This window comes from Corylus avellana, chromosome 2, assembly GCF_965113065.1.
Source record: "Corylus avellana chromosome 2, dhCorAvel1.hap1.2, whole genome shotgun sequence".
Lineage (NCBI taxonomy): Eukaryota > Viridiplantae > Streptophyta > Magnoliopsida > Fagales > Betulaceae > Corylus > Corylus avellana.
Genome location: NC_142491.1, coordinates 35,501,097 through 35,572,208, shown reverse-complemented (window position 1 = coordinate 35,572,208; position 71,112 = coordinate 35,501,097). Strand labels below are relative to the sequence as shown.

The following is a 71,112-nucleotide window of genomic DNA, read 5'->3' as shown; positions in this document are numbered from 1 at the left end:
CTTGCACTTTCAAAGTGATTTATACTGGTTAAGTTTTTATCTGATCAATCTTGTGCATTCTTCATGACTTTGCCTTCGAAAAAACTGCTTCTCAGTTCTTATACAACACAATAAATGGGAAAAAATAAAAACAAAAGAAAATCCAAGGCTATTGATTTTGAACTCATGTATTGGGTGAGATCACACGTTATGTCTCTTTGTAATGAATGTGATGCTACTAAATAGATACTATGTATATTTACTCTTCTTGGTATGCATGTGCCAAATGTGCAGATCTTAATTTTTGAGCTATTACTTTTAAACCATGCTGGCAGATGAATATATGAAAATATTACTATCTATGACTACTTTGGGTTTTGACATTTCGATATTAATGCAGTATCCTCCACATATGGGTGGATGTACCTAGTTATGGTGTTGTATTTTGGAGGGAAAGCGCTATGATACGGGACATAGTGTTTGGGGCCTTGGGCCCCAGAATCTCGGATAGACTGTAACTAGTGCTGCTCAGGTAGGTTCAGGAAACTTAAAGGAGCCATTAAAATGGACCTCCAAGCCTTGGGTAGACCTGATAGGATGACAGCCTTGGGTGACCCTGTTGTAGTTATTTAATGTAATCTTGAGGGACACATTGTGTGCTTTGATGAGTCCCCTTGACAAGAGAACCTTGCATTTTGCGCATAGCATGAAATTCTTGAGTGGTCATAAGCCGCTCAAGTAAGATTAGCTTTATATAATTCATAGTTGAGTTCTTTGTTTTAGCTTGTTTTGTGCAAGTTGGTTTAGTTTCTAAGATTTGGATAAATAAGGCTCGCCTCAGCTTGGGTGGGAATTGAGGCACAGTGGTTTTTCAGAGTGTGTGGGAGTTGTTGAACTATGATATTTGGACTGGGCCTCTCTTGCCTTTCCTTATGTATGTTTGTTCACACAAAAACTTGGGCAGCTTGATGTGGGAGTTTTTATTTTATTTTGTTTATCATCTGGATCTTTCTCTCTCTCTCTCTCTCTCTCTCTCTCTCCCCAGCCCCTGCAAGGGCTTGATTATGGAAGTGACAATTCTCACTTGTAAAACAAGTAGAGCTTTTATTAGAAAGAAGTATGTAATTTAGTTTACTCCGGGAAATGCCCATGGCTTCACATGTCTCATTCAAATGCTCACTAGTTTTTCATACTTGCTTTCTGCACAAATACTAATTTGTGAAGAGGCCATTGAATTTGTTTACATGATAGTGGTTTATTAATAACTGCCTTCATTTAGGTGTATCCTACCATGAGGTCTGCGGTTGTTGATATAATTAGAACTCGTGGCTTCCGAGGGTTATATGCTGGATTGTCGCCAACCCTGGTTGAGATTGTTCCTTACGCTGGCCTACAATTTGGTACCTATGATACATTTAAGCGCTGGGCTATGGTAAGAGTCTAGTCCTTGTTTCTATTGAGATAGTCTTTACTCAAATATAGATCTTATGGTATATGCTTGTACCATCTGTTGACAAATTAATTTCATTGAAATTACGAAATAGAGGAATCAGGACTGTAACTGTTCAAAACATCCATCTGATATGTTTAGATAATTAGTATATTATGCAATATGCACGCATCCATTTACAGATATGATGTTTTGGGCATATGATACTTAATGTGGCCAGCTTACAGAGCCATCATGCTTTTTACTCTTACAAGTTGACAGTGTAGCCATTTGTTTTTGACGTGATACATTTTACTCCATACATTGTAGGCCTGGAACAGGTCTAGATCTTCTAAGTCAAGCTCAGCTGATACTGAAGATGGAATTTCAAGCTTTCAACTTTTCATCTGTGGGTTGGCGGCTGGGACATGTGCCAAGCTTGTCTGTCATCCACTTGATGTGGTCAAGAAAAGATTCCAGGTGTGTCTCTAGCCTTCTTGAAACCTTTGTTCTAGCATAGTTACGGAAACTTAAGGATTGGCAAATTTGTTTTGACCTTAGGCTAAAAATTTGAGGCTCAGCTGTTGTGTGTCATGTCATGCAAAATATGCCAATAGTTGTCATGGTTTATTATAAAGCTCTAAAGCATGTTCCCACTTACCAGTACCTATGTCCCTTTACGCCTCCTTGTGAGAGCTCTTTTAGCTTCTTTTGTTTTTTGCTTTTGCTTTTGTTTTTTTTTTTTTTTCCCTCTGGGTAATTACTGTTAGCTTCTTCTAAATGTTATAAATTAACCACATGAACCATCAAATTCTTCCAGCAATCACCTGGATAAGATTGGTTTTACTGTTACTTCAGTACCAATACTTTACTTATTTAGTCACTCTTATGGGTCTACATTAAATGGCTTAGGAGTCTTTTCTTTTTCCTTTTCTTCTTAAATTCATATGTTTAATTTCTTTTGTTGCTCTTTGTTCAGATTTCTAAGTTAGTTTAATTACATTTAATTAAGATTTCTGTCTAGCAATCTCAAGGGGCAATAGAGAATAGAAAGACAGAAGAAAATACTGAAATGGTAGTATCCGGCTTTCCTTCCTTGCCAACTTGGATGTGACATTCTTTCTTGTTTTGGGCTACTGCAGATCGAAGGACTACAAAGGCACCCTAGGTATGGTGCTCGAGTTGAGCATCGTGCTTATAAAAATATGTTTCATGCTGTACGCCAAATCTTGCAGATGGAGGGTTGGGCTGGTCTTTATAAGGGCATAGTGCCATCAACAGTCAAAGCTGCACCAGCTGGTGCTGTAACATTTGTAGCTTATGAATACACATCAGACTGGTTAGAGTCCATTTTGACTTGAAACTAACCTGATTTTTTTTCCCCTTTTCATCCATTTTTTTTTTTTGTTTTTTTATCTAATTCTTTTCCCATGGAGATATTTTAAAGTTGTCATAGAAGTTGAGGATTGGGGAATTATAGGCCATAAAATTATAGTTGTCGAGATGGCAAAGAGGTACAGGCACACCAGGCTAGAACAAACCTAGCCTTTCATGGCTGTATTTGAGATTGTGATTGGTAAATTTTTCTCATGTGGCTGTGGGTCACCAATGTCTTCACTAAGAAATATACCTAGTTTTCTCTTTTTTTTTTTTTTTTTTTTTTTTTTTTTTTTTTTGGGGTATCAAATGAATTGAACTTTGCTTGAAAAAAAAGAAAAAGAATTGAACTTTGTCATCTTCATAGACCGGTTCAATATAGAGCGTGTCATTTTGTCGGCTGATGCAATTGGTGATTTGACTTGTGTACTCAACAGAAATCTAAATTCTCTTCTGATTTGAGGGCCATATGTATGATATGTATTCATATTGTTACTTATGAATGCCATCAGAGTAATGTTATAAGTTCTTGTGTTTCTTCAAAACTGATGTGACTTTTAAAATTACTATTGAATTAAAAATGCAATAGTGATTTATTACAAATTAAATAGTAATTTTAAAGGTCACATTAAATTACTCATGCTATGGGCATGATTAGTTTGAGTTATGGACACTAAACACTTTAAAGTGACCAGTGATTCAAATAAAACTTATATAATGATACCATGTACCTGCGGTTAATCTGGAAAAAAGATTAAGTCCAGGCATGTTATTATATGGCCAAGTAGCCAGTGGCTTTGTTTGGAGTTCAAGGCTGCATCTTTTTCTAAGCTGCATCTTATAGACATAAAGAATGCCTCATTTACAGGAAAGTTTATTGTATTGTACATGAATAGAAAAATACTAGGTTTACGAATAAATTTTACAAAAAGTTTTTTACAATATGACGTGGCACAATATGATTGAGTTCCTCAAAAGTTGAATTTATCTTATTTTCAATCATGTTGTGCCACATGATTGCCTCATAATGAGCAGACCAAGTCCAGAAGTGCCTGTCTTGAGTGCACGTAGGGTTGGGCAAATTATCCAAAAGCTGATAACTGACCTTCGGATACAAGTTTTAATTTCCAACTATTTTTGACCCTTTATTTTTATTTTTATTTTTATTTTTATGCAATATCAAGGCAAATGGGTAAGGAGAGAAATGACGCCATGGAACTAAATAGGAGAGAATGGTTTATAAGCGAGACCCCCATATATTTATGAGGCAATAAATTTTCTTTTTTAATAGCCTGTAACAAATACTTAAGAAATTGAAAAAGAATGAAAAAAAAACAGAAGTCCTAATAGTGTTGCATGTATATGTCTCGTTATACAAAGCAATTTTTAAAAAATATTTATGAAAGTTATCAATAGCCTTTAACACTTTTTTTCCTATTCAACACTGGAAAAAGGGGAAAGGGAATAGCCTTTTAACACTTGATTTATGGTTTTTAAGTTTTTTTTTTTTTAAATGCTTGATTTGTGTTGGCCACCTCTTTGTTCTAAGTTGCCACCTTCAATGGCCACCATCTTTTGACCAACTTTTCGTAGTTGACATTGGCTTGAAAATTACTTCCAAGGCGTAAAAAATTTTCCAAGGCGAAAGCCGAGAAGACTCCCGAGTCCCGACCCAGCTAGACATGCACGATGCTCCTCGTACAATCAGAAAAATGAATGGAATGTCGGAACTGGAGATTTGAAAATTATCATCACTTCAACTGACCAGATTACTTTCTTGCATAGAGAGAGTTAAGAGGGATGATTAACAATGTTTCCCATTGACTTGAACATGGAGCCACTCCTTAAATGTAAAATCCCATTGGCTGAAATTCATTATGAAATCATAGCTTTGAATCAAGAATCGCAATCATTAAGTATTGTGAAAGATGTTCAATAATCTCATGCAAAGAGTTCGGAAACTGGTTCCCCAACTTCTGTCCATCCAAACAACAAATGCTCGTTTTGTGGGTTAATATCAGATGACCAAACAAAGTTCAAAAGCTTCTGCTTATGATGTCCTTCACCACGCAAACATGAAACTACCATACAAAATTTCCCAGATATCAATTGAGCTGGAACTTTCTAATTTACACTCTATATAATCATGATATCTTTTGGTTGATGAAACTTTCATGAAACCTCCAAATTCCTATAAGAACCATCTCTTATTCAACAGAAAATCCTGTTAGTTTTGCAAGAGAAAGTGAGGGACGGTCATCTTCATATACTGTTATTTTGTTTACTGCTGTCCTCTGGAGGCAGTGATACGAACTGCAAAATCCTCTCAACCTGCGCAACATCAATTCTGAACTTTTCAGCAATCTGTTGGCTATCCATTGGTCCTTCATGGTCGTCAGCCTTCCCCTGGTGCAGGAGGACAATGTAGCGCAGCTGTGCCACATTCAGGGTTCCTGGAGGGGCGGGCCTTTCCTCATACCTGCCAGAATCTGGTTTTGTATTTCGCAGTTTTGGCATGGGCCTATTATACTTTTCCACCACAAATGCCTGTAAAATTACTAACATATCAACTATTCTGAGAATTTAACCAATTCCTATGAGGCACTCAAATACCTTCTACATACAATTCATGGGTTGGATCAAAGTAGAGTGAACATAGGGCAGACAGTTAAGAATATTGTAATTAGGTGCAACTTTTAAATTTGAAATCTAGACCAAGCAAAACTCTTTGACACAAATATCAATATTCCAAAACAATGATAAAGGTACAATGTATTAGTAAAATGTCAGTTTATATACATAGGCATACGATCTAGTCCAATGAAATAAGTAAACAAAGCCATTACCCATTAGGTAAGCAATTTTGTGTGTGTGTGGGTGTGGGATTTGAGCTTAGAGGATGACTTTATATAAGACAACATGAAGTAAGAGAATAAGAAAGAATGTCTAAGCCAACTGAAGTCACTGAACTCGAGATGTATCCTCTTCACCATACATCCTCTTCACCGTGACTTTTACGAGTGTCTATGGCCTAATTTTGATAGGGATAGAAGGCTTCTTTGGGATGAGTTGGCTGGTAGAACTTTCCTTGGTGCAGTAGGGGTGATTCTAATGTTATCCGATTTCCCAGTGAGAGATTGGGAGAAGCTCGTTTATGCCCATATGATGGAGTTCTCTGACTTCAATTTTACTCAGCGCCCAATGGACTTCCCTCTTGTTGGTGGAACTTTTGCTTGGTCAAATAATCAATAATTACCCTCTACATCTAAAATTGATGGATTCCTTGTCTTTCTGGCGTGGGAGTGTGTCCCAAAGGAGGCTTCCTAAACTTTGTTCTGATTATTTCCCAATCCTCCTTGACTATGGTGAGTTTCAAAAGGGTAGTAGGTCCTTCAAATTTGAAAACATGTGGCTAAAGTCTTAAGGGTTTTGTGGATAGGGGTGAAACAATAGTGGAACTTCTATCATTTCCAATGATCTCCAAGTTTCATTTTAGCAGCAAGCTCAAAACTTTAAAAATTGATTTAAAGAGATGGAATGAAGAGGTGTTTGGTAATGTAAAGAAGAAGACTTTTGGAAGAGTTGCATGTTTTTGATATCACTGAAGAAGAGAGGGCCTTAAGTGTAGAGGAGAGAATGAAGGCATAAATTTAGCGAGTTAGGGATATCAAAAAAAAAAAAAAAAAAGAAAAGAAAAGAAAAAGAAAAAGAAAGATCCACTTTCATGGAGGAGGTGAGTTGGAGGTAGAAATCTAGGGTTTCGTGGTTAAGGGAGGGTGACAAGTGCCCAAAGTTTTCTCACAAAATGGGTAACTCCAACAGAAGGAAGAACTCCATTAACTCCTTGTTGATTGATGGTACAATTTCTATCAACTTATTAGGGATCAACGAGTACATTGACTAGTTTTATAAAAATTTGTACACTGAATAGTTCAATTGGAGGCCTTTGTTGGACGGTATTTCTTTTCATTCTATTGGTGAGGTTGAGGCTAGTTGGTTGGTGAGAGATTTTGAGGAAGGGGAGGTGATGGAGATAGTGAAAGCTTTGAATGGTAACAAGGTGTCAGGCCCTGGCGATTACTCTATGGCATTCTTTCAAGCTTGTTGGGTTGTTTTAAAACAAGGCATCATGAAGGGCTTTTTCTTTTTCTTTTTTTTTTTTAATTCTTAATTTTTAATTTTTTTTTTTGTGTGAGATTTCCGAGCTAGAGGTAAATTTGAGAGGAGCCTGAATGCTACTTTTATCGCCCTCACTCTGAAAATTCCAGGGACTGTTGACCCCTAAGGACTTTCGCTCGATTAGTCTAGTTGGGGGGGGGGGGGGGGGGGTGGGGTGCATTTACAAATTTTTTGCTAAAATTCTTGCAAAGGAGGCTTAAGATGGCGTTGGAGAAGATTATCTCTAAGTTGTAGAATGTGTTCATCCAAGGTAGGCATATCTTAGATCCTATTTTTATTGCCAATGAATGCCTTGATAGTAGAATAAAATATGGAGAGCCATGAGTTATTTGCAAAATGGATTTAGAAAAAGATTATGATCATGTTAATTGACACTTTTTATTGTACATGCTAAGGTGCGATTTTGGGGGGAAGTAGTGTTCTTGGATAGTTCATTGTATTTCCTTGGTGTGATTCTTGGTATTGGTGAATGACACCCCCAAAAGTTTTTTTAGTAGCTCTTGCGGCTTAAGACAAAGGGACCCTCTTTCTCCTTTGTTGTTTGTCACTGTGATGGAAGTGTTGAGTAGGATAATTTCTGCTGCAATGAGTGAAGGTTTGTTGTCTAACTTCTCTGTGGGGGCAAGATATGTTGGTGGGATTGATATTTCTCACCTTCTGTTTGCTAATGATACTTTGATCTTTTGTGGGGCTAACTCTAATCATCTACGTTATTTGTGGTGCTTATTCTTATGTTTTGAAGTTGTTTTAGGCTTGAAGATAAACTTGGCCAAGTCAAAATTGGTTCCTATGGGAAATGTTGATCATGTGGATGGGTTGGCTGGTATTTTGGGTTTTGGGGTTTCCTCTCTGCCTTTGAAACATCTTGTTCTACCGTTGGGAGCCTTCTATAAGGCCAAGCATATTTGGGACAATTTAATTGAGAAGATATAGCATCAATTGGCTAGTTGGAAAATGATGTACTTGTTTAAGGGTTACCTTTATTAAGAACACACTTTCCAATTTACCTACATACTTCATGGCCTTCTTTCCTCTCCCTGCAGGTGTTGCAAACCGTATTGAGAAACTTCAACGTGACTTCTTATTGGGTGCGTTAAGCAAAGGGTTCAAATATCACTTGATTAGCTGGTCCAAGATTTGTTCGCCGATCTTTGAAGGAGGGTTGGAAGTTTGGAACTTGCTGATATTCAATCATGCTCTATTAGGAAAATGTCTTCACTATGTGCTTGAGAAAGAGGCTTGGTGGAGAGTGGTGGTAGACTCTATATATGGTAGTTCATGGAGAGGGTAGTGTTCTAATGAGCCTCTTGGGGTGTTTGAGGTGAGGTTATAGAAGAATATTAGGAGGGGTTGGGGAAAGCTTTCAAGTCATACTAGATTTAAGGTGAGAGACGGTTCCGAGATTAGATTCTGGCATGATTTGTGGTGTGGGAATATGACCTGTAAGGAAGCCTTTCCAGATTTAATTGGTATTGCTTGCGCAAAAGATGCTTTTGTTGTGGCTCGCCCAGAGCTGTGTTGGGTCGCCTCCAAAAGAGGGTTGTTTGATAGCAATTCCTTTTACAATGTCATGGTGTACTGATGGCTTTCGCTTACGTTGGAAGAGTGTTTCGCAGACTACGGTTCTTTTGAGGGTGGCCTTTTTTTGCTTGGTTGGCAGCCCTAGGAACTTACCATGAACAATCTCAAGAAACAACATATCATCGTGGTTGACAAGTGTTATATGTGTAAAAGGAATGGGAATTCCGTGGACCATCTTTTTCTCCATAGTGATGTTGCTTATGCCATATAAAATGTTTTCTTTAGTCGATTTGGGCTGTCTTGGGTTATGTCTAAACGAGTAGATGACTTGTATAGTTGTTGGTGGACTGCAAGCAACACTGGGAGTGTTGTTGTGTGGGAGATGGTACCTTCATGCTTTTTCTAGTGTCTATGGAGGGAAAAGAATGACAAAAATGTTGAGGACCATAAGAGGACATTAGAGAAGATTAAGATCTTATTCTTCAATACTCTGTATTTTTGGACAATTACTTTTGTTTCTGCTCTGCTGATTAGTTATTATAATTTTTTTGTTTTTTTTGCTCCTAATTAGGTGTTTTCTTTTGTATACTCATGTATACTTGGAGCGTCTCACGCTTCTAATGATATCTCGATTACTTAAATATATATATAATCTTTGTACCGCAAACAGTAATTCATAATTACCATTTCAATATTATATGCAATTGTGCAACAGGAAATTGCACCACCTAATCAACATTTTTGCATGCCGCACAGGGTGGGGATTAATTTGAGAATTGAAAGAAAAATCTAAGCATATTTGAAGACAAATAAGACTGCAGACTATAGTTCCTAAAACAAAAAATGTTCGTAAAGAAGAACAGCAAGTTGCATTAACTCACCTCACCCATCTCAAGTTTCCCTCCAGGCTTGGATTTAATTGTACCAGCCATTTGACTAAGCATGGCATCGAACTTTGGATCCCGTTCCTCAAGTAGACTGTCGGCATTGATTCCTGGGGTACCATCTCAATTTAAGAAGAAATGATCCCACCAATCAGTATAGATTGAAATTCAGCATTCTCAATCCTAACAATCATAACACAGAACAAGTTATGATGAACATGCGCACACATGCAATCGCACACGTCAAAAATAAGAAGAAAAATACATCACAAAGCCCGCACACAAATTTCCAAGTACTCATCTGTCTTAACCTTCTTTGCCCAGAAGGAAAAATAAAAAATAAAAAATAGTCCCAAATGTGGTGAGCATTACACATATACGCACACACACCTCAATTGCTTGGCAACGAATTATAATCCTAAAAGCTAATGTAGCACAGAACTAGCATTTCAATGGAAATGACTAAATTTCTATCAGCAAATAATTTACACCAATCAGAAAATCAAAGACTTGGCGCTCTAGTAACACTTGTGGCTTGGCTTATAAAAAGAAATAATAAATGGACAAAATATAGGGCTTCAAACTCAACGAAAACAAGGCATTCTACGAAATTTTTTACCACAGTTTTCAAATTAAAAGCTCAATCTACATTTACACCCGAAACCCCCTCAAGTTCTGCAATCCCTAAAATTAAGCAGAAGAAGAAAAGGCGCGCATAACCGGAAACCAACCGGAATCAGGAGAGCCATGCTCGCTGGCAGTCTTCGAGATCTTCAACTCGTCGGTGGGAGGTGGTCGCCGATCGACGACGCTCTTAGATTTTGAGGAGGCCGACGTTGGATCGGTACTCGAAGATGTGCGTACTCTGCCAGATGCTCGACGTAATGCCTGTCCCATTTTTTTTCTTTCTGTCACACACACATGCACACGCTCACGCCCAAAATGGCTCTGAGCTATGCGCTAATCATTACGAGCCTTTTCACATAAGGGACGCTTTAGTTATATCTTATATTATCATGAAAACCTTTGGGTTTGAATTTTTGGAAGGAGAAGATGCCACACGCAGGGCTATGTAATGAGGGCTGGAAGGAGAGCTACGTGGCTCGTTGGTCTGTGGAACACGTCGCTAGCTCGTCTTTCTCGGTCCTATGATCATGAGACTTTAATGAGTTTTTATTTTTTTATTTTTTATTTTGGACATAAATTTTCTCCGAATTGGTTCGGAATAAGTGACCAATGTCATTCAACTTGTTTGAATTTCTTAAAAATTAATGTTTAGGTTCCTAGATTATTAGAATGTCAATAAATGACTGTTAAAAATATTAAAGAAATAAAATATGTGGGAAATGATACTTTGCACTTATTATAGTAAGTTGAAAAAAAAAAAAAAAAAAAAAAACTCTTTCAAACTGATTTGAAGGAAATTTTTGTCATTTTATTTTATTTTTTTTTATATGCAAGTGAGCCTTTAATGAGTAACTATTGGAAATTAGGTTTTTTGTGCTCTCCAATAACAACCTTCACTTTGGCTTCGAACATTAAAAACTCATCAAGATAAAAACACACAATCACATTCTCTTCGGACAAACCCATCTACCAAAAGAACACCAAATTTGAGAGTAATGATATAAGGAGAGCTAAACTATTCTTAGAGTCCTCCAAATGGGGATTCGGATCCTCTTCAATCCAAAATGGACTTGAAAGTATCCAATTAATGGCAAGAAGAAATTCTAGAGCCACAAATGGGACACCTGTCTCACTAATAAAATAAATAAAATATTATTTATGATTTAAAAAATAAAATAAAAAAGAAAATAATAATCCACCCCATCATGGCCATAAAGCCACTCGCATTTTATCTAGGGGTGGCTCAAGCTACCCCCACTAGCCAGCCAAGGGTGGCCGAACCATCCCTTAAGAGCCTTGGGGTGGCCAAAGCCATCTCATGGTCCTTGGGAGTGGTCGAACCACCCCCAAGGACCAAATAAAAAAAGAAAAAAAAAAAATTGTTGGGTTTGCCTTTGGGGGTGGTTGAAGGCTAAAGCTACCCCAAACTGGCTCTTGGGGGTGGCCGATCCACCCCGTGGCCCTTGGGGGTGATTCGGCCGGTTCGGCCACCCCCAAAGGGAAACCTTAGAATTATTATTATTATTATTATTCATCTGGCCCTTTGAGGTGGCCAAAACACCCTTAAGGGCCATAGCCACCCCAAGCTGACTGGTCTAGGGTGGCCTAGGGCAAAAATAGGGTGGCCAGCCACCCCATTATTATTTTATTATTTTCTTTTTTAATCCTAAATAATCTTTTTTTTATTAGTGGGACAAGTGTTCCATTTGTGGCTCTCAGAAATTCTAGCCATTAACAAGATACTCTCTAGTCCATTTTGGAGACACAACACCTACTCTCTTAAGATCTCTAACCATTGACCAAAATACCCATCTGTTATTTGTTGTAAGTCAATTGATACTTAGGTATTTTGGTGGCTGTAATATAGAATTGGTGTATTGAAGTTTTGAACTAGCGTCAACAAGTACATTCTAATGTGGCTTGTTTATAATACTTACAAAATGTATCATCAGCAAGACGTCCTGACGCAATGACTTTTAGGGGTGCTCAAACAATTATAATCCACGGTTATTGGCTATAATCGCAATTGCCTTGGACGGTTATTGATTTTTAATAGTCGCAACCGCCTAGGCGGTTAGCGGTTATTTTATAACTGGCGACTAGCGGTTATTCAATTCAATAATCAGCGGTTTTATAACAGTTTTTTTTTATATGGGCTTTTGGGCTTTTTAAGTGTTTTGAACCTTAAATTGACCTATTTTTTGGGCTTATTTTATGGAATTAGACTATTTTATGATCTTATTTTAAAGGCTTAAGGCCAAAATGTTCCAAAAATGATGGAAAAAAAAAAAAAAAAAAAAAGGTTGTTTTTTGGGCCAGCCAATGTTTTTGAATAAGGCTTAGCCCAAAACATCACATACCACATTATATATTTCACATACAGTCATAAATAGCCCAAATCCATTAATCCAAATAAAAAGAAAAAATTAATATATTTTATTAATATAAAATATTTACTATATATATTTATACTATTATATATAAATGAAGGCGGTTAGCGGTTATAACCGCCTTGCCCTACTCACTAAAACCACTATCTGCAACTGCCCTAGGCGGTTAGCAGTTTTTAATAACCACCTACCAAAGCGGTTAGCGGTTAATGGTTAGTGATTAGCGGGGCGGTTATAACCGCACTGTTTGAGCAGCGCTAGTGGCTGTCAGAGAGCTTTGTTAGCAACATGTCCAACCTTTGTTATTTAGTTGATGATCCACGAGAAACTCTAGAGGTGTTATTTGTCGAGTAAGCCATTAGAGCCATTCTAGTACTGAGTGCTTAGCCTCCGTACTTTGTTGTTTCTTTGTGAGTCAAGCGAATTCTTTGGTGTGAGCTTCTGTTGCATATTCTCTTGAAGTTTTTCATTCAAACCCCGTTGTTCGTCCATGTAAATTGAAGACTATCGGCGGGTAGGGCTAGCAAAATAGGTACTTGGTAAATAAATAAGTACCTATTTATCCTATACATTCAATTATTATTTATGACACTTAAATGAACCTAATTTTAAAAAAACATGCATAGGATAAACGGGTCATATCAGGTACCTGTTTTGCCAATCATATTGGCGGGTCAATAAAAAAGCTCAAGAAAAGAATTACCCAAAAGGTTTTGGAGTTATTGTGGTAGGAAGCAAGTGAGACACTTGTCTAGTATAAAGGGTATATAAATGTGATTTGCTCGTACAACTTAATTCTCTCCAATGATTTATTTTCTGTGTTTAACTGCTCTGGAGTGATTTTATTTTTGAAATGTTTTTAAAGGGTTTTCACTTCTTCAACAAAATATTTGTGTTGATTGCGTGGTTGATTTCTTATTGTTTGGTGGTTTGATATATTAATTCTACTGCTGCATAACTGTATTATATGGTTGCATAATATTGTTGATTATGTTAGGATCTAACTTGGCTTTTCATCAAGTAAAACAAGCGGAATGAACCAAATTACGTGGATTAGTAAATCAATCGGCACAATAATTTGGTGACAAAGTAGAAACACATTGAAAACTCTTTAAAGGTTAAACCACTATGGAGCAGCCAAACCTAAAAAAAATCAATATACTATAGAGTATAAACAATACAATCAATGTATACTTACAAAACAGTTGTAGCTAAACGTGTCTAGCTATTTCATTTCCTCTACAATGCGAAACTTCGGTGGCTAAAGATTTTAAAACATGTATGCATGTGGTTTAAAAGAATACTCTTAAGAGAGATGAACAATTGAGGCATAGGGAAGAAAAGGTTAGGTCTTATAAAGCATGCATCGAATGCCTTAAATAGATTATAACAAAGCTAGGTCTTATAAAGCAAATTTGAATCCCTAATATGGCAATATTTAAGTTGGCGTCTTCCATGAGCTCGGGTTACACAGCTTCCTAATTGGCAGCGTATGGACCCTCAGAGAATGGCTGATCGAACGAACCATTCTGTCAAGTTGTGATCTTCTATTGAACAATTCTCGTCGAGACCCTTTTACAACCGAGCTAATGAAGGTGCAGTTATAATTGAATGTGATCTTCCACTTGTCTGAACTCAATATCGAACGAGCCAACAATCGTGAAGAACTACCATGATTCCTTCTAACAAATGTCCCAGCAATCGAGCACTTCTGGAAGACTTAAATTATCCTCATGAAATCAACAATCTGAATGTGCTTCCAACCAAGCATTACTGTGATACCCATTTAGTGTCTTGTCCGAACCTTTCACCAAACGAGGCATCGAACGATAAGCATTGTGTTCTTCCTTGCGTAGCTCATCAAAACTCTTCACCGAACACTCCAGCAAACAATGAACAATCAGTACTATGTTCTTCTTTAATTAGTAGCTCTTCTAAACTCTTCATCAAACGCTCCAACTAATGTCACCCACTTTTCTTCAAAAAGTTACAAGTTTGAAATTCTTCTACCATTGAATCTATTTTGAACGCCGAATTAACCAACTTAAAAACTAATAATAATGCTCATGAACACTAAAGCAAATATATTACGTAAAGGACAAAAAAGAACAAAAAAAAGGTCAATGTAAAGGATTTGCATAGTCAAGTTGAATTAATGTCCAGCATTTCTCAAGAAACTGCCAGCTTTGGGTAAATGAACGAACTAGGATTCATGTTTCCTTCTTTTAAATTAAGTTTGTCTTTGCTGAAAGAGAACAAGGATTTCATTCATCGCATTTACCGTATACACTGTTGAAGCAGTCAGCTTGAAATCGGATATCCAAAAGGATACACCCAAATAAAACAAGAACAACCTGATGCTCCGTTTGCAGGCAGAGAAGATTGCAAGAAACCACAAGTTCTCTTCCCATTTTCTTCATCAACAAGTCAACCAACTGGACACTACAGAAATTACAGGTCATCTTAAAGTATTAAATGTTGACACATAAAATATGGGGAACCCAGGACCAATATAAATTACTCTTATCAGAAATGCTCAGAAATTGAGCAGTGAAATAGCCACATGTATTTTGGTTGCTGCTACTAATAATTTAGCATAGCCACTGCAAAGTGAAGTGTAGAGAAAATGGAGCTCTAATCTGTTCCCTTTTGTTGAAATGACAGGTATCTTTTGTTATCATCTTTGTTTCCCGATTCTCAGTACCTCCTCCCACAGGAGCTTTGTCTAATGTAAATGGCCTCTTGGAAGGTCGATTAGCATTGTGTTTTATCTATGAAATTTGTAACCGACGCCACAAACACCTAGCCAGTTAGCTCATCGTTATGAGGGGTCACCATTGCAGTAGGAAGAAGTGAGCATAGGAAAAGAAAAAGAACTGCTGGAAGTCCCATTCTCATGTAATCACTCAGAATTTCAGCAGCTAAAGAATTCAGAAGCCAGAGACATTTGAGTCCCTTTTCCCTTGAGTCAAACTTGAAGCTTGGTCAACATGTCACCATTGTTATGACACACACCATTTGCCCTTTCCTCAGCTTTGAAATCCACCACACTAGTACCAAAATCCTCAGTAGCTCTTACTTGACCACGAGCACGTCGAGAAGGTCTTAACATCGACGTTTCTCGTGGCGAGGCATCTCTACTCTTTCGCTTCTGCTTTGGGTCTAGATATCCAAAAGCAAGAGCTTCCAGTGCTTTAGTGGTCAGTGGTCGGCTCCTACTGCTCTGTCTCCGATAATTTGCGTTAGACTGCTGCTCAGAATTAGCCACACAGGCGGAGGGTTTCACTACATTTGGATCATCCAGTTCCTTGCTCGTTTTATCTTCTCTTTCTTTTCTTTCCGTCATGAAAGGTTCATCAGCCTCAGCATCTGGAGGAATAGGTAAGTTCAAGTCAATCAGCGTCCTGGTTTGAGGTGCTTCAGGAAGCTGTTCAGCAGCAAAACAGGTACCACCTAGAATGCCCTCACCATTGATGATTGGGCTGCCTTTAGACAAACATGTAGATGATTTCTTCTCCTGAGACGTATCCATTCGAGAAAGAATGTTCTCACTAAAATCAGGGTTTTGTGGAGAGCCACTGGCCTTCACTTGTCTTAATGCAGGATCTCCCAAGATGCCGAGTTTGCTTTGGTTTGTCTCTGTGCGACCACAAGCACTTAACTTCCGGCGTCGTTTTGTGAAAGGAGCTAAATGGTTTTTGTTGTCTGGTCTGATTTTCCGGCTCAATTGGCTCTTTGTAGCTTTCCTCTGCTGTGTGTCACTAGAAACACTGGTCTTCTGGTAATCAGGGATATTCGCAGGTGAATTAGCATAGTCAAGGCCATTGACTAGAAACCCCTTATTGGAAGCATTATTTTCTAAACCTGTCATGTTAAAAGAGATTCCCCCATCAAAATTGTTATTTGTGGCTGTGGGCTCATCAGCCCTATTGAAGCACAAGGTATCAGCAGAGTCAGATTTATCTGTCGACTCCTCAGAATTATCGTCATCATCTTCTTCAGAATCACTTCCAGCGGTGAAAGTGTTCATAACTCCAGATGGAAAGCTCCTCAGTTCTCTCACCTTGGTTGTTTTCCCATCAGCCAGACTTGTATCCACAACAGTAAACTTCAAGACATCTGTATCGCGACTAGGAGTTCGTGGCTTGAGATAACAGTGGCGTTGCTGATCAGGGAAATCTTCTTGGTCCAGTTTTGTTTCATCAGTCCATCCATTTTCTTCTTTGCTTCTATAGTCGTTATCTACTCCTATTTCAAGCTCAAGAAGTCCTGGGTCTGAAGCAACTTTATGCAGGACATCCCTAACAGAATCAAAGTAATGGTTGCCCTTCACTAGTTTCCGTCTTGAAAACTTCTTAATACCAGCGATAAGAAAGACTAAAGAATGTCTAGAACCAGCAGCACAGCCATTACTATTAGGCTGTTCAGAGTGCCATCCTCTTGCGAGCAAACGGGGCCAAACAGCTTCCCAGAAGAGATCATTTGATCTAGCTTTGCTTAGACGGAAGTCTCCCGTTAAATAGTTAACAATTTCCAAGGGTGTAAGTGTGGAACATGCCTTGCCAGTCGGTATCTCTGGGCGTACAGGAACAACTTGAGCGGACTTCAGAGGTTCCATAATGCCTGTGAGATCTTGCTTCCCTTTACCGATTCCAACTGCCTCTACAAGAGCATTCAGCCCAACTGAAGCCTTTAGAGTAAATACATATTCTTCTAGTAATATTTTCCCCTCTCCAAATGCCTTCGCAACCTGCCAATTTGTTGAAATTTTTATCATTTCTTAGGAAGGGTTGAAGTTCATACTAAAAATGAAAAAAAATATTAAAGATTTTAGAGCAAATGACAGGCATAATTTGGCTTGATCTAAAATGGCCTTCATCATGACAGTCCATTCTGCCAGAATTCTCAAGAGAGGATTTTGCAGCAACTTGAAGTTTGAGCAAAGTGAACACTAAAAATTCTAATGTGTACAACCAGCTAGTAAGACACTCAAACACAGTGATCTGTGAAACACCAAGAAATTTTTACTAAAGAGACAGCTCTTTGCATAAATTTGAAGACTATTTGGTCAACAGACATCATGTTTATATACAGGAGAAATGGAGGTCATTGCACAGATTTTCAAATAAAAAAGTGCAAGTTGATTGCTTTGGTCACTTCAATACAATCGCATCTACCATAAAACAAGTAGGGTAGCATATCTCTAGTGAGCTTAGGACATGAGAATTACAATTCTTAGAGCTGCAAGAAACTGCAGAGATATGAACAGAAGGACCATAATGAGAAAACTTAAAAGAAAAACAAAAATGTAATGCATGCCAATATGCCTGTTTATACAATCGTAACAACCCAGATAAAGATTAATTATTATTATCTGTGGCTTTACAATCATAGGCTAAAAGAACCAACCAGGAAAAGATGGAGACCCCGTGGAATTTGTAGAAAACTACTCCAAATTGGTTTTTCAGGACATGTTTGATTTTGTTTGTCTGGTTATGCATTTGGGTATAAAAATATCTTAAAAACCAACCAATCCACCCTCATCTGGAAAATCATAGCATCAATCATTTTAATAACATGTACAAGTAGTTCAGAAATACCTCCATTAAAGTGTTTTGGCATTCCTCTGACACATGGGGAAGCAAACGAGAGAACAATTCCTGTTGCCTCAATCCTGTAAAAATTCTTTGTCCATATATACATCTTCTGCTTCGTATTTTCCGGCATTCTGACCATCTATTGTATCTGTCCGACCTATAAAATTTCCCATAATAGAAGGAAAGTATATCCCCCAACTTTTTACTCCCAACAAATTTCTTCACCTGAACAAGGTTCTTCCCAAAAATATATAAACCAAGCACAAAACTGGCCTCTTCTATATCACTCCAGGAGTCACCCAAGGAACCAGGAGCTAGACAGTAGCCTTTGCTTTTATCCATATCCTGCATTTCAATCTTCATTTCTTTTTGCATAGCCACATTTACTGAGTCTCCCAAGTTTCTCTCATTCTCCAATGTACCATTTGTAGGCTCAGCTTTAGTTTCTAAGCTGTCACCTTCAGAAAAATTATGGGTCTCCCTGAAGCATTCAGATCTTAGGGGCTCACGTTTGTCGTATACTTCAGTTGAATCACCAACAGCTTCCTGTGGTTCATGTTTAAAACTCTCAACTTCATCATTGATCCACATTATTGTTACAGCCAACCCCACTAGAAAATCACGAGGACCACCAGCTGTGTTTTCTGCATCAGCTGGATTCTTTGTAAGCCATAGATACTCAGATCCTGTAATCTGTGGTGGAATTTCAACCTGGTATTCATCACCCACCCGAGGAAATACCTGCTGTTCTCCAAAGACATCATATGTGTCAGAACTTTCAGGAGAGAATGATTGCTCATCAAATGTATCCTCAACACAATCCCCACGGTCAACAACTTGAACTGGATCCATCTGCCAAACAAAATAAAATGGTTTGATTGGCTTTTAGAGACAACATAGGAGGCAAGAATATGCCATTTTTTTTCTTCTTGCTAACAGACTATAATTTGGCCTAAGCCTAATGACATTTTCATACTTAATCGTAGCAAAACAAAAGAGATGAAGCAATTAATGTACTATAACCCTGCAGAGGCTTCTATCCTTTATTTATTTTTTTTCAAAAAAAAAAAAAAAAGTTCTTACTTGGTCAATGAAAATGTCAGCGCCTTTGAACCAGTGCTAAGAGGAAATTAAATACAATGTCATAGCTTATCTGGTACATTTACCCTCAAAGTTAGATGAACTTAATTAACGGTCTCCATAAATGTAATGAAACCAAAATCTAGGCAAGAAACAAGAGAGAACCACCTAAATCATTATTCATATCCTCAAAAAGTGCAAACAACGAAAATGCCAAAGATTTAAACCGACACAAATGATATTCAAAATCTCAATCAATAGGTTTCTGGAAAAGCAACTGCGCAAGTACCAGTTCCAATTACTCACGTTAATAGATACAAGATTTTGTTTTTCCATTCCACCAGAAACAAAACAGTAGGTACAACAACATCCAGAATTATCCCTAATTAAACAACAACAACATACTATAAACAAGTTTAAAAGACAAAAACAAATAATACGGACATGGAACACCTACAAACAGAGTTTATTGCCGCAAACCCAGAAAAAAAAAAAATTCAAACCCAGATCCACTTTCCAACCCGAAACAAAAAATCGAGGCAACCCCACATTGGAAAATAAAAAATGAAGCAACCCCACATCCAAAAAAAAAAAAAACCTCACACAAATATATTAGAACCCATTAAGCACATTTATTTCAATTATTAAAATCGAGCATAATCCTACCAAACGAGCAACAATGAAAAGCTTCAAAACCAAAGCCAAAAAATTGACCAGAAAAAAAAGCAAAAGAAAGAAAAAAAAAAAAAAAAAAAAAACAACAACAACAACAACAAAAACAACAACAAACACGGAAACAACAAAAACCAGCGTTTTCAAAAAGAATTCCAATATGATCCAAAAAAAATTCGACTTATTTACACAACAAGCAACCAGAGCCAAGTACAACAACATTAATTCGTACAACACAACAAGCAAAGCACAAATAACAGACAAAAAAAAAAAGAGAGTAACAAATAGAAAAAGAATTTGTTTTTTTTTTTCCTTTTTATTTTACTATACTTACATGGATAAAGAGCAAGACGCTGAAACCCACGTGAACAAGCAAACCTGAGAAAATGGGTCTTCATGGTTATGCTTCGATTGGCAACTCATAGATTAAAAAACAAACAAAACGTGAACACACACACACACAAACACAAACAGTTTTTCGTTTCTCATTTTTTCTTTTAGAGAGAGAAAGTAAAAGCGTGAAACGCATACAAAATACGTATACACACACATATATAAATATACTATACGTATAGAGAGAGAGAGAAAGGTTGTACCAGGGCTAAGAGAGCTTAGCGTTCATGGCCCCGAAGGATGAATCCGAAGAGGACTTGAGCCAAAGCCGAAGAGAAAGCCAAAAGAACGAGAAAGCGAAGTCGCTGAGAACTCAGAGAGAGAGAGAGAGAGAGAGAGCGAATAATAATATACGAGTTCAGAGAGAGAAAGAGAAAACGAAAGTGATATTCTCCCACGCGCGGAACAGGATGGTGGTTCACAGCGCTTATTACGACGACGCGTGGCACTGTGATTCCACTGAGATAAAACCAACTTAAATCTAGGACATAAGCACCCTTCCTAACTTTATTCCCACCTCCAATCCCATCGCGCCACGTTTAATTTCTCGGACACTCACGTACAACTTGTCTTGAAAAAGCTTGTAAACCTACTACGAGCGTCGCAGCGTAGTTTTTTCTACGTGCTGGTAATAGGTTCAGGGACGTTAATGCAGAGGGCGGCCTTACGCGCCTATTGCGCGTCACAATACGATGTTGTTTGAATTGGATTTATTTTATTTTGAATGACCAAACTAGCCCTTTGGGCCAGTGCCTGCATTTAATTAGTTGTTATATATATATATATATATTTCAGAATAATCATTTGGAAAAATTATTATAAAATATATTTGGTTAGCCCTAATTCTTAATAGGGAAAAGCTCCTCTTTTTATCCACGTGAAGTTGAGCAGGACTTCTTCTTAATTGGCTTGGTTCTATAATAATATTAAGATTAATCAGAGATTTTGTTATTTCAGGATGTAGTTTGTTAGATTTTATATATTTTTCCAATTTTATTGAAATAAAATAAAAAGAGAAGGGTAGGGAGCCAAACAAATGAACTTAAAAAAAATTTCAAACTGATGTGGCAAGGGTTTTTAAATAAAAAAAATGCAATTCTTTCTTTCTTATCTACTACTCACAGTCTGCCACGTCAATTTAAAAAAAATTTTGAGTTAATTTGTTTGGCATCCTAACACTCCCCTATTAATATATGATTAAGGAATTGAATGTGTCCCACAACTTGCAAAACTGATCCCACATGACATACTAAATAATGCATCAGCCGTACATCTTACTTGATTTCAATTATTAATATCATATTCATTAACGTGTCAAAGTTGCAATTAAAAATATAGTGAATTTGCAGAAACAATTTAATTTATTTCTAGACAAGTACTTCTTTTATGGATAAAGAAATGTTTTGCTTGTTTTGACCGTTTATTTCATTCTCTATGCTTTAATTAGAAAAAAATAAAATAAAATAAAAATATTTTAATTCAAGCTATTGAACGCATATTTATGGTTAAAGCATATAAGAAAATGATGTAATTGAAGAGCAAAATATGACTTAAAATTACGTTAATACAAAAAGGAAAAGACAAACAAAACAAACCTAAGACTGGGTTAACGTTAAACTCGGTCGACGAACTCGGTGGGTTCCATTGATTTTGTGTTCCTTATTGCCTGGTCTAAGATTTTCTGTCATGTCCATAGAAAATTCAAAAGTGCACAAAGTATACGCATCTGGCAAAGACGCTGTATTGACTTGAATATGTGGGACACATTATTATTATTTTTTTTTTTGTAAGAGGGACACATTATTATTATTATTATTAGATGATGTTAGAATAGTTTTCAACACAGTGAATGCGCTTTCTTCGGGGTCTTCAATACGTCGTCGTGCACTCCAAATTACTATAAAAAAAAAAAAGCAATATTGTCAAGGGGGTCCCCGAGAAACTGGGGACACTCCGATACCAAAGTAGAAAAGTTTCTAAAAGAAATATTGTGCTTCGGTGCACAATAATTCAATACGCTCAATAATATGTGTGAGGATCTTTCAGATGTTTTTGTACGTTGTGTAGGGGCTTATTTATAGGCTTGGGGAGCTGAAGTAGACTTGGACTGGATCTTTTTATTTGAAATGGTTTGAGAGTCCAAAGTTGAAATAGAACTCAACAGTTATCATATAGAGATAAACCTTTAACAGATATTATGTAGAGATAATCTTGAGTAGTCATCTTGTAGAGATAAGTAAGACGTCTTTATTCCAATATTATCTTGATTGGAATATAAGACTATTAATTAATTAAATAGCACTTGCCATTTAATTAATATCTTCATGGGCCTATCATTGGCCATTGGGCCCAGAATTTGGTGGGCTTTGTAGTGTGAATTTATTCCCAACAAATGAGATGAAACGATAAAACATTAATTAATATAAATAAACATACACCGAATGCACAAAAAAACTAGAAACGTTTCAGATAAACTACAACAGTTGTTAGAACCGATTCCGAGTGTTGAATTATATTGATGTGCAAGAAAAACAAAATGTAAACAAATAAGAGCTTCTCCGTGTGTGTCAACAAGACATAGTTATGATGTTTAAGTCAGATTCATGTTTAGGAATACAAATTGAGTGCAAGAGTTTTGAGTTTTGAGTTTGGAGTTTGAGCGCCAAAAGTCCTAATTATCTAGTATGAGCTTCTCTTTTATAGTGTTGGGAATTGGGCAAGCGGTCAAGGCCTGACCCATTATTGCCATATCCAATCAGAGCCCCGCCATCGAATTTCATCTCTTATAGTTTACGGTCGATCGGGATTAGCGCTACAATCCGAGTTCTCGATCCCGATCATTAAGAAATTAATATGTCAGCACAATATTCAAGATTCGACCTGTGTCTCGCGAAATTCAAGATCTTATCGCCAACTCACAACACCTGGAAGTCAAAATAATTTATGCACCATACCCTGAGTCCCACGATTTGGGGGCATGAAAATCACATTAGTCACAGACGACATTCGGATAATGTCTCAATCCCATGATTCAAAGGTACAAAGATCATTTCTCCATTGACACATAGCATTCAGCCAAACCAACACCGCTCCCCCAAACCTTGGATTTGGAGGTAAGTGGATTAGCCCCTACATCACACTCAGCAATGAACCACTATATAAACCACACTGTGTAAAGGTAAAATAACTTTGATCAAACTTACAAAATCTCAACAAAGCTCTTGCGATTTGGTCATTATCCACCTTTAAAGTTTTAAAGTGATAACTGATGTAGGCATCAAAGCTATCTTATGTAAGTCCACTCTTATGCCTAACCCTTTTTTTGTTCTATCACCACCGCAAAATGTCAACATATAATATCTCTCCCATAATCGGTGTTCGTTGTAATTTTCTGATTCGTAGAATTGTTGTTTTCAATAACTCTATCATCGAGATCCCACTCCTCAAAATCGAGAGGAGAATTCTAATATTCCCAACCCCCCCCCCCCCCCCAAAAAAAAAAAGTGTCTTTGGCTTGAAATGGATGCCAATTTAAATTACTACGTATGTTGCCTCATATCATATTGCTCTCTCAAAATAATTAGTTGTGTCGTATATGTGGGGACTCATGTCAATGCACCTTCCAAAAGGATATATCTCTTTTTATTTTGTTTTTTTCACTGTGATGGATAAAAACAGGGAGCATAAATCCAAGACAATTAGTTAAGACATAGGTTTAGAATATTAAAGTAATTTTTATATCTTAGTATTGACATTACATTATTTTGAAAGTCAATGAGACATTTCCTTTTTTTTTTTTTTTTGTCCCTTTTTCACCACTGCTGATGCAGCTCCCATCCCAATTTATCATTTTTATATATACTATTTTGATACCCAAGTGTGTGTTTACAAAAAAAAAAAAAATTAAAAATTATCGTACAATATTATTTAAAAATTTTATGGGTAAACCGTAAAGTTCACATACCCCTTCAAACTACTACTCAATTGATAATATTCACCTCAAATTTTCAATTGAGACAATATCATCCTCAAGGCTCAAACTACAAAAAATTGTCAATGTCCCCCACAATGACGAAAATACCTTCAAAAAACTATGGTGTGAAAATTTAAAAATTTATAGTTTTTTTCTTAAAGATTTTTTTTTTTTTTAAAAAAAAAAAATTTATTGGAATATTTTTGTTTTGAAAAATGTTTAGGGTTATTTTTGTCTTTTTGCTTACCTCGGGCTGCGACATTATTAATTTTTTTGTAGTTTAGGGAGGACAACAATGTCCCAATTGAAAGTTTAGAAGAATATTATCCAATTGGGTAATAATTTGAAGGAAAATATATGGTTTTTTTTTTTAAAAAAAATTTAAATAATGTGACAATATATATAAACTTAAATATGTGAAATTTAATTTAAACTATAAAATAGATTATTGTGAGCGCCCGTGTTGCCTTTTCACAAGATCTAACTGAATAATATATATATTGTTCTTTTATCATCTTAAAAAATATTAAACTATATCTCAAGGCATATTATATACAAGATGTTGCACATACGTCTCTCTATGCTTTTGCTCTCTTTTCTTTCTATTTCTTATTTTCTTATTTTATATTATATATATTTCAACAAATATTATTCATGTCTCCTATTTACATCTTTGGCCACACAATTTGGATGTACGAATGAAATTTGAAGATCCAGATATATTGCCATTTGTAGAAAACCATGTGCCCGGTATGGTTTGTTTTATCATGGGTTAAATACATTTTGCCTCTCTTACAGCTTGACGACTTTATTTTTATCAACCTGAGTTTCAATTTGTATTACAAATAGTATCTCACTTATTGATTAAAATAGATAATACTCGCGTCCAATTTTCGTCCAAATAATTGACAGAAGTCCACGTCAACCCAATAAAAAGTTGACACGTGGCAAAGAGCAGTATTAAAAATTAAAAAAATAACTAAAAAAAGAAAAAAGCAAGGGGTGGTTGGAGCCACCCCATGGCCAGCAAAGAGATGGCCGTTCCACCCCCACCTCATGTGTCTGGTTTGGAGGTGGCTGAACCACCCAATGATAGTTCATTTCTTCTTCCTCAAATCAAATCTTTATAAATAAAATTAAAAAAAAAAAAAAAAAAAAAAAAAAAAAAAAGGTTAAATACCAAATACCCTATGGGGTTTCATTTATTTATTTTTTCTAGAATTTGATTTTTATCACAGGAGGACCCTGTAGTTTTGATAATAGACCAAATTAGTTCTTCCGTCAATTGACCATTAGTTGACTTAACGGAATTCCACGTAAACCAATTAAATGTTAACACGTGGCACTTAATTAATTTTTTTTTAAAAAAGAAAAAATTATAAAAAATGTTTTTTTTTTTTTAAAAAAAAAAAAAAAAAAAGAAGGGAAAAAAATTGGGGGTGGCTCTAGGCTCCATGGGGGTGGCTCGGCCACCTCCGCCACCCCCAAATTGCCCCAATTTTTTTTTCCTATATATATATATATATATATATATATAAATTTAAAAAAATAAATAAAAAATTTTAAGTAGGTGCCACGTGTCAACATTTGATTGGTCTACGTGAACTTTTGTTAAGCTAATTAACGGTCAACTGATGGAATGACTAATTTGGTCTATTATCAAAACCACAAGGACTTCCTGTGATAAAAATCAAACCATAGGAGTAAAAAAAATAAAGAAACGAAACCCCGGGAGTATTTAGTATTTAACCAAAAAAAAAAAAAAACAAAAAAACAAAAAACAAAAAACAAAAATCAAATCAAATCTTTGACACTCTTTATATCTGCAGTTATCTCGGAAATGATTTTTTAAAACAATTTTTCCAGTTTTATATACTTTAATAACGAAATGGTTTTCTGATTTTCTCATTGTTATTTTGGTATAAAAACAAGGAAAATGATATGTGCTCTTTTAATATTCTTATAATATCTTCTTAGTTCTAAATGAATATTATTTTTTTAAATTCAAGTAAGATAAATAAGTACAACTCTTTTTATACAAAAAAAAAAAAATAATAATATTCACATCAAATTAAAAGGACACGATGAAAATCATAGAAGATAACGTGTGGCATTCCTCAAAAGACAATCACTAATCAGTCGACTATGTTTTAGATTATTACCAATCATGACTTTCAATTGATATTCCATGGATATTTCACATCAAAGCTCAAATTTCAAAACTAAAAAATATTTAAGCAATAATAAAAAATTCGAGATAATATATTTAATTCCCCGTTAACTAATACCTCATCCCAACTACCATTTAGATGCAAGGAGTTCTTGATGCCGTTAAATCAGATGAAAAAATGAGTATGCTGCAACATGCACGTACATATTTTTAACGTTAAATAACGAAAATACATTTATTTTAGATAGTAATTTACTCAAATACCCTCCCACTTTTTATTTTTTTATTTTTTATTCTAAAGATAATGGAAAGATTGACCATAAGTTTAAGGTTTTTAAATGGAAAAGGATAAAAAGTTGTCAACATATGTCCAGCGTGGTGACGAAGCGTGTTTCAATTGGGGGTGAAGTAAAGCAAATTATTATTATTATTATTATTTTAATATTAAAAAATTTTTAAAAAAAATGTAAATGGCCTGGCGTGCTTAGAATCACGGCCCTTCAATTGGACACCAAACCTTGGTGATAGGGACTTGAGAGTTGAGGGAATTGTCCCTTTAGCCCTGCTTCTTCCTTTTATTTATTTATTTATTATTATTGTTTTTTTAGACTATACAAGTTTAGAGGAGATATGTAGGGTTGGATTTGGGCTTTGACCATTTAATCTTAAAATTAATTGGTGCATAACGAGGAAAGCCAAAACTTTTTATAGCATTCGAAATTGCACCCTGTATATTCTAAGAACCGTTGAGAGGCATGATAAAGACAACTTTTTAGCACAATTTTTACCAAACTTTTCTCTTATTTTTTGAAGCAATATCATCAAATGTGGTCTTTTTTTTATTTGGTATTTTTTTTAATTAAAGAAATGGTATTTTTCTTCATAAAAATAGTCTTTTTTTTTTTTTTAAAAAAAAAAAAGGTCATTATTATGAAGAAAAATACTTTTTTTTTTTATAAAAAAAAAAAAAAAATTATAAAAAAAAAACCAAATAAAAAAAATGAACACATAGGATGTTATTGCTTAAGAAATTTATTTTTATTTTTTATTTTGTTTTAAGAAAAATGACCACATAAGGAAAAGTTGGGTTAAAGTTGTGCCTTTATCATTTCTTAAAAAACAATGCCCAAAATGGCAGGATGGCCCGGAAAGAATAATATCCTTGTAAAGTTGAAGATTTTAATATTTTAGGATTAATTATATAATGAATCTTATCTTCTGACATTGGTCTTGAATTAATTTTAAAGTTTTAATAGCTATTATGTGTCTTTTTATTATTTCAAAATCATTGCAATTTAGACCCACGAGTTTCTTTTTTTTTTAATAGTAAATTACACTTTTGTTTTTCTAAACTATCATCCCATTTGTACTCATACAAGTCGCCTCTACAAACTACTATTTTGTTTCATATTGCATCTTGAGTCAGATTGAATCGCTAAAGTTAATAGAATCCATCACACAAGAGTCTCATGTACAGAGTCATATATACGCAATACATATATTATAAGAAAAAAAATTAAAGTTTGTCCCCAAACTGCCACCCAATTTGTACTTACACCTCAAAATTTTGACTCACTACATTTTGCACAATACACGTACGTGTTTTTAATTCATATTTAACGGCTCAATCTGACCCGAGAAGCAACTCGAAACAAAATAGTAGTTTGTGAGGGTGAGTTGTAGTGAGTCAAAGTTTAAAGGTAGAGTGCAAATTAAGTAGTAGTTTAGGGGGATAACCACGTTATTTTTTAGAGAAAGTTAGTAAACTGATTTTGGGTTTAAAGTTGTGTCAAATCGTTCTTATGATACAAAAAGTATCTTCAAACTTTTTGTAGTAAGGGAGGTATGGCATCCCGTATGGTTCTTTCATACAGTTCGTTGGGTGCAGTGAAGTGGTTCGGCTTGCGGGATTTGGCTTGGTTTAGTTAGCTCGTGTTTTGATAATGATGAACCTTCCCTAGTTTGGCATAAAATGTTTCCCTTTTCAGGGTGGTTCGTTTAAGGAAAATTGACTCTTATTGATTTTCTCCCCCAATAGAGGTAGAATTGTAATTTTACAAGGGCTTCACTTAAAAAAAAAAAAAAAGACCGAACTACAATGAGCTTAAGAAAAATTGTTAAATTGGTCCATCTGATTAAACATTAATTGTAACAAATAAATTTATATGGTTTCAACTTTCAAACTTTTCCTTTAGAGACCAAGCCATCCATAAAAGAGCTTTTGGAAGTAGTCCACACATTACTCTTTCGTGGAACTTCCCTTTGACGTTCCAGAAACTTCAACAGACTCGTCCACTCGTCCCCTTATTCAATTCCGGTCGTTGACCCATTGCACAGATTGGAAGCCTGGAATTCCTTTTGACCTTGTCTGCCTTCTATTATTCTATATATATATATATATATGCTAACATTTGATTTCTTAGGCATTGTTTGGTTTGTGGAATGTCAAGTTCATTGGAAGACGAATTGATATTATTAGGAATAGAAGAGTGGAATATAATAGCTATTCTTATTCCTTAGTTTGGTAACAACACACATGCGAAAATTTGAATTGATTCAAAATTACGAAATATATATATATATATATATATTTTCAAACTCGTATTAAAAAAAAAAAAAAAACCTAAAATAAAATGGTCAGCCACCCATAAAAGCGGCCCGGCTGCAGCCACCCCTAAAGCAAATATGGGGTGGCTATGCGACGGGGGCGGTCGCACCACCCCCAGACGGCTTGAGGGTAGTCCCCCAAGGCGTTTGGGGGTGGTGTGACCACCCCAACCTCTTCTGTGGGTGGGCAACCACCCCAATAGGTCGTCAAGCCACTCACTTTATTTTTCATATTTTTTATTTTTATTTTTATTTTAAGTTTTAAATTTTTTTTAAAAAAATTATATGAGTATTTTTGAAAAATGAGTAGCTTAGCTAAATCTTGTGTGTATGAAATTAGTAGTCTCATTGGAACAAACTATTCTCAGAAATAGTATGTTTCCAATCAAATGAATAGTTATACCTATGATTAGTTAGTCTATTCTAAGGGTCTATTTCGCAAATCAAATGGAGCCGGAGTTTTTACCAAGAGTACATTAATATACATAATTGAACACAATTGTAGTCCAAAAGACTAAGCTAATGGGCAAAGGTCCACTTAGGTATATTAAGCACTCTTTTCTTTTATATTTTCTCAATGTAGGACACAATACTCACAAATACACTCACAACAATAAGGTTATTTCTCATAGGAGAGTCAGGAGACCCAAATTTATGGTGTAGAAAATAATATATATATATCCCCTACATACACCAAAGGTTCTCTGAGAAAATCTTGAAGCCTGAATTTGCTTGTTTATGATAGGAGTTTTGTTAATAAGGTAAGTGTGGTGAAACTGGATTTGGAAAGAGTATAGAAAAGATAGTGTGATAACGGTCTTAATCTTGGTTGCATTTCCATCAATCTAAGGGTTGAATCCTTTGAGTGCAAATCATTTTTCGGAGCCACACTTGACAATAAAGTCAAAGTCTTATTCGATCCGTGTGGAGAGGACGCTTTGCATGGGTGCGAAATTTACCCTAACTATACAAAGTGAGCTGCCTATGGTATCAGCACAGCCAGGCTTTGTTGGGCCAGTAATTGTAAAACGCGCAAGGGGCTGAGTTGAGGAAGATCTGCCTACCTTGGGCTTTTAGACAAACCGGTTAACGATAGCATAGGGCCCCCTAGAAAGACCACAAACTAAACGACAAGAAGAAAGGGGCTTTTTGGTATGTGGCCCAAACAAGCCCACTAATTACAAAAAATATGCACTAGATAATAAAAATATTATATGTTGAATTAACTTTACAACATCACTCTATCAGGCTTCCAAAGATAATTATAAAGTATTGTTTATTTTTTATAAAAAATAAAATAAAAAAATATTATTGTATTCCTACTTTTTATCCATATCTTATGAATATTTGTTTAATGCAAACCACTATGTTTATATATATATATATATATATATATATATATATATCACAGCCAATCGTCATGTAGACCTGAAAAGCCGATGAACATCACTTCCAAAACCTGTTCTCTTTTCTGTAAACCAGATAAAAGGACACCTCAGCTAATTTGGAGACTTATGGTGATAAGTGCTAAAAAAACATCTAATGATGCCTTTGTCTCCACAACACAGCAGATAACATTGATAGGAGCATCTTCTGCAGTTTAGTTAAAAGATTAATATTAATTATATTTAGTTATTATTGTTATTTTTTAGTTCCAACAGAATAGCTTGTCATTAGTTAGAATAGATACATTGTTACAGTGAATAGCAATTTGAAGCTATTCACTGTAGCACACTAGATGAATAAAATATTGTTTATTATTATTATTTTTTTGTTTTTTGTTTCTTTATTTCACCTCTTTTCACTCAACATCTTTTATTTCTTTTGAACACCTCTTTACATCTGCTACGTCTCTCTCTCAAACACAAAATTTATCTTTCTCGCTCACAAAATTTCTTTACACAGTTGGATGAAAAAATTTAATGCAAAAAAAATTTATTGCATAGAAACACATGGATGGAAACAAATTAATTGCAGTTGGATGGAAAAAATTATTTATGTTATTAATTTTAAGAATTAGTAGCTGCATGTGAAATGAATGTTCAGCATATGTGTTTATTTTTATTTTTATGAATGATTTCTATATATATGTTTGGTTTTCCCTTTAATTAAATGTTGGTAATAATATAATAAAAAAAGAATGAGAAATAATATTTTAAAGCAAGTAAAGAATGAAATAGAGAATCTGTTGGAGTGTGTAGTGAAAAAACAATAGTTAAAGTAAAGAATTATACTTTTTTACTAAGTAAAATACCTAATGCTACTGAATATGCTAGGTAGCTTAATTGAATGAGATCACGACTAATGAAGCAAATGTCATTAATTCGAATCCTCCTCCTTTCTCTTGTGCGGACATGAAAAAAAAAAAAAAAAATCACTGCAGATGACACTTATGTCTATGCACATATGTTGTATTGTCTCATGCCCGGATTTTTGTATTTTTCAAAAAGTTAAACAAACCTCCAAGTTTAGAGGAATATAGTTAAGTAATTTTCCTTTAAAATGAGAAAACATGAACACAGTATAAGTGCTTTATTCTTGGTAAGTGTTTTATTTTTACGCTGTTTATTTAAAGACACAAGCAAGTGAATGAAAGAATCATTCTAGTAATTATTTTGAAAGGTTTAGGGTTATTCGAAGTTCAAACAACCTTAATTTATTTGTTATGCAACATCCTCCATATATGATATCTTTCAATGATTGAAGACGGCTAAACTTCAAAAACTCACGTACGAAATAAGTAAACCAAGAGAAAATTTTGTGTCCTCAAGAGGTAGTTCAATCAGCTGGAACCATGCCTAATAAAATGGAGGCTACTAGTTCGAATCCCCCTCTCCCTTCTTGTGCGGACATGTCAAAAAAAAAAAAAAAAAAAAGAGAAAATTTTGTGTCTATTCGGTAACCCTCTTATTTTTCTTTTCTTTTTTCTATTTATAAAAGTATAACACATTTTTTTACATTAATAAAGAATTTTTTTCACTTTTCACTCACAAAAAATTCAAAACACTTTTTACCTCATTTCACGTCAATTCATTCATTTTAGGGTTAAATACCTAATATCTCCTTAGGGTTTTAAGTTTTTATTTTTTCTTCTATTGGGTTTGATTTTTATCACAGGAGGTACCTGTAGTTTTCATAAAAACCAAAATGGTACTTCCATCCACTTGCCGTAGATGACTTAACGAAATTCCATGTCACTGACACGTGGACCACTGAAATTTTGACACATGGCATGGCATAAGTGCCAAGTCATTAGTTATGCACCTGCCACCTAATTAAACCAAATGAAGGTACTATTTTGGTATTTATGAAAGCCACAGGTATCTCCGGAGAAAAAAATAAAAACTTTAAACCCTAAAGGGGTATTAGGTATTTAACCCTTCATTTTATCGTTTTTAGTTTCAAATGTTCACTGTTCATTTTACAACTGCACTAATTAAACCAGTTGTCGCCTTATTGCCATCTTTATGATTTTTATTTTGTTTATTTTGTTTTTTAATTTTATTTTTGTTTTCAAAAGATACATTCATAAACTCTCCTTATTTACTCCTAAATGATCACCATTCTGTAAGAAAAAAAGCCATGAAGTGATGCTTAAGCAGTAAAGCCAATAAGAATATATTTGATTACTCTATATTTAGGGATTCAACGAAGATTTGATTAGATTATATTACACTAAATAAAGAGATTTGATTAGATTTAAATAAATAAATCATTTTATACACAATCATATTATCATGGGAATAAAAGTAAAATGTAATCTTAAACTTTATCTTCTAAATGTAAGTCTTACACCGAACCATGTAATTAATTTAATTAGAGTAACGCACGGAGGGGTATTGACGAGTAATTTTAAACGTCTTTCTTGTGTCCCACCAAGAATGCTGTGGCTTTTAAAATTACCATTTGATATGGTAGGTGTTCTTCTATTGTTTTCCTGTATCCTTTTAACTGTGATGTGACTTTTAAAATTATTGTTGAATTTGAGATTATCATTATTGACTTTTAATCTATTAGTGATTTTAAAAGTCACGTCACCGTTTAGAGGATACTAGGAGAACACTAAAAAAAAACCTAGCATTTTCCTTTGATTAAAATCTAATAATGATCAATCACAAGCCTAATGATAATTTTAAGAGTCATATTATTCTTTTTTTTTTTGACATGTTCGCACAAGAGGAGGAAGACGGATTCGAATTAGTGACCTCCGTTTTATTAAGCATGGTCCTAACTGATTGAAATATCTTTTAAAAATATCATTCTTATAACGATACAAAAGTAACACATGATGGAGTTATAGGATTACTCCGATATTGACTCTTGTATGAGACAAGATAAAAGAAAGACGGAAAAAGACGAAAAAAAACGCGAGTAATCGTTTTAGCATTTCTCTTTTAAAAATATCTTTCATCACCAACATTTCTTTGGATATGGATTTGACATTTCTACTTTTACACCAAATCCGGATACAAATTTAATTTAAAATAAATAAATCAAAGATCAATCAACACCCATCACTATAAATTATAATTATTGGTGAGTTCATCAATTATTGCATAAAGTAGGAGTAAAGCATATCTAGATCTGCCGCAAATGATCATCTACGTGGCTGCCCTCTTTGTATTTAAGTTTTGTTTAATTATTTAATTTTTATTCATGAAAAAAAATATTTAAATGACCCAATAGTTATTATTATTACATCAGCTCGAATGTAGCTACTGTCCCCTAATCGTGTCTAGCTGCATTTCAACAAGGTCTTATTGGGCCAAGGCGGCTATGATTAATTAATTTGACTATTAATTCGCTCAATATATTTAAATAAATAAATAAATTTATTTATTTATTTATTTATATATACAATGCAAACGCACGCTCAACCTAAAGTATTCCGCTCCCGAAAGATTCACGAACTTTCTTTTCTTTCTTTTTTTAATTTTTGTTTAAATTAATATTTTTAAATTAACCCACTTCTAACAAGATCAAAACAAAAATTAACAATTTTATATTTTGTTTTCAGCTTCTTCAAGATGCTCTTGGTCTCCACAAAAGGTCTAGAAGTCCGCAAGACCCGCTAAGGTTACAATTAAGGAAGGTAATAGCAAGGATAAGGAAGATCACTTTAAGGTGACATATTCCAGTTGAGAATTGAGTTTATATATATATAATTTGAGAGCTTTTACTATCAGGTCTATACTGATAACACCAATTTTGCAGCCTTTAATTACTATGTGACACATCAATTTTAAAAAAAAAAAATGCAAAAACTATAAGTGAGAATAATCATATCAAATCAGAAAGAAAAAAAATCCGTAGGCCGGACCCACAGGTCTAGCAGCGGTGAACGCCTCAAACCCCACTGGCCGTGACCCGCCTCAAAATCCATTTCTAATGCTTAAAAACCTGTTTCTAATGACTCAAAACTCGTTTTTTGATTCAAATAAGTGTATTTTATAACAATTTTATATTTTGTTATCAGCTTCTTCAAGATGCTCTTGGTCTCCACAAAAGGTCTAGAAGTCCACAAGATCTGCTAAGGTTACAATTAAGGAAGGTAATAGCAAGGATAAGGAAGATCGATCCCTTTAAGGTGACATGTCACAGTTGAGAATTGATTTTATATATATATAATTTGAGAGCCCTTACTATCAGGCCTATCCTGATAACACTCATTTTGCAGCCTCCAATTACTATGTGATACATCATCAATTTAAAAAAAAAAAAAATGCAAAAACTAAAAGTGAGAACAATCATACCAAATCAGAAAGAAAAAAAAACCCGTAGGCTGGACCCACAGTTTTGGCCAACGGTGAACGCCTCAAACCCCGCTGGCCGTGACTAGCCTCAAAATCCGTTTATAATGTTCCAAAACTCGTTTTCAATGCTTCAAAACCTATTTCTAATGACTCAAAACTTGTTTTTGAATTCAAAACTAAAATCTAAAGGTAAAAGGTTAACCTTTTAGGAATTTTATCACCCTAAAATTTAGTGTATTTTATAACAATTTTATATTTTGTTATCATCTTCTTCAAGATGCTCTTGGTCTCCACAAAAGGTCTAGAAGTCCGCAAGATCCGCTAAGGTTACAATTAAGGAAGGTAATAACAAGGATAAGGAGGATCCCTTTAAGGTGACATGTTACAGTTGAGAATTGAGTTTATATATGTATAATTTGAGAGCCCTTACTATCAGGTCTATCCTGATAGCACTCATTTTGTAGCCTCTAATTACTATGTGACACATCATCAATTTTTTTTTAAAAAAAATGCAAAAACTAAAAGTGAGAACAATCATACCAAATTAGAAAGAAAAAAAAAAACCCCATAGGTTGGACCCACAGGTCTGGCCAGCGGTGACGCCTCAAACCCCGCCGGCCGTGATCTGCCTCAAAATCCGTTTCTAATGCTCCAAAACTCGTTTCTAATGCTTCAAAACATGTTTCTAATGACTTAAAACTCGTTTTTGGATTCAAAACTAAAATCTAAAGGTAGAAGATTAACCCTTTAAAGATTTTATCACCCTAAAATCTAGTGTATTTTGGTCTAACTTATTTTTGTGTACTTTTTTTTATGTTTTTGCTTATGTGTCGGTTATTGATTGGAGACTGTAAAAAAGGTGTTATCAGGATGGTCATGATAAAAAGTTTTCTCATATAATTTTGGGATGGTCCTGATAAAAAGTTTTCTCATATAATTTTGGGTTAAATACTTTATTATTACGTGGGTTTGCATTTTTTTTTTTTTTTTTTTTTTTTCATTTGGGGTTCAAATCCTATTATAAATTTTCGTTTTCTTTTTAAGTTTTAGTTTTTTAACTATTTATTATTTTTTCTTATTTTTAATTATTTTTTAGGAAACATGGCATTTCTATGTGATGACACGTGTGAAGGAGTTTAACGGAACTTAACGGAGGTATTACGTTGGTCTTTTTCCATAAGTCAAGGATTTAAACCTCCGGTAAAAAAAATAAAAATGTGCAAACTTAAGTGTATATATATATATATATATATATATATAGGTTTTTGTTGTAAAAATGTTTTGAAGCTTTTATTTCCAACGGACCAAGTCGAATCCGTAAGGTAAATGTAAGACTCCAATCTCACATCGAAAAAATAATTTATTTATATAAAATGAACGAATTATAAAAGAATTTATAAATACTAAGTCCCACAATCATTCTTTATACTTAGTGGAATTGTGTTTTATAAAAAATTTCAATTATAATTTAATTGATTAATTTTGGAACATTTCCCAATAGGATTAGAAATGACGCAACACCATGTGCAATTTCAAATAACAATATAAGATTAGTTTAGAAGAAGAAAATCGGAAGAGGAGAAATCTATACTGTTAAGGAAAGGGACAAGAGGATATTCTTGAATATACCCTAAGTAGTTCCTATTTTTATATGGGTATAGATTCTCACAAGATTCGCACACAATTCTAGGTTTTTTGTTTTTTTTTTTTTTAAAGTAATTCTATGTTTATTTTATAATTAACAGTTTACTTCCAGGCTTATTAATTGCTAGCAATTAATCCACGCAGCATGGTTTAAGCACTTGAATCCATGTGAAAGTAGGCATGCATGATTTAGTAAAAAAATAAAAAATAAAAAAATAGCATAAAAAATTGCGATTTAAAAAATTTATTTTTTTCAAATAGTTGGTTAAGAGTGTTTTTTAAAAACATGACTTTAAAGGCTTAACTGCAATTTTACAAAGTGCTTATCTACATTTTAACAACACTATTTTTAAATTGCATATTTTAAAATCGCGAACCCAATTAGACTCTAAAGCTGGTTTGCGTATAGACCAAATTACCATAACGTTCAACAATCGCAAACTTTCTGGTGGACATGATCTATCGGTAAATCAAAAGGCAGATATATTTATTAAGACAAGATTTATAAGAACAAAAAGAGACAATAGTTACAAGATGTTGGGGTTATCCCACATCGGTTGTGGAATGAGCTGGTGGTCGGTTTATAAGTGTGAGGGAAAGCTTCACCTCTTGAGCTAGCTTTTAGGGTTGAGAAAGGCCCAAGATCACCTAACACTGGTATCAGAGTCCAGGTTTATTAACAAGTCTCGGCCCAACAGTCCACGAAAGAAATGGGTTACCGCTGCTCAGACCTAGGGCCCGATGTGTGAGGGGGAGATTATTGGGGTTATTCCACATCCGTTGTAGAAGGAGTTGATGGTCGATTTATAAGTGTGAGGGAAAACATCACCTCTTGAACTAGCTTTGGGGTTGAGAGAGGCCCAAGACCACCAACACTGATTGTTGTAAGTGCACTTGTGAGTATTGTGTCACACATTGAGAAAATATAAAAGAAAATAGTGCTTAATATACCTAAGTGGACATTAGCTTAGGCTTTTGGGTTAGAGTTGTGTTCAATTATGTATATTAATATACTCTGAGTAAAAACTCCATAACTGCTTTATCTCCCACCAAATGGTATTAGAGCCATGGTTACCAGTGTCTGGATGCGTTGGGTTTAGAGTGTCTTCACCCACAACTCGTGTTTAGAGTTGTGCCTGCATCCGTAACTCTTGATGCGAGATACTCTTGGAAATGTGAAGAGACTCACGAGTGAGAGGGAGATTATTGTGAGTGCACTCGTGAGTGTTGTGTCCCACATTGAGAAAATATAAAAGAAAAAAGTGATTAATATACCTAAGTGGACCTTAACCTATTGGCTTAGGCTTTTGGGCAAGAGTTGTGTTCAATTATGTATATTAATGTACTATGAGTAAAAACTCTGTAACCGCTTTATCTCCTAACAAATGGTATCAGAGTCATGGTTACTTTCATGAGACTGGTGTCTAGACGCGTCAGGTTTAGAGTTGTGTTTCCATTCGCAATTCTTGACGTAATACACTATTGAAAATATAAAAAGACTCACAAACACGTAACACACTCTTGAAAATGTAAAAAAGACTCACAAGCATGTAAGACGTACACTCTTGAAAATGTAAAAAGACTCACAAGCGAAGGGGAGTTTAGTCAATGTGAGGAGACTCACGAGTGAGAGGGAGATTGTTGTGAGTGCACTTGTGAGTGTTGTGTCCCACATTGAGAAAATATAAAAGAAAATAGTGATTAATATACCTAAGTGAACCTTGGCCCATTAGCTTAGGCTTTTGGGGTACTCTTGGTAAAAACTCCATAACCGTTTACAACTTTGCTATGTGGACCTAGATCATAGGCTGAACCACCCTAATTTTGTATATCTTTCTTTCTCTCAACTATTTTTAGATTATGAAACTTTACAATTTTGGTGTTATTTTGCCATGATCGTCGTGAAATTTATAGACTAGCTATCACTTTTATTTTATTTGATTTTTTATTTTTATGACGAGAAATAAAATTCTGGCAATTAAGCAAACTTATTTCAAGGATAGCATCACATATAGTCTTTTTTGCCATGATATTTGCTCAGAAAATGATTATTCAAGAGGAGAAAATAAACTTGTAAGCCAATTTTGTAGATTATCTCCCAAGATACTTTGACACGCATATGATAATGTATTTCACGTACATTGTGGAATCAACAATTGACTTTAAGACCTGTTTGATTTCCAAGGAAAAACTTATTTAATTAAATTAGTAAAATCTTTGGGTGTAATTGTGTAAAGAGGTCAAGATTGTTTTTTTTTTTTTTTTTTTTTCATGAATTGTTATATATAATAGGCCAAAAGGCAAACCAATAGAGGCCAAACTTAATATTTTGGCCTAATACAATATATATCTAATTCAAACAAATTAGCTTAATTACCATATATATATATATATATATATGATAAAAGTTCATCATCATCACACACACACACACACACACACACATATATATATATATATATAATAACATGAAAAATAATAATAATAATAATAATAATAACTAGACAGTGAACATGCTTAATCACCTTCACTCATGATCGATCCTCCCAATAATATTTTGAAATATTTTTCACAATATATATATGCGTTGGAATATCAGATACTCCCCCAAACAAGCTGATCATCACAATCGTCCGTACATCATATCTGGCAGCAAGCAGTCCACCTAATTAATAGCAACAACACCAACACTTGGGGATGTTTACTATAATCTTTCAAACCAGAGGAAGCCATGGCCTACTCTGTGTACAACGTTATTTGATAAATAAATATAATTAATTATTAATATATTTATGAAACCAACTCATAAAGTGGCCGGAAATGCGACTCTGACTCTTGTGAATAATATGTGACTGAAGTGGAAAGTGCCAGCAATCTTAATTTGAGCTCATTGACAGTAGTTTAGCCATGGCTTTAATTTGTATAGCACGACCTGTACAGACATATATTTCTTAAAAAAAATTAAGGAATAATTAAAAAGAAAGAAATACAATGCTGACGCACAGAGTGACGCAATCTTAAAGTGAAATGTACGTGATTAATAATGAATTACCCATTTATCTTTCTTTAATTGTTTTTTTAAAGCCTAGGTGGGTTGATCAATTATGCCAAGACACGATGTATTTGCAAAAGTCACATAAAGTTAAAGATTTTATGATTATTCTAAATTCTAGGCATGCTTACCCGGAGCTCATTAGCACATGCTTTACCAATAACTCGTCCATTTTGTGACACATTTCCATGAGCTTTTTGGGATTCATCAAAGTTTTTGCAAACCCCATCAGCATCCATTTATAAGCTTAGCTTAGTTTGCATGCAGATGTGTATATATATATATATATATATCCGGGAAGCTAGGTGTATATATATGTATATTCATGCATGTCTGTGGTTGTCGATACATTAATTTCTTCGTGGTATATATATTTTGTTTCTCCAATATTAGATACATAGATGCTGACCTGGTCGGCATAGAAGACATCTTTTCATATTATATTTTGTTTCTCAACAAGAAGACATCTTTTCATGTGCATGATTAGTCGCTGTTTACATGTGGCACAAGAAAATTTTTAAAGTGGTAGGGTAGGATGTGGGTTTGAATCTTGCAGTAGAAATTTTTATGTTTGATTAATGTATAAATTAATTACCTTAGTTTTCATTGATGTCCTGGTGGAGTTGAATTAAACTATGATGGTAAACGCTTGCATGCGGTTCTCACCGTCTAGGCTCCTTTTGTGTGGCTCCTATTTGCCTATGTTCTTTAATTAAAAAAAAAAAAAAAACAGTGAATATATGTTATTATAGTCACATCTAAGTAGAATAGACATAATTGATCTTTCAATTTTGTTCTTTTTAATTAGAAAAGAAAATACACTATGTATGCATGTATGTGTTTTTGTATCCACCTCTCTCTCTCTCTCTCTCTCTCTGTGTGTATATATAGGTATAAAGTGATGGGCTTTTAATCTAAAACGACCAAGAGTCTATGTTTTAGGTGGAAAAAAACATGGACGACAATGTTATTGGGCGTGCAGCAAGTTCCATTAACGATGAAAATTTCATCAAGGAGCAAGAGCGGCTGTTGCCGATAGCCAACGTTGGGAGGATAATGAAGGGAATTCTGCCATCAAACGCAAAAATCTCAAAGGATTCCAAGGAGACGATGCAGGAATGTGTGTCGGAGTTCATCAGCTTTGTGACCAGCGAGGCATCCGACAAGTGCAGGAAGGAAAGGAGAAAGACAGTGAATGGCGATGATGTTTGCTGGGCGCTGGAGACGCTTGGTTTTGATGACTTTGCGGGGCCAATAAGAAGGTATTTGCATAGATATAGGGAGATAGAAGTAGATAGAGCTAATCAAGACAGGGTTAGGAACATTGTTGATGATGATCAAAGAGAAGCATGAATTGAATAATATTACCTTTTTATTTTCATGTGTTTGAAATTAAGGAGTAGCCATGATCATCATGTAGCTCCTGCAGCCAAAGCCTTTTTTCTTTTTTTCTTTTGTAAGCAGCTTAATTTCTTTAGATTTCTATTTTCTAACCTTTATTTGCTTATGAGCAGGAAGATTATATATGGGTTCATTTTCCTTTTTTCCATATGCTGCTGCTTAATTGCTTTTATTACATATCTACATGCATCTCAGATTTACAAAACTAATTAATTGGCTTCATTAATTAATGAAGATGCATATATCTAATTAGTTCGTAAGAGGGAATTGGGAGTGGAAAGGAAGTTCAAGGGTCTCATAATTAATTACTTGACCTTGATTTCCTTAGAGAATGGATTTTTTTTTTTTTTTTGGGTTTAGCAGATTTCATTAGTGCTCTCTAATCCCTAATACATACCAGAACAAGCTCCCTCTCACTATAGCTAGTATTTTCTTATAATCTGGGTCTGATGTGAACCAACTAGTACAACATACTAAAACAATATATATCTGACTATTTCGAAGGAGTCATAATCTCTACTGAGCCTCTCGTTCGGAGAGTCCTTTTATTTCGGTAAGGCTTACTAACCCTCATAATTTATGATAATTAATTACCTGCCTTATCACAACTCTAGCTACCTTATCACATCCCTGGTTCAATTCTATGAGAAACCTCAGTCTTTGGGGCTAGCTAGCTAGCTACGTTGTTCCTTAATTTTTGTTTGCCGAATGGGAATATTGCTAAGTACAGCTTAATTGATAATTATGAAGCATTAATTCTCCTAGCGCTTCTCCCACAACAAGACGGAGCACAAAACGTTAGTAAATCACTGTCATGTTGACATTTGATCTGAGAAATAAAAGATTGAAAATATAGGAATTTGCCAACACTTTGTCTTGTATGTAAGATTATATATATCCTCCATCACTTGCTTGATCAGCAATCAACCTAGCCTTCCGCCGACACAGAACACACTGCTATGAAATCACACTCTAGCTAGCTAGGGTTAATTAATAGTCGTCCATCATTTTCAAGTTCTAGGGTTTTCTTTTTTTTTTTTTGACCCACAATTAATTTTGTGAGTTGGGGACCACCTTTGAGTGGTCAAACAGCTACACTAGGCGTCAAATGAAAGCCTAAAAAAAGCCAATATTCATTGTATCAGGTCATCTTCATAATTTAACATGTAGAGATAGAGAATTATAGATAGAGAGAGAACAAGAGTTAATTAGGGTTTATTAATGTAGTAGCTAGGTTGCTCCTCATTGGTTTGATTTGAGCTTAGGTACACCCTGTTTAGTTTATCTGTTGGCCAATTCTGGGATTAGATTGAGACTGCAGTTTGAAGAACAACATTAAAACTTATATAGGAAACATCTATCAAACATGCATGTGTTAACTTGTTTTATTATAAACTACATTAATTATTAATCTGTTTCCTGACAATTTTAGGTTTAGGATGATAAATTTAGTCGAAAGTACTAAGCATTATGTGAAGCATTACACACACACACACACACATTATTCTAGAATAGAAATAATTGGAACTATATATATCCAATTTGAATTCAAAAACTTCGACTAAAAAAAAAAAAAGATTTAGTGACATGGTTATTTGGGGCGTATTTTGCCAAAAAGCATCATAATTCATTTCGCAATGCTTGATTAGGGACACTTGGGTCATTTACACATTAAAACGTCCCCTTATAGGAACGTTTTATTAAAGCGCCCCTATTCCAAGCGTTAGTAAACCTTGTTTTTTTTATAGTGTTCCAATCTGGCACTCAAGAGTAATTATTCATTATTCTATATGTAATTTCTGATAACCATATCATAAGGGTGTTCTGCAGAAAAGAATTAGAGGAAGATTAATATTTGTATACTACTGTTAACTAGTGTTAAGAAAAGAAGGAAAAACAAAGTAATTAATTTTTTGGTCGTGCGATTGACAATTAAATGATCAAAATTTCAATCTACATATATATGCATTCATGAGTAAACAAAGTAAATTTGCTTTTCTGATCGAATTCTGTATATATCTTGAAAGAATAAAAGATTGCAGGAAAACGTTTGATGGTAATTAGATAGAACATATTATTCCTTGAGTTTTAAGTTTACCATATCATAAAGATTTATATCTAAAACTTTTAATAAGTTATTTTGTAGAAATTTGTAATGGAATGGATAATCAAGAAAATAGCTGAAGAAAAAGCGAAAATGGGACAAGAGAATTTTAGGGTTGTTTGGTGTAAGACACTTATATTTACGAGGAGGATGCGCCGGCATCTTCTACAAACGCTGGCTTTTGATCCTTCTCCGGCATTTGCAGAAGATGCTGGCCTTTATATTCTCTTCACCAGCGCGCGGTCGCCCAAAACGTTGGAAAACAACTTTGCCGACGCTGTTTAAGCCGGCATTAAGACCAAACGCCGGGAATTGTATTCCCGGCGTTTTTTTCATCTTCCATGGCGTTTTTTGAGCGCTGGGAGAGCCTTTTTCTTTTGTAGTGAAAGCTACTCTTATTCTTTTGTAATGATGTTCACATGCATTACAAATAAGGTAATTGATTTGATTAAATACAATCAATTAACTATATAAATAAGAAAATTATTAAACCTATATAGAAACCCTATATTCTAACATATTACATACTCAAGGTACCCTAAGGTCTTAAGCATGCTAAATCTAACTTATATATCTTTTACTCATAATTCCTCTTTCAGGATCTCCCTTATCAGATTTGTCTGTCATAATTTTATTTTATTTTATTTTATTATTTTATTTTATTTTTTAAAGTACATAAACTTATTCTTATGATTACAGTTCATTACTGCCAAGTATAATTTATTTATAATCTATAAGTAATAAGCACGACTAACAGGGAAATAAAAAATATTATTCCTCACTAATATTTATAAATGATTTAGTTACAAGTAATTTCAGATGAGTAAGTATTTGCAGATAAACATGGGATTGTTGAAGATAAGTTACAGTTGCAGTCAATCTCGTACACACAAAAGACTAAACCATGTGAAACTGAAACAACTGATCAAGAAGATAAACTCAGTTTCCTGTTGGGATTAATGTCAAATGTGGTAGAGGAAACAGATATAACTCTTATCCATTTAGAATAGCAATTAATCCATAATTCAAAAATATTTCGGTTGATCAGATTGCATGTTGATGGGCTCGAGAGTTGATGCCGTGAAGATCAGTAATTAAAATCGATTAATTGTCATACAGTTTTGATGTGAAATGTATAGTTAACAGATAATTTCCATCAATTATCAAATGTATATTGATGTCTAAGAAATTCAACTACATATAATATGAATAAAAAAATTCATTCCTATTTTTCTAAAACACAAATTAAAAAATAAAAATAAAAATGAAAGCTGATTTTTGTGGCCGGCTGGCCACCCAAAAAATAACTCTAGGGTGGTAGCCACCTCCAGTGTCATCGGGGTGGGCCTTGGCCAACCTCGACGACACTTGGTTGTGGCCGTGAGAGACTCCAGGGGTGGTCGCAACCACCCTTAATACAAATCATAGGTGGCCAGACCACTCCTAAATTTATTTGAGTCTTTTGAGATGTGCGACCAATCACCTATATATTGGGCTGGCAGGCCACCTTTAAGTTCAATTTTTATTTATTTATTTTTTTGTAAAATGTTGTCTATTCTTTAAGGAATAGTTACTCATATGAGAATAACTATTCTTAGGAATATGTCCCTAACAAATGAAAGAATGAATATTTCTATGGAATAGTCATTCCAATCAAATGGCCTATTCTAAGGACCAAATCAGCCCTTAGACCTCATTTGGTATGCAAAATGAATATTCGGTTAAAAAAATAAATAGTTATTACTGGCAATAAATGGAGGTAGAATGGATAGTTATTTTTATTCTTCAGTTTGGTAACAACATATATGCTTTCACTGGAATTGAACCAAAATTACTAAAAAAATCACATTATTTCTTTTTGTTTTAATACTAAAATTAAAAAAATAAAAAAATAAAAAAATAAAAAAAACCGTTGGGGTAGAAACCGGGGTGGTACCAATTGGGGCGTTGTTAGATGTGAAATGCATAGATAACAAATTCGAATTAGGATGAACTGGATAGTATCCAGTTAGTTATATTGGATCAAAAAATGAAAAGACAAAAATACCCTTCTAACATAACTAACCGGATACTCAACTCACCCAACAAATTCACTCACCCATCTATGCATTGTCCCAACAAATTCCCATAAATTATCAAATGTATTGATGTCTAAGAAACTGCATAATATGAATAAAAACTAAAAATGGCTTTCTTTCAAAGGTCTAAGACTAAAATATCTACAAAAACTTCATTCTACTTCGCATGTCTGGAATTGCAAAGGTTGTTCATTCCATTACAAAAACAAGTAGAAGAAAATCTCTAGAGCTCATAAGTCATCCCTACCTTGAGAAGCCGCTTGCGAGGAATCATGAAAACTTCATCTGCCTGCCTCACACATCTTCTCAACCAATTATAGGCATAATTTATAGCCAATTTCTTTAACAAGCTAGACCCCTTCGAAGCCATCACCTCATTTTCACCCATTAGATAAACAATATCCCCAGATTTTAGCACACCATCCACTATTCCCACCTCTCTTTGCACCATTTCTTCAATATTTCTCCTTGCCACCACTTGATCATTATCATCATCTGGTTCATTAGCCAAACCTAATCTCCTCTCTGCAGGCAGCCTAGACATGAGCAAATCTTTTTGTATGAATCCCTTCAACTCACTCACCAACATCTCCTCAAAAAACTCCCACTGATCAGTTCTTCCATCCTTGTAACCATACCTCACAACACACCGGAAAATGCTGAGCTCGTGCGGCTCCACTCGCCGGAACATAAACCGATCCTCCGGAGGAACCGTGCTAATGGGTAATGATTTGATTGAGACAAAGACAAGAACAGAGTGCAAAGCTGGAACATTGGCAACATAATGTGTGAATATTGGGGAGATGCCTTGGACAAGCTCAGTGTAAAATAGGGCAAGGCCTGGGAACCTATGGATGCTTGGATCAGAAGCTATCTCAACCAATTTCCCTGCAGAAACTTTGTTGTCCATCTCGTACAAGTACTTCTTGCGGTAGCCATAATTCCATATATACATGATAGTCACAAGAGTCAAGGCAAATAACAAAGGAAGGTACCCTCCATCAACAAATTTGTAGAGTACTGAGCTCAAGAATAGGAGTTCCAAGAGCCCAATGGTTAGGGCATAGAGGATGATCAAGTACATGTTTGTCTTCCATATCATGATCATCACAAGCATAAGAAAAGTAGATGTGATTGTAAATACAAACGCCACCGCAATTCCTGTTTAAGAATATCAAAAAGACTGAATTCAGAACCTGATAAATCAAAAACACTTTTCATCTACGAAATCGCAGTGCCAAAAGCCCTCTAAGTTAAATCAATCTAAATTTGATGTCCAACTTCAGAATTGAAAGACGCATCTGTATTGAGTTTCAAGTATTTACCGTAAGCATTGCCAATCTGCAGTGTATTTTTGAAGCCAAGAGTGACACCCACACAAGCCAACATGAGAAGGGTGTTGATCTCAGGCACATAAACTTGTCCTTTGTATTGTGAGGATGTGTGAACTACCTTAACCCTTGGGAAACACCCAAGGGCTAAGGACTGTTGGATGATGGAGAAAGAAGCTGAGATTAATGACTGACTAGCAATGATGGCTGATAGTACAGCCACAACAAACATCGGCCAATATAGGGGTTCTGCATATGCAAGGGGAGATGATCAGATAAATGCAAAGAAAATGGCAGCAAAATAGAAGGAATCCATAATGCATGTTGAGGGGAAGGAAAAGTACTTGGAATTGAACTATAGAAGGCATTGCTAGCATCCTGATTGTGCTTCCGGAGATAGGAAGCTTGACCAAAGTAGGCAAAGACAATGGAGGGAAAGACTATAGTGCATGAGCTTATCTGAATTGAGCGAAGGCTGAAGTGACCCAGATCAGCAAACAAGGCTTCAGAACCTGACAATATTGTTTGATCATCACCATCAAATAAATTATCTGAGCATTAAAGGGCTTAAACAATGGGAACAGGGCAGCAGAAAAATATTTTTTCACACACCTGTTAGGCAGAGGATGACGCCTCCAAGAGAAATCCAGGCATTCTTCTTATTCCTACTGAAATAATGAACAATGTAGATTGGATTGACAGCCTTGATAACACCCGGATCATGCTTAGCAAAGTTGTACAAGCCAATGATTCCGATGAAAAAGAACCAAAATGTAAGTACTGGAGCAAAACTATAGCCAATTTTGTCTGTCCCAAACCTCTGAATTTGGAACAGAACTATCAAAATGGCCACAGAAATCCACATGATGGTATTATCAGTAAGAGAGCTAGTGGCTTCCCTCATTCCCCCCACTGCCGACAATACTGCACACCCAGGGCATAACATGTTGTAAATTTGTTAATAAGAATAAATTCTAGACTCAAATCATGATGAATAAACTGCAAAACAATATGTCACATGTGTTAAATCACATGTTTTCTTAAAAGCCTAAGCTAATAAGAAGAGATAAATTTAATCACTTAATCATTACTTTAACACTCCCATCACGTGGAATATTTAATAAATTTTTAATTTTTCTAAAAGTTTAATCTAATAAGAAGAAATAAATTTAATTACTTAATAATTATTTTAACAACCTGATATACAGGGTGTGAGGATTCCATCTCCGAGTACCATGGAGGTGCCAAGCATGGTGATGAACAAGATTAAGTATTTTACTGTTTGGTTCTTCTCAATCATGGACTTCACAAAGGATGCTCTCATGAGCCGCCGGTTCGGCACTTCTAGTTTGTAGTTTGACACCTCTTTGTCTTCAGCCTGCTGATTGGGAGTCAAGCTCACCTTGGCATAGCGGCATATCAGCGAATACAGAGCAAACGTTCCTCCTGCAACAATATGAACAGATTGATGAGAATTTATTTATTCATTCTAAGTTTTCTTGTGCAAACATGAGAGAAGATTATATATATTACCATCACCATTGTCATTGGCCGCAAGAACAATGAAAACGTACTTGATCAAAGTGATTAACATGAGCGAGTAAAAGATCAGAGACAACACTCCAAGTATGTCATCATTGTCCTTAATCCCATCTGGGAAAATCCCTGGCAACACATACAAAGGGGAAGTGCCCAAATCGCCATAAACAACCCCAATGCTCTGGAATGCTAGCTTCATGATGCTTACCCAGCTCCCACCCTGCAACCAAACACCTCAAATAAAACATTATAGGAAAACGCAAAAACAAAAACAAACAAACAAAAACAACTAAATACATAAACAAGGATCGGGCTTCAGTGCGGTTAAAAAAAGAACCACAATCTGCTGTTAAACAAATGAATGGTAGAAATTTTAAAATAGACGACCATGTCCCTTTAAAGAAACTAACGGATTCTTTTAAACGGCACTAACGTCTGCTCAGAAAAAAAAAAATGGTGCTAACGTCTAACTCTAAAGACGTTCACGCTTACCCAATTCTGCGAACCACTTCTCATGCCTTTCTATATGAATCGCCACTAATATATCAACAACCAATTTTACGTTGGGTTTCTTCAAAGTCGCACATGGCAACAACCAACAAGCCTTTGAAATCTTATCCTTGGGCATGTTTATAATCTCATCACATGTCTTTCCAGCTAGAAGCATCCCGGCAGACGTTTGTCAAAAAATCTCCATTGTACGGCATCAGGGACCTGTTAGGTCGTAGCTAAAGCATTCGCTATCTTCTTCCTTATATTTTCTTCCCCCTCGTTATTATTATTATTATTATTATTATTATTTTTTTATGCCTAGCTAGGCCTCCACTGTAGGCAGATAAAAGACTAGAAGTAGAGATGGCAGTGTAGTGCACTAGTGGGCCACTGGACCTTGATCTACCAGCTAACAAGCCGCTTGCGAGTACTCCTACAATCTGCTCCATGCAATCGCCTTCTCTTTGAATATTCTACTACAATTATCACATATGACCTTGCCAATCCATCTGCAAGTCCCCGCTAACAAGTGACTTCTTATTTACCTCCCCCTTTTCCCATAACTCTAAACACTTACTCATATTAACCACTCACTACGTCGACGCAACTACCCATGATATACTGACAGTTATCTATGTTCTTACCAACTCAACCATGCTCAATGCTATCTACGTTGTTGATCTTCCCTGCCCATTAAAACTCCTCTGTTCACCCCTGTTTTACCCAACCAAAACAGGGGCCACTTGCTACACGTTTCCTTCGTGTTCTATGCTACGTTAAACACTGAATGTGGTATTTTCCAAGATAAATCAATTTGTGGCTATTCCATTGAATATATGGAAGTTACAGAATTAAGGTAGGTAAAGAGATCTCAAAACAAAAGCAATAAAAAGATATACGTGAGAGACTAAGTTAATTAACAATGTATGACTACAAGATAATTGCAAGTAATACGTCATATAGAAGATAAATCTATTCTATGGTGATTAGATGAAACACTATCAGTAGCAAGAAGTCCACGAGCAACAGAGTCTTTGATGGAAGTAGTTGGAGTTTCCTTGATAGCACTCTGAAAGTCATTCTTTATCCATATCTACTATGTTGGCATTTTGATCGGTTTGTAAACTGATCTGATACGGTAACAAATTATTCAACGTATTTCTGATTGGGTTTCCTGGCCCTTCAGCTTCGGACTCTATCACTTAACGGAGATAAAATATTGGTTCTCGGGACCTAGACCTTAGATTTAAAGGAAACTTAGACATTAGATTTAAGCTTTTGTCAAAAGTTTTGGCTATTTTTGAGTTTTTTAGACCATTAAAATTACTTTTTATTTTTTTATCAAACACATATATTTTTTTTTTCAAATGAACTTTTTTAGTGTTAAAAGTACTTTTAGACCACTCAAACGCAATCCCAAACAAGTCCTTAAACCGGTTCATTTATCAAAACGTATGTACCTTTTGATTTTAAATGCACTGTTTAACTTAAAATGACACCTGTCAACGTTTTAAAATGCCACATGTCACAATTTTATGCATTCCTCCTAAAAACTCCCCTATTATATTAGAATATTAGATTAGATTAGATTAATAATTAATTCAAGAGATTGTGTACATAATATTGTAATATTAAAAAAAACAAATAGCATTTTAGATATAAATAAAAGTATTTAAGTACAGTAACAATATTAAGAAATTAATGCTACAAAACAAAATAAAATTCTTGAAGAGTACATCAAAAAGCATTAAAAACTCTAGATGGAGATTGATGTATTTATATTATGTCGTCATCCAAACAGGATATTGGCAACAAATATCAAATAATGAGTCTAAGGAAATATTTTGCAAATTATTTTATGCAGACGGAATAGCCAATATTCTGGCATGGCAGGGAATTAATATTTTAAGTATGTGTATAATTTGATTAGTTTTTTTTCCAATACATGACAGGTAAAAAAAGAAGAAGCAAAAGAACAAAAGAAAAACCTGCCGTCCTTAGTAGACTATAACTCCTAGCAAACTATATAACCCACTAACAACACAATCTATAATGGACTTAATTGTAGGGATAATACGCTACATACAACTCCAAACAATAAAAAGTGGGACTAAAGATATTATTGTGATTAGATCATAATTTAGTGGCAATTGATTGGGTTTGTTTTTGAGTTTTTTTTTTTTTTTTTCATCTTCTGGATGCCATAATTTCATGAAATACATTTTTCTCGAGCCTTTTTCCATTACTCAGTTCTGCCAAATCTTAGTATTACTCATCAACATCTTGGCATTCAGATATCATAAAATACTGTGTAATTCAAATCAAAGTAAACAGAATGCAATAAAGAAGATGGAGATCTAATTGGGGTCTAAAAACCTTTTGATATTAATTTAATTCATAACCAATTCCAATTCAAAGGGAACTTTAAATTCAAAGGGAAAGTAGACCTTTTAGATTTTGAGAAAAACTAAAAAACCCTTTTCAAACTAAAGGGTTGAGATTAATTTTCTGATCCTTTCATTGGGCTAAAATAACAGACTAATTAAAATAAACTACTGATAATACTTATCCCTAGTATTTAAATTATACTAACTATTCTAATGATAATACTTATCTCTAATATTTAAATGTTAATCTCTAATCTAATATTATCTATAAAGATTATTTTAATACCTCTATTATTAAACCCCTAACATGTTCATTGCAGTTGGAGTGAGAATACCCATTAGCATTTTGTATCAAACCAGGCTTTGACTATAGAAGCTAAAAATAGAATCTAATTAAGCTTATTTCCAATTGTTTCTGCCTCGCTTTTGATAAATCAAAAAATTTCATCACGTTCCATCACCTGCAGTTGACGTTTGCGGTCTTGGTCCTCAAGAGCCGCCAGCTTCAAGTCTTCAATGGTTTGCATATTATTACTAGTGATCACCTACTATGCGTCGGTGACTAAACCACTGAGGGAGAGAGAGGGAGAAGAGAAAGGGAGAGAAGAAGCCGGAAGGAAAAAAACAGAAAAGAAAAGAAAGAGAGTGGATAGTACTGGGAGACAAATAAATAAAGTAAATAATATAAAACAAAGTGAGTGGTGAAAAAAAAAAAAGAAAAAAAAAGAAAGAGGAAGTTGGCGGAGAAGGTGGGATTAGAAGAAAAATGAGAAAAAGAAGGCTGAAGCGCGAGATTTGAGAAGCCAAGAGGCAAGGAGTAATGGAGGAGTTTAAAAAATTTGGGGGCATATGTAGAATTCTTTTTTTTTTTTTTTTTTTTTTTAAATCCCACATAGGGGCCGTGGCCACCTCTGGCCTCCATGTGGTTACGGTGAGGAAGCAACTTGGGGGAATAAGTTGAGGCATAGACATGGTTGCCATGGGCGATTTTGAAGAAGGTCCGTAGTGTTTCTGTTAGATGAATCCGTTAGTTTCTTTAAAGGGATAAAGTCGTCTATTTTAAAATTTTGCCATTCAATCTACACGGTTCGTTTTTTAACAGCAGATTGCGGTTCTTTTTTTAACCACATTGAAGCCGGGTCCCATAAACAAAGATGAAAATATATATATATATATATATATATATATATATATGGGATTACCTGATGAGATCCAGGGCTTTGATTTGAGTTGATGAAGCCTGCCTCCAAATTGAAGGAATCAAGCTTTTTCCATGAAAGCTCCTTACTTTTGAGCCCATTGGTAACGCCATGCTGATGAACTTCTTCTTTTTCTTGTTCTACGTGATTTTCTTCCTCCTCTTCTATGATATCGCCACCCTCCATCACTCTCAAACAGTCTCTCTCTAAATATATATATAAGATTTTCAAAACTTCCCTTAATTTTCTTAAATTTTGCTTTGCTTATAGACGTAGTCAATAAGCTGGCCAGGAAAGGCTTTGTTATATTTATAGGTACTTGAGAATATTTATATTGATACGACGAAGTTGTACACAACAACCATGACTCTTGTTGCTCCCTAGCTAGTATTTCACAATGCCACTAGCTTTTCTCATCATTATTGTCACCTGTACGTAATCTACTTCTCTACGCATTTGTTTAAACATTTAGCCAAGATTCTCGTCTCAATTATCGGCCGGGCCCCCACAAACTTTCGAAAGTTTAATATAAAAGAAATAAAAATTGATATTAGAATATCATTGTTATTAATGTACTTTTAATACTTGTTAGACTATTTTTGAATTTTCTTAAAGTTAGGGATTTAATAAAAATTAGATTAGTCTAATTTAGGAGATTTAATTATGATTTGATCATCCTACATTAAAGAATTTGATTAAGATTACATTTATATATAAGCATTTTATCAGCAAACTATCTGCATGGTGCTGAGCTGTCCTGGTTAAGTGTACCATGGTTTTTAGCTTTTTTTTTTTTATTAAAAAAAAAAAAAAAAAAAAAAAAATCACGCCTGAAGAGTAAAAGTTCGATAGGGTTTCGAAATTTTTTTTTTTTCCCCCCCAAAACCTTTCCCCGTCCTCCTCTCCCACACTTCTCCCTCCCGCCTTCTCCCATCACCAAGCACTGCCGCCACTGAACAAACTGCCACCCACGACACCAACTCGAAATCCGGAGACGCCACCCAGCCACCACTGGCGACGCCCGGTGAGTTGGAGATGGTATGTATAGATGATTTCATTGTTTTGTTGGTTAGAGCTTCTTTCATTTTGAGAAAAAAAAAAGTCAGTTCGTGGGTTTTGGGTGGTTTGTGAGTTTTGGGTTATTTTTTCACGAATGGGTTCCGATTTCGTTGATCTGCATGGATGGGTTCCGATTTTGTTGATTTTTCCATGTTCGTCGATTTCCATCTATCCAAGCTCTCTCTTTCTCCCTTTCTCTCTCTCTCTCACTCTCTCCCTTCTGCCCATTGTATGGTTTTCATCTGCATCTACATCTGCAAGTTGATTTTGTCTTTGGAAGCAACAAATGAACATGAAAAATATTATTGTAGCTCTTTTGTCTTGGATGCAAAAGAAAGTTTTGATTCCTTTGTGTGTGTGCCTGGTTTTGATTGTTAACATTCTCGAATTTGTTTGTGTTTTCTTTTAGTTGTAGCTAGTTGTGAATGTCAAACTACACATGTGTTTGATGAAATGTTTGTGAGAACATTTATTGCCTTTAGAAAGAGCTTTATTTATACAAAAAAAAAAAAAAAAAAAAAAAAAAAAAAAAAAAAAATCCTTTCATTTGTGTTACTGCTGCTATTCACAACTAGCTGCTGCTGAATTTCCTTATCAAAAGAAAATTTTCCTTTCATTTAAGCTAATGTTCTGTTTCTTATTTTCACATGTAAGATTTTGGGCGGGATCAAGGAGAAGCAGAGCTACATGCTCTTTAGAGGGATTTTCAAGAAATTCAAAAGAACCCGGGTGTAAAGGATGATAAACGATGGGATTTGATTTGATTTTCAAGAACTACACGTTGTCATATGTATTAGCCATTTTTTTTTTATTTGATTTGAGTTTTAATAAGAGCATGTGTTGTTTGAAGTTGCAAATTATTTTGTATGTGGACCACTGCTTGTGAAATTGCTTAAGAAAGGTTGTCTAGATGAGTCAATTTTTTTTTTTAATGAATGTGACTCGAGTATTTATTCGGTTATCACTATCCAACAACCTCGATCTTTGATTGATGCCTTGTATGTATTACTGGTTAAAGCTTCTATAAATTTTGGGTCCGTTGAAACTGAAGATGAAATAGAAGCACCATGAACTCTTGTTGTACGTTGCAAGTTATGTCCAAACCATGAAATGCCTTTACCCTTGTGGATAAGATTAAAGAAGCAACCAAAATCATTTGTTCATTTTAACAAACTCTATAATTTCAAGTATTACATAAAATCAACTTCAAGAAATGTAAATAATTTGTTTTTTTTCATCATCCTCAAAGAGGTACAAACAACCAAAAAGGTTACAATCCGAGAGTTTCTCATGCAACTTCAAGCGTTTCTCATTTTCATTCATCTTATCATCATTGATAATAACTCTGCCTCTGCGGCAACAAACCATGTCTCTGCAAAATAAGCAAAACACTAAGAACAATGAGTAGCAAAAACAGAAGCAGTAGTATCAAAAAATGAAAAGAGAAACCCAGGTAAAAAAAATTACCAAAACAAAAACTAGAAATCTCATTTTCATTCTTCTTGTTGGTGTGCGGTAAAACCAGAAAATCAAAAACTAGACAAAAACAGAGAAACCCACGAAGACCAAATATCCAAGAATTGTTTTTAAGAAATATACCAATTCTCAATCAACCACCGAAAATCAAAGGGATTAAAATCTTCAAAACTATTGAGTGAAGCAAAACCGAAGCAAGGAGCAAAAGAAATCCCCCTACCTAGCCCATTCAGCCATGGCAGAAAGAAGATCCATGACCAATCGGTCCTCAACCGAAAAGCAAAGGAAAAATCGTACCATAACTAACTAAAATTCCATTTCTTGTGTTTTTTTTTTTTCTCAAAATGAAAGATTCATCTAGCTCATAGAAGCTCTAACCAACAAAACAATGAAAACATTTATGCATACCTTCTCGAACTCAGTGGGCATCGTCGGTGGTGGCTGGGTGGTGTCACTGGATTTCGAGTTGGTGCTGTGGGTGAGCGTCGTTGTGCCGTGGGTGGCGGTCTGTTCGGTGGCGACAGTGCTTGGTGGTGGGTGAAGGTCAAAGGTGAAGGGGGAGGGAGAAGTGTAGGAGAGGAGGACGGGAAAAGGTTTTGGGGAAAAAACTTAAAAAATGCTGATTTTGGGGAACTCAGTGGATGAAGGAGTAATTTTTTTTTTATTATAAAAAAATCTGATAACCATGGTTCACTTAGCCTACGCCAGCTCAGCAGTTACGGACAGTTTGCTGAAGAAATGCTACTGCGTAGCATTACTCCAGAGCAATAGGCTAACGTCATTGTATGATCTAAAGGTCCTATGAATTTCTTTTTCCTTCCATTTATTTTTGTTTCTTGAAAAAAATAAAAAAATTTGCACGGTTGCGTCCCACTCCGCCGCTGTCCCTTCGCCAACACCGGGTGAACGCTGCCAGCCACCGTCTTCCATTCCCGCTCACAGCCCAGTGGTTCCCATGCTATGTCTGGCCTTCCACAGCTCCATCAAGCTCGTCCCCGCCAAGCTAGTCAAAGACTAGCCCGTAGCCGCCCAGCCGTCGCACCGAACATGGCCTTGTAGAACTGCACAACGTCGTTCGCCTTTGGAGTCTCCACCAACACCCAGCTGTCTAGCGGCCACCGTTACTACCGGATTCGGCATCCCAGCCCCGTTTCCTATTTGCCCCATCCAGTCACTGCCGCCATCCAAACCCGTGAAGCCCCTGCTCCCTTCAGCTGCACAACAGCCTTCCGACGCCGCCTGCTACCATTCCAGCCGCGCCGTTGATCTTCCAACCTTCATTCCGTCGATCTTGGCTTAGATAGAAAAGAAGATTTGGCATTTGTGGTATTGCCCATGCCAATTTTGGCCTTTGTGATATTGTTTAAAACTCAGGCTCGGCTTTTGTGGTATTGTTTCAAACCCAGGCTCATTTCATTCCATTGTTGGCTTTCATTTTTGGCCATTGGCCCATTACTTGTATTTTGGCATTTGTGGCTTTGCCCATGCCCATTCCGGCCAAAAGTTGCCGATGTTCAAAATCCGCCGATGATCTCGGCCTTCACCACCGATCAAGATGCAAACTCAAGGTTTCACAAGTTCCCACCTTGAGTTTGAGGGAGGATGTTAGAGTATATTTGAATGACCCTAAAGTTAGGGATTTGATGAAGATTAGATTAGCCTAATTTAGGGGATTTGATTATGATTTGATCACCCTATATTAGGAGATTTGATTAAGATTACATTTATGTATAAGCTCTATAAATTGAGCATTCTGTATTGTAAACAACTCATTCAATAAGAGCTTAATGTAGCATTTTGGGCTTTATCTGTTGATGTAGGTCGTTGACCGAACCAGGATAAAATCTGTCTCTCATTTATTTTATTTCCGCAATTTATTTATATTTATATTTCATTCTGAATTCTATCAATACTATAGCTAATTTTTTTAATCGAGTCCGCTAAATTGATATTTGTTAATAATCATGTTAAATATAAATTTAATATAATAGAATTGATCAAAAGAAATTAGTCCATTTAAATTTGGTAGATAAATGTGCAATAGGATCTTCTCTAGTTAGTTATATTATAAGGGTATTTTTGTCTTTTCACTTTTTGATGGGACAAAAATAACCCTCCAATATAATTAACCAGAGAAAATCTTAATTAACCAAAGTATTGAAAAGTCTATTTAATGTTGAGAAGGTGGACTTCCATTCAACCTCAAGAACAACAAATTCAAGTTTTCAAAGTTTAAGATTTTGTTTAATAGAAAGGCATTGGGCACTTGTGGTTACCATGTGCCCAACGGGCTTTTTTTTTTTTATTTATTTTAATAGAATAAGGAAAGGGTTACAAGGGAGGATCTTTTCCATTCTTGATTCCAAAGGAAGAGGGAATGGGAGATCCTGTGGAAATGGTACCAAACACAAGGTGGGTAGCGGCCCATTTTGCTAAAGCGTGCATTACAAAATTCATGTTTTTTTTTTTTTTTTTTTTTTTTTTTTAAACAAGTGACGGATTTCCGAAGTTTTTTATTGGGTTTTCTCTCTAGGGCTCCCTGAAACCTAGAGGAGAAGAAAATTTTCTTCCATCACACACTTCTTAGTCTATGCGTGGGAAGGCTAAACTACAATTTTTTGGCTGATCTGTTGTGGAGGATTTGGTACTAGGGATGGCTGAGGAGTTGGAGGCTTTCTGAGGAAGGTTCTCATTGACGGAAGAGGAGCAAGATGGGCTTGAGGTGGTAGAAGAGGATGTGGAAGGGATCACGGCAAAAGGTAACCATTGTCTAGTGGGAAAACTTATTTCGGATAGGTTCGTTGGGAAGAGAACAATAAGGGCAAAGTCAATAAGAATCTGGAGGCCGACGGGGTCCTTGGAGTTTAAGGTCCTCGGCGAAAATCTGTTTCTCATGGAGTTTGAACATGAGTGGGATAAGATCCGAGTGATGGAGGGACGCCCATGGATTTTTGAAGGCCAATTATTTTCGATGGCGGAATATGACGGGATTACGCCGCCAAGTGAGATGAATTTTGATACGACGGCTTTTTGGGTCCGGATGTATAAACTTCTGCTTTCATGCATGGGAAGAGAGATGGGATTTAAGTTGGGAGCTATCATTGGGGTGGTCGAGGATGTTGACATGGATGAGGATGGTATTGGATGGGGAGAATTTTTACGTGTTAAAGTTCAAGTTAATGTCCACAAACCTCTGCCAAGAGGAAGGATTCTCAAAATGAAGAACAAAAATTTATGGATCCCTTTTCAATATGAAAGGGTACCCAAGTTTTGTTTCCAGTGTGAGGTAATTCGCCATGGTGCCGGCGGATGTGTGAATGAGGAACTACGATGGAAACATGGAAAGACGAAGGAATATGAATACGGGTTGTGGTTGCGAGTGGGTTCTCCTAAAAGGCAAGCGGAACCAAGAAGAGGAGGTTATAGTGAAGATGAATTTTTCCATGAAGAGGAAGGCTCTCATGGCTTAGCACCGGAGATGAGGTCAGCTGGGTTCCGGCCGGCGAGGGTTACCACCACGAACAGTAACGGCCAACAAAAAAGGGAAGAGACACAGGGAGGGAAAGAAGGGATCTCATTAAACACTGGAAAATTTTCTAAGAATGAGTCGGGCGGTTTTCCTTGTGGGACATTCAAAAATTTAATGCGGGATTCGCCAGCTGTGGGGAATGAGAGTGATCAAGGAGATTCGCCAGATGTGGGGAATGAGAGTATGTCCGTTACTTCCCAATTTGGTGACAACGTTGGATATGCTGGAGAGAATTACGGTGGACAGGTGTACATGGGGGATCAGCTGCGTCAACCTGGAGAGAGGGATAAGGAGTATAACGGTTTTGCTAGCGAGAATCACGGTGGACATGTGTACATGGGGGAGCAGCTGCGTCAACCTGGAGAGAGTGAGAAGGAGTATAACAGAAAATCAGGGAGAGAGAATCACCAAGCCATGTTAGTTAAAAAACACGTGGGTGACTGCAGTTTTCATTCGAAGGAGGCTGTTGGGCGTCAAGTGCATATGGAGCATGACTTCCTATTAGGTCAAGACGTTGCTGGGCCTATTGCTACGAGTGGCAGATCACTTCGTTCATGGAAAAAAAGGGCCCGAGAGAAGCAAGAAGGGGAAAATGAACGACGTGGGCCTTTACTAATTTTGGGAAAAAGACATGTAGAGAATGTCGGGTGTGCTGAAAAGAAGAAAAAAGAAAGAAGAAAAGGGGAGAAGGAGGTGGGGTATGAAAGGAGTACTGAAAATCTGGTGGCGGAGGTTGGTATACAGCCTCGCCAAGAGCCATGAGTATCCTTAGCTGGAACTGTCGGGGGCTTGGGAACCTCCGGACAGTTCGTGACCTTTGCCGTTTGGTAAAGGAAAAGAAACCCAGTTTGGTTTTTCTTTTGGAAACCAAACTAACTACTATTCGGGTGGAACGGGTGAAGTATCAATTGGGCTTTGACTGTGTATTTGTGGTCGATTGTGTAGGAAAGAGTGGTGGTTTAGCTCTTTTTTGGAATAATGATGGAACAGTGGAAATACAAAATTACAGTCGACGTCATATTAACGCAAAAATAAAGGAGGTAGATGGGACACAAGAATGGACTTTAACGGGATTTTATGGGCACCCCGAAGCGTCGAAAAGAAAAGAATCTTGGGATCTCCTTAGACACCTTGAGTCACTGTCTTGTAATGCATGGATGTGTGTGGGGGATTTTAACGAGATATTGGGGGATTCGGAGAAGTTTGGTGCTAATAAACGGCCTCGGTGGCAGATACGGGATTTTCAACAAGCCATGGACCAGTGCCAACTCCATGATTTGGGGTTTGTGGGTCCAAAATTTACTTGGTGTAATAAGAGGGAGGATGGACAATGTATTTTTGAGAGATTGGATAGAGCTATTGCTAATCATGCTTGGATGGCTTCTTTTCAAAATTATGGTGTTGAGGTAATGGCTAGTCGAACTTCAGATCATGCTCCTCTTTACGTACATCTTCATACGGCAACACATGGCAGTAGAAGAGTGAAGAAGCAATTTTTCTACGCATCTGGGTGGGGAAAACAAAACAGCCATAACACCATTATAAAATCGGAGTGGAGGGAAAAAAAATTTTCCTCCAATCCGTGGCAGTCATTCTTGGCAAAGGTGGATAGGTGTAAAAGGGTGATTCAAAAGTGGCAAATCAAGGAGAAAGGGCAGGCCGAACAAAAAATCCAGGAGAAACGGAGTAGTTGAAGATTTTGCAGATGGTTGAGTCTCAATCGGAGGGGGAAAAAATTACTATGTTGCAGCAAAAGGTGAATGATCTTATTGAAAAGGAGGAAATGCATTGGAGACAGCGAGCTAAAGAACATTGGCTACAACATGGAGATAAAAATACGAAGTTTTTCCATGCTAGTGTCAATCAAAGGCGTCGAGTGAACAAGATTGTACGCATTGAAAATGAAGAGGGGATATTATGTTCATCAAATGAAGATATTACCAGCGCTTTCACGAGCTATTTTCAAAATATTTTTTATGTTATAATAAACGAAAAAAAATAAAATAAAACAACAAATAACCTAGCTAGCTAGATCTATTTTATCTAGGGTCCCTATATATAAAAAATTGATTTAGGTTTTACAAATTTAGATTATGTAAATGTCATAAAAAAATAAAAAAATAAAAAAAAATAAAAAACAACAAATAACCTAGCTAGCTAGCTAGATCTATTTTATCTAGGGTTCACATGTATAACAAATGCATTTAAATTTGGACCTTAATTTTGTTTAAGTTTTGTAAATTTAGATTATGCAAATGTTATAATTAAAACTAAATGTATGTGTTTATTTGTTGAAAATAAACACAAAATTGAAACGATGTAATTAAAGAAATACACCGTCCCAGGCACGATCTTAGAATCCTGGGAACTCCTCGTTTTCATAGAAGATGGATATGATTAGAGAACTTGAAGAGTAGAGGACACAACAAAGACGTGTAATAGATGAGATGGCCAAACAGATTGAAGATCAAAAAGCTCAGATAGCAGAGAAATATACCATCTTTGAGGCCCATTTCCCCCAGCTTGAGGCCATGATCGTGTTGACCTCTGGATCCGCGCCCGACAGAGGTAATGTTATATTTGTGTTGTTTTTGTTATTCTTCGGTTAACATGATTATAGCCCGCGTCGATCACTTTAACTGTTAGAATTGTGTCTCCACAAAAGTCTCAGTTAGCAACGCATTGTTCCCGTGGTTCATTTTAGAACTAACGTATATTTGCATCACTGTATATTTGTGTTTTGAATTTTTTTTTTATTGATTATCATTGGTTCACAACTCACTTGCAGGTAATGCAGATAAGGCGTTGGGGGATAACTATGTTGACTTGGATTGAGCACGTGGTTTCTCATCGCTGTTTGTTAAGTTTTATATATATTTTGTTACTATTTGTTGATGTATATAGTTAGATCAAACTATATGTTTGTTAAGACTAGTTGGAACTTATATGTGTTGTATATTTGTCTTTGATTATATATTTGTAGCAGATAGAACAGAGATAGTTTGATTGTATATTTGTTTTGTGTTGTGTTGGAACGTATTTTCGATGTAGATATTTGTAGTGTTGGAACGTAATTTCGATATATATATTTGTTTTATTTTGTGTTGTGTTGGAACGTAGTATGTGTTGAAATTTTGTTTAATTAATTTGTGTTGGAATTTAATATTATTGGATGTATATGCAAATTGAATTTGAATTTTATATGTGTATTGGGTTGGATGTATTGGATATGTTTGATGTATTGGATTCATTGGATATGTTTGATGCATTGGATTAATTGGATGTATTGGATATGTTTGATGTATTGGATTAATTGGATGTATTGAACCTGTTTGATGTATTGGATTAATTGGATGTATTGGATATTTATGTTTGATGTGTTGGATTAATTGGATATGTTTGATGTATTAGATTAATTGGATGTATCGGATATGTTTGATGTATTGGATTAATTGGATATATTAGATATGTTTGATGTATTGGATTAATTGGATATGTTTGATGTATTGGAGATGTTGGATGTATTGGATCAATTGGATGTATTGGATGTAAATGTAGATATTGGATTGAATTGAATTGGATAATGTAAATGTAGATATTGGATTGAATTGAATGTATTGGATAATGTAAATGTAGATATTGGATTGAATTGAATGTATTGGATTGAATTGAATGTATTGGATTAAATGTATATTGAATGTATTGGATTGAATGTATTAAATATATTTGATATATATTGAATGTATTGGATACTATGTTAATACGTAAATCTGGGTATAAACCCGAATAATTCAGAAAATATATAAATGAAAAAAATATATATATAAATTTTTGACGTGGTGCAACTCACCATGTCAAAAACTTTTTGACGTGGCATTTTCACCACGTCAAAAATTTTTGACGTGTTAAAACTGGAACATCAAAAAAAAAAAAAAATTTGACGTTTCAATTTTTGACACGTCAAAAATTTTTGACGTGTTGACATTGACACGTCAAAAACTTGGAATTTTTGACACCCGCCCTTTTAACCGTCGAGACACATCAAAAATGACACGTCATAAAGGGTTTTTTGGCGTGTCAATATCGTTGACACGTCATAAATGTTTGGTAAAAAAAAAACATGATTTTTTTTTTTTTTTTTTGAATGAAGGACTAATCTTTATTCAAAAAATTCTGAAGAGATACAAAAAACATCTAGAGCCAAGTGGCTCTAAATACCAAGAAACTCAAAGAGATTCTAAAACAACAAGAGCGATTTGCTCCCGAACAACTACATCATGAATAATTTTCGGGACTTCTTCCATCCAAATTCTCGACACCCTAGTGGAAACTCCTGCCCTTGCCAACACATGGACTGCTTCATTTACCTCTCTTCGAACACGTTCCATTCTCCAGCATCCCGGCAAAATGGTATGAATGTCCTCAATAATTTGTCCAAATCTGCACCATGTTGATCCTCCTTTAATAGCTTGAACCACGGTTTTTGAGTCTCCTTCCAACAAGATATTCTGGAAACCCAGATCACGACAAAACTCCACAGCATGACGAGCACCCATCGCCTCTGCAACATTAGGGTCTGGACAGCCACACAACACAAAATTGGAAGCAGCACATGCCTTCCCCATATAATCCCGAACAATTATACCCACACCAAAATTCCTTGAACTAGATTTCACCAACACATCCCAATTAGTTTTGTACGTGTCATATGCTGGTGCTGTCCAAAGAATTTTAGGAGTAGTTATGCGATGTTCCACAGCGTCCATGTCCTCCTGTTTCTCAAAGGATTTTTCCCAAGCTTTCCACTACATCTCAACGTCCTATGCTACCCTCACTGGATGCTTGAAAATGCCACCATGAATGACTTCATTTCTCCTTTTCCAGATAGCCTGAGCAGTGTAAGCAAAAAGTTCCATCTCCTCCGTGTTACACCTATGAGAAATACATTCAAAAATTTCCAGAAACCCTTCCGCAGTGCAAACACTTTTCTGTAGAGATCGTACACTATTACTCCAAACGTCTTGAGTTGCGGGACAACGCTATATAGCATGAGCAACCATTTCATCTTCTCTATTGCAGAAAATGCAGGTTGCATCCTTCAACACCCCTCTGTGTTTGAGGTTTGATTTTGTAGGCAGAATATTGTTACAAGCTCTCCAGACAAAAACCTTTGTGGCATTGGGAACCCTTAAATCCCATATGGTCTTCCAAATAGCATTTTCCCACGCTGGTTTTGATCCTCCACCATTGTTTGCTTCGTTTCGCTCGAGCTCTAGATGATATGCACTTCTAATCGAAAATTCTCCAGAGGTAGTAAATTTCCAGATCAATCTGTCTTGCTTATTGTATCTGCTCAAAGGTAGCCCGCTTATCACGTCAGCTTCTTCTTCCCAAAAAATCTCCTTAATAAGAGGAATGTTCCACTTTGAGGAATTTGAGTCAATCAACTCACTAACCTTTGCTTCTTTGTGCAGTATTCAGCAGGGAGACTGTATAGTATAAGAAGAGGGAGTGGGGATCCATTTATCCCCCCAAATTGACACGGAATTTCCATTCCCAATGCGCCAAATGAATCTTGCAAAAAATAGGTCCTTAGCCGCAAGAATGCTCCTCCAAGCCAAAGTCGGTCGACTCCCCACTTTTGCCTCCTGTAAAGACCCCCTTGGGAAATATTTGGCCTTACGAATTTTAGAGGCCAAACTGTCGGGCTGATTTAATATCCTCCATAATTGTTTTGCAAGGAGTGCCTTATTGAAAGCATGGAGATCTTGGAAGCCCAAACCCCCTTGAGACTTTGCTCGCCCCATTTTCTCCCAACTCATCCAATGTATTTTCTTTTCATTCTCCGTATTTCCCCACCAGAATTTCTGCATGATGCCATTGATTTCTCTACAAAGTGCTTTTGGAAGCAAAAAGATACCCATGCTATATGTGGGAATAGCTTGGACCACGGCTTTTAGTAATATCTCTTTTCCAGCTTGCGAGAGTAACTTCACCTTCCAATCCGTAACCTTTTTTCTTACTCTTTTTGAGAGATTCTGGAATTCTCTAATTCGGGACTTTCCCACAAGAGCTGGGAGCCCCAAATATTTGTCATACCTCTGTGTAACTGGCACCCCTGACAAGCGAACGATGAGCTCTTTCACCTCCCTTCGGGTATTACGGCTGAAAAATATCGACGTTTTATCTCTATTCAACCGCTGGCCCGATGCTTTTTCATATGCTTCCAAAATAATTGTTAAACGTTGCCAATCCTGTGCCGTGGCTTTGCAAAAAATCAGGCTGTCATCCGCAAAAAATAATTGATTTAATCGTGGGCCTTGTGGTGACGTTAGGACTCCTCTGAGACTCCCAGATTGTTCGGCATGGATAAGTTGGGAGCTTAAAGCCTCAGCACATAAAATAAGCAGGTACGGGGAAAGGGGGTCTCCTTGCCGTATACCCCTTGTGGGCTGAATGCAACCTTCTGGATTCCCGTTAATGATGATTGAATACCTCACCGTGGAGATGCACTTCATAACAAGACCTATCCACTTTTCACCAAACCCCATTTTTTCCATGACCCCTTTCAAGAAACTCCACTCCAGCCGATCGTAGACCTTGCTCATATCTAACTTGAGAGCCATATATCCGATTTTCCCCCACATCCTGGAATGCATGGAGTGCATGGTTTCATACGCCGCCAGCACGTTATCCGAAATGAGTCTTCCCGGGATAAACGCGCTTTGGTTTGGGGAAATAATTTCATGGAGAATCACCTTCAATCTGTTTGCCATGGTCTTTGAAATAATTTTATATAGCACGTTACAAAGACTAATAGGTCTAAAATCAGAGACCTTTGAAGGATTATTTTTCTTAGGAATCAATGCAATATGAGTAAAATTAACATCATCACTAAGGTTACCCAAATTGAAAAAATTCTTAACAATATTACATACCTCCTCCCCTATGATAGCCCAATTATCATGGTAAAAACAAGCAGGCAAACCGTCCGGGCCCGGAGCATTTTGGCCACCCATCTGTGAAATAGCGCAGCAAATTTCCTCCATTGTGATCTCCCCCTGGACCGTAGATAAAATAAATCCAGCTAGCTATATTTTTTTTTTCTTTTGTTTTTTCCCTTTTTTTTTTTTGTAACATTTACATATTTATTCTAAATTTTCAAAATCTAAACAAAAATTAAAGTCCAAAATGGATATGCATTTGTTATTTGTTGTTTTTTTTTTTTCTTGGTTTAAGCAAGTTTTTTGGTTTTTAATTTCAAAAAATTTACGTATGTAATTTTGAGGCATGTATGCAAATGTATTAAACAATATTCCCACCACACAAATATATATTTGAAATAAATAAATTAATTAGCTAACATGTAAAATTAATTTGCTAATATAACTACATCAATAATATATAATAATATACACTGTAAATTATATATTTATATAATTTATTTATTTATATAATATATAAATCACTATATATATATATATATATATACCTGATTTGGAGAGGCTGGAGAACGCGTGAGTGGCCAGAGAATCGCCGGAGGAAGAGGTCGTGATGGCCGAAGGGAGGAGCGGCGGTGATAGCCCGTGAGAAAGAGACCACTGAGAGAAAGAGCAGGTGATAGAGAGAACGGTCGGTAGCGAGCTACCTAGAGAGAGAGAGAACGCGGGTGAGAGAAATAAATGTGGCGGAGGGGAGGGTTGTGGCACGCGTGGGGAAGAGGAAGAAAGAATGGGAAAAAAAAAAAGGGAGAACCCATAACTGGATTCGCGCCTTCCCGATGACACTTATTGACGTGTCAACACAGGACATGTCAAGAAGTTCTTTACGTGCCACCTTGACGTGTCAACACACGACACGTCAAGAAGTTCTTGAGTGGACGTCAATAAATTGTTGATGTGTCACCTGTGAACACATCAAAACATTATTGAAAGATAAATTTTTAAAATTTGAATTTATATCAGTTTTTTCTCTTCTATAACACATTATAAATACAATATAAAACTAATTAGAGAACAAATAAATTAATATTTTAGATGTATAGATAATAAAATCCATTTTTTCGTGAGGGCTCAGTAATCCACTCATTGAGAATCAAATCGAGCTTCCAGACATTTCTACCGTAGGATCAATGAACAATTGAGATAAATGAAGGATTGGCCGAACACATATTTTGTGTTGGCCGGGTTCATGTGAGGTTTGCGGGTCTTATAAAATAAATGTATCATGTATTTCCTATTTTTAAAAAATTAATATGGCTATCATATATAATATTACTAGAATGATTTATGCTAGAATATTACTAAAATGATTTATGCATGGTAATATCATATCATATTAATATGGCTATCATTTCAATATTATATATGCATGATAATATTAATTTATACAATACGTATATACCAATTAAAATTAATTTACTGCCTAATTTTTTTTAATACATATTGTATAATTAATTATACAATATGCATGATAATAATTTTTTGACATGTGGAATAATGGCACGTCAAAATGTTTTGACATGTTAAAAATAACAAGTCAAAATTTTTTGATGTGGGTTTGTAGCACGTCAAAAATTTTTGACATGTCATAATAGCACATCAATATGACACGTCAAAAGCTTTTGACGTGGCATTTAGACACATCAATAATTTTTGACGTGTTGAAATCCGCCACGTCAATAAACACATTATTGACGTGTTTATTTATCCACGTAAAAAATTATTGACGTGGCAAACATGAGTTACTGTTTGCCATATCAATAAAGTCATGGATTTTTGTAGTGGTGTGCACGGTAATTGGCACATTTAGAAACTTTCGAAGCATGCCAGCTTTGAAAGGAAGAGAGATCTAGTCTAATGTCTTAAACGAAAGAAGAAAACTGCCAAGACAAAAAAAGAGGGGGCTGATTCACGGCAAGAATCACCAAAAGGGCATCCCCTTCGAGCGGAAAATGCCTAACATCTGCAGAGGCTGTCAACTGAGAGGAGAGGAGAGCGACAGAAGCTTCTCCCATGAGCACATCAATGGAGGAGAGTCTTTTAGTAGCTGCTAGAATAATTTCACCTGAAGAGTCACTGATCACTGCCGCTGCCACAACAAAATTCTCACGAATGGCTACATCAAAATTCCCTTTAGATACCCATCACTAGGAGGAAGCCAAAGAGAGGGATGGGCTGCAGCCTTCCAGGCCGAACAATGGTTCTCCATGGTTACTTTGAGCTGTTGGATAGCCTGCACTAACTAGATTAGGATGAGAGGCTTCATGAATAAGCTTATTACAAGCTAATCAAACACTACAAAAAAAAGAGCTTTTAATGACATGACAACTGTTTACTAGTTATTGCCACGTCACCATATTGTGACGTGTTAATTGCCCACACGTTAGTACAATTATTAATAACGAGTCATTTTCCACACGTCACCATTTGGTGATGTGCTAAAACTGCCACGTTACCATAAGATGACGTGTTAAATTAACACGTCATCTTTTAGTAACGTATGCAGTCGACACATTATTGAAAAAGTAACATATTAAATTAACACGTTACCATTTGGTAATGTTTTAACTTAACACGTTACAATTTAGTAACGTGTTAACTTAACACGTTACTAAAATTTTTAATAATTTTGGTACTAAAATTTTTAACAATTTTTGTAACGTGTTAAATTGACACGTTACCATTTGGTAACGTGTCAATTTGGCACGTTACAAAATTGTAACGTATTAAGTTAACACGTTGCAAAATTGTTAAAAATTAAAAATAAAATAAAAATAAATTGTTTCAGAAATTTGATGATGAAAAAAATTAAAATTGTTTAATGAATGCATGCATTAAACAATAGATGCATGCAGCTATTTTGAAAATATTAAAAAAATTGTTTAATGAATGCATGCATGCATTCATATATGTTGAGATAAAAAAACATGCATGTTGAATGCATATAAATAAACATATATGTTGAATGCGTGCATTCTCAAAAATAAATTGTTTGATAATGCATGTAGCTATTTTGGCGATTAACAAAGATCAAAAAAATTAAAATTTATAAAAAATTTAAAAATAAACAAAAAAAAAATTAACAGTCTGCAACATTACAAAATTAATATTTTTAAATCACCGCCCAAAGAGAAGCATTTTTTAAAAAGCTAGATTTTAAATATCAAATCATAATTTTACTAAATGCTTAACTGCGTTTTCACTAAGCAAACCATATATGTTGATTAGCAAGGAATTAAGTATAAATATAAAGCTGTGACAATTTTAATTAGTCAATCCTACGAATAGATATGTAACTTAACTTGGGGGTTAATTAACTCTACTTGGTTCTAGGAAAAGCTAAAAATTACTTGGATATGAAGTCAAGCTTAACTATTAGGATTTACGTATACTAAGTGCTTCTTATTTTTAACAAATACGCGAAGTTAGGAATTTGGGTCACATATATATATGAGGCAAGACTAAAATATAAAGTGTGAAAAACTAGTAATAAACTAATGAAATAAATAAACAATTCAATACTATATATCATACTTTATAATTATAAAGTATATATGATAGTTTTTTTCTTACTATATTGTCATATTTTAAGCAATATTGTCTAAAATATAAAGTCAATTTTAATTTTTAAAACAAATTTAGTCCTTTTCTTTTTTATTTTTTATATTAAGCATTAATTTAAATATGCATTATATATATGCATGTCAACTTAATTTCACCATAGAATTAGAAATATTTATGAATTATAAATAATATATACTTATTATATTTGTAATGTGCCACATGTGGCACGTTACAAAAATAGTAACGTGCCTTATGTGGCACGTTACTGTTAGAGCATATCATGGAGTTCAAAAATAATAGTCACTGACTTACAATTGAAGAATATTACTGAGTCACACTTGAAGACTATCACTGAGTTACAGGTGAATAGTTAAATATTATCACCTAGCTAACCTAGCTAGAGTATAAGTTTATTTGTATTCAACATAATTCTCCTATAAATAGGAGCATGTTATATTATAAATATTACTCAGAGAAATAAGAGTTTAATGCAGCCTTAAGGCTTGATCTTGTGGATGTAGGTCATAGACCGAACCACGTATATCTCTGTGTCACTTTCTTATTATTTATGTTTTATTATTTTCGCATTATAAAATCTTTCATGGTATCAGAGCCAATAGGTTAAGGCCAATTGTTAGATCTTGGATTGCAATTTTCTTTTATGTTTCTTATCATTTGTTTCGATTGATTTCACAATCACGAAACCCGTTTATCTATATTGTTTTATTTTTGTTGAAAAAAAAAAATGATCGTCAGTCAGATACATGTAGAGCCAACCCCAACCCACTTCCTTTGGCCGACCCTTACACGGCCATCACCGGTGTCGTTCTCAGCCCTTCAGTTCTCACAGCTCATTCACCGGCAGCCCTCACAGCCTTACCTTGGTCATCAGAAACCCTTCACCAGCGTCTCCAAGCAACCACGGTTGTCCTTGACCCGAAGGCCGTTCTGCAACAGAGAAGCTGGGTTTTTCGAATCATATTTTTTGAAGGCCACTGAGCTCCGCCCAATCCGTTCCACAATCAGACTTCTGACGATCTGCACTGCGAGCCGTCCACCACCGCACAGCTCTTCGTTCAAGAACCCACCGCAGCACCGGTCTTTGCCTCACCGTTCACAGCCCCGCTCCATCCGGTTCAAACGCATCCATTCACGTCAGACTTTCAAGGGTTATTTTGTGGAGAAGAAGTGTTGTGTTTGGTTCCAGGTTTTGATTTAACTTTATCTGGGTGTGCAAATATTCCTATTCTAGTTTAGGAATATGCTATTCTGGTTTAAGCTTCAGATTTAGTTCTATTTGGTTATGGGAATAAGGTAATCCTTATCCCAGCTTATGTAATCTGAAAATAAGATATTACGCGCAAAAAAAAAAAAAAAAAAAGGGCCCAAGATGCCCATTTTCTTTCTCTCTTAGCCCATAGTTGGCTTTTCCTTTCTTTCTCTTTTAGCCTATAGTTGGCTTTCCCTTCTTAAAAGAGGCCATAGTTGCCCATTCTTCTTTCATATTAGGCCATTGGCCCATTATTTGTAATTTGGCATTCGTGGTATTGCTCATGCCAATTTTGGCCTTTGTGGTATTGTTTAAAATTCAGGCCTATTTTAGCCCACAGTTGGCACATACCGGCCATAGTAGCCGATGCCGGCCACAGTTGCCGAAGTTCAAGTTCAATAGCAGCCGATGTTTCAAATCCGGCGCCACCAACTGCACTCAACTACCTCAGCCGCCACCAACTCCAACGAGTTTCCGGTCACCATCTCAGCCTCATTGCCGACCAAAGAACAAACTCAAGTTTTCACAAGTTTACACCTTGAGTTTGAGGGGGAATGTTAGAGCATATCATGGAGTTCAAAAATAATAGTCACTGACTTATAGTTGAAGAATATCACTGAGTCACACTTGAAGACTATCACTGAGTTACAGGTGAATAGTTAAATATTATCACCTAGCTAACCTAGCTAGAGTAGAAGTCTATTTGTATTCAACATGATTCTCCTATAAATAGGAGCATGTTATGTTGTAAATATTACTCAGAGAAATAAGAGCTTAATGCAGCCTTAGGGCTTGATCTTGTAGATGTAGGTCATAGACCGAACCACGTATATCTCTGTGTCACTTTCTTATTATTTATGCTTTATTATTTTCGCATTATAAAATCTTTCAGTTACTACTCGGCCTCGGGAAGGCGCGCACCGCCAGACCCTTCTTCTTCCTCTCATTTCTTTTTTTTTTTTCCCCCTCTTTCTCTTTTCTTCTCCCCCGCGCGCGCAGTACGCTCTCCGGCGCTCTCCAATCCAAATTTTTCTCTTTCTTTTCACATAGCCATCTTTCTCTCACCTTTGGCAAACTCAGCTCCGATTTTGTAGCTGATCCGACAAGACACAGCTCATTTCTTCTTCCTCAGCTAGCCATCGGCCGTCTTTTCTCTCTGCCAGCAAACTCAGCTCCGACCGGCAACTCACCATCTCTCTAGCTCAGGCCTCTCACACATTTTTCGGGCATCTCATGCCTCATCATCGATTAGGTATATATATATATATATATATAGTGTATATATTGATTGGGCTTCTCTGCAGTGTACATATGATCAAATTTTTTTGTTAGGTAATTAACTTATTAATTTAATT

At 35.5% G+C, this 71,112-nt stretch overlaps 7 protein-coding genes and 1 long non-coding RNA gene across 12 annotated transcripts in view; 3 read left to right on the top strand and 5 right to left on the bottom strand.

Moving 5' to 3' along the window:
* Window positions 1-2,798, top strand: part of LOC132167375 (mitochondrial thiamine diphosphate carrier 2) — a 5,999-nt gene extending 3,201 nt beyond the window's left edge. Inside the window, exons 6-8 of one of the 2 annotated variants that reach the window (XM_059578327.2) lie at window positions 1,259-1,411; window positions 1,739-1,888; window positions 2,551-2,798. In XM_059578327.2, coding sequence (XP_059434310.1) covers window positions 1,259-1,411; window positions 1,739-1,888; window positions 2,551-2,769 — 522 coding nt within the window. In that variant the 3' untranslated portion in view covers window positions 2,770-2,798. The remainder of the gene's footprint in view (window positions 1-1,258; window positions 1,412-1,738; window positions 1,889-2,550) is intronic. The other variant, XM_059578328.2, reaches the window with a different exon arrangement.
* A 1,925-nt stretch (window positions 2,799-4,723) lies between these two features.
* On the bottom strand, window positions 4,724-10,476 carry LOC132164680 (dynein beta chain, ciliary protein). Of its 2 annotated transcripts, none has more exons than XM_059575236.2 (3): window positions 10,101-10,476; window positions 9,367-9,479; window positions 4,724-5,332 (listed from the first exon to the last, which is right to left on the bottom strand). In XM_059575236.2, the coding sequence occupies exons 1-3, from the start codon at window positions 10,264-10,266 to the stop codon at window positions 5,048-5,050; spliced, it is 564 nt and encodes a 187-aa protein (XP_059431219.2). In that variant the 5' UTR covers window positions 10,267-10,476; the 3' UTR covers window positions 4,724-5,047. The 2 variants fall into 2 exon arrangements, with proteins under 2 accessions (XP_059431219.2, XP_059431211.2); XM_059575228.2 differs by having other exon boundaries at window positions 9,367-9,491; window positions 10,101-10,473.
* Window positions 10,477-14,521: 4,045 nt separating this feature from the next.
* Window positions 14,522-20,429, bottom strand: LOC132167935 (uncharacterized). 3 transcript variants are annotated; one of them, XM_059578982.2, is made up of 4 exons: window positions 20,332-20,429; window positions 20,070-20,113; window positions 17,987-18,835; window positions 14,522-17,136 (listed from the first exon to the last, which is right to left on the bottom strand). In XM_059578982.2, exons 3-4 carry the CDS (start codon window positions 18,833-18,835, stop codon window positions 15,355-15,357), a joined length of 2,631 nt encoding a protein of 876 aa, XP_059434965.2. In that variant the 5' UTR covers window positions 20,070-20,113; window positions 20,332-20,429; the 3' UTR covers window positions 14,522-15,354. The 3 variants fall into 3 exon arrangements, with proteins under 3 accessions (XP_059434965.2, XP_059434966.2, XP_088369517.1); XM_059578983.2 differs by lacking the exon at window positions 20,070-20,113; XM_088513391.1 differs by lacking the exons at window positions 20,070-20,113; window positions 20,332-20,429 and adding an exon at window positions 19,067-19,115.
* Window positions 20,430-40,281: 19,852 nt separating this feature from the next.
* On the top strand, window positions 40,282-40,680 carry LOC132187473 (nuclear transcription factor Y subunit B-5-like). The gene has a single exon (XM_059601832.2). It carries the CDS (start codon window positions 40,282-40,284, stop codon window positions 40,678-40,680), a length of 399 nt encoding a protein of 132 aa, XP_059457815.2.
* Window positions 40,681-45,133: 4,453 nt separating this feature from the next.
* On the bottom strand, window positions 45,134-52,044 carry LOC132187560 (potassium transporter 5-like). The gene is made up of 7 exons (XM_059601946.2): window positions 51,862-52,044; window positions 47,775-48,000; window positions 47,439-47,687; window positions 46,854-47,165; window positions 46,586-46,753; window positions 46,236-46,490; window positions 45,134-46,071 (listed from the first exon to the last, which is right to left on the bottom strand). Exons 1-7 carry the CDS (start codon window positions 52,042-52,044, stop codon window positions 45,134-45,136), a joined length of 2,331 nt encoding a protein of 776 aa, XP_059457929.2.
* Window positions 52,045-54,046: 2,002 nt separating this feature from the next.
* Window positions 54,047-55,016, bottom strand: LOC148587692 (uncharacterized). Its single transcript, XR_015911569.1, has 2 exons — window positions 54,802-55,016; window positions 54,047-54,289 (listed from the first exon to the last, which is right to left on the bottom strand). It is a non-coding gene; the product is annotated as an uncharacterized LOC148587692 (long non-coding RNA).
* A 1,754-nt stretch (window positions 55,017-56,770) lies between these two features.
* On the top strand, window positions 56,771-59,616 carry LOC148587691 (uncharacterized). The gene is made up of 3 exons (XM_088512762.1): window positions 56,771-56,805; window positions 57,079-58,658; window positions 58,868-59,616. Exons 1-3 carry the CDS (start codon window positions 56,771-56,773, stop codon window positions 59,614-59,616), a joined length of 2,364 nt encoding a protein of 787 aa, XP_088368888.1.
* A 2,532-nt stretch (window positions 59,617-62,148) lies between these two features.
* On the bottom strand, window positions 62,149-62,688 carry LOC148587690 (uncharacterized). The gene has a single exon (XM_088512761.1). The coding sequence runs from the start codon at window positions 62,686-62,688 to the stop codon at window positions 62,149-62,151; it is 540 nt and encodes a 179-aa protein (XP_088368887.1).
* Between the last annotated feature and the right edge of the window lie 8,424 nt (window positions 62,689-71,112).

Excerpts from the sequence above, each read along its gene's own strand:
- LOC132187473 (XM_059601832.2), top strand. The coding sequence starts at position 40,282 with ATGGACGACAATGTTATTGGGCGTGCAGCAAGTTCCATTAACGATGAA.
- LOC148587690 (XM_088512761.1), bottom strand. The coding sequence starts at position 62,688 with ATGGACGCTGTGGAACATCGCATAACTACTCCTAAAATTCTTTGGACA.
- LOC132187560 (XM_059601946.2), bottom strand. The coding sequence starts at position 52,044 with ATGGAGGGTGGCGATATCATAGAAGAGGAGGAAGAAAATCACGTAGAA. Across the intron at positions 47,166-47,438 it reads CCTCACACCCTGTATATCAG|TATTGTCGGCAGTGGGGGGA; the intron begins GTTGTTAAAATA and ends CTGGGTGTGCAG. Across the intron at positions 46,754-46,853 it reads CGTCATCCTCTGCCTAACAG|GTTCTGAAGCCTTGTTTGCT; the intron begins GTGTGTGAAAAA and ends CAATATTGTCAG.
- LOC132167935 (XM_059578982.2), bottom strand. The coding sequence starts at position 18,835 with ATGGATCCAGTTCAAGTTGTTGACCGTGGGGATTGTGTTGAGGATACA. Across the intron at positions 17,137-17,986 it reads GCCAAAACACTTTAATGGAG|GTTGCGAAGGCATTTGGAGA; the intron begins GTATTTCTGAAC and ends ACAAATTGGCAG.
- LOC148587691 (XM_088512762.1), top strand. The coding sequence starts at position 56,771 with ATGGGAGATCCTGTGGAAATGGTACCAAACACAAG. Across the intron at positions 56,806-57,078 it reads GAAATGGTACCAAACACAAG|GTTCTCATTGACGGAAGAGG; the intron begins GTGGGTAGCGGC and ends TTTCTGAGGAAG. Across the intron at positions 58,659-58,867 it reads AAATCTGGTGGCGGAGGTTG|GAAAGAGTGGTGGTTTAGCT; the intron begins GTATACAGCCTC and ends TCGATTGTGTAG.
- LOC132164680 (XM_059575228.2), bottom strand. The coding sequence starts at position 10,266 with ATGGGACAGGCATTACGTCGAGCATCTGGCAGAGTACGCACATCTTCG. Across the intron at positions 9,492-10,100 it reads GCATGGCTCTCCTGATTCCG|ATGGTACCCCAGGAATCAAT; the intron begins GTTGGTTTCCGG and ends TCTTAAATTGAG. Across the intron at positions 5,333-9,366 it reads GGAAACTTGAGATGGGTGAG|GCATTTGTGGTGGAAAAGTA; the intron begins GTGAGTTAATGC and ends GTAATTTTACAG.